The 71,503-nt window shown below is 46.1% G+C and overlaps 1 protein-coding gene across 1 annotated transcript; it reads left to right on the forward strand.

Moving 5' to 3' along the window:
• Positions 1-14,198: 14,198 nt before the first annotated feature.
• ADAMTS15 (ADAM metallopeptidase with thrombospondin type 1 motif 15) lies at positions 14,199-39,546 on the forward strand. Its single transcript, XM_036930227.2, has 8 exons — positions 14,199-15,521; positions 26,026-26,158; positions 26,647-26,814; positions 27,046-27,329; positions 32,545-32,722; positions 33,785-33,966; positions 34,068-34,243; positions 35,994-39,546. The coding sequence occupies exons 1-8, from the start codon at positions 14,565-14,567 to the stop codon at positions 36,766-36,768; spliced, it is 2,853 nt and encodes a 950-aa protein (XP_036786122.2). The 5' UTR covers positions 14,199-14,564; the 3' UTR covers positions 36,769-39,546.
• The last annotated feature ends 31,957 nt before the right edge of the window (positions 39,547-71,503 follow it).

The raw sequence follows: 71,503 nt of genomic DNA on the forward strand, positions 1-71,503 counted from the left end.
TGTTTTGGGGCTTTATCAGGGCAGGGTTGAGTGAACTTAATATATAATTTATCTGGTCCTTTGCAGAAAGCATTGGCTGACTCCTGAATTACAGTAAAGCAATTTTAATTTGGACTCCTCAATTTTGGAATATTGGATTATTTAGATTCAGTATATGTGATTTTTATGGAATAAGAAGCTCAAAATAATTTCTTGTTCTGGATATGAGGAGGGAATTATATATAAATTAAAACCTAAATATCTATGCTTGTCTTTAATTATTTATTATTGAATTAGTCCTTAAATAATTGAAGGACTTTATGTTTAAGTTTTTAATTAACTTATACTATTAGTAACTGCTTATTTCTTAGTTCACAACTAGAGTATGTGTATTAGCAAGTTATAGTGTCTACAGAGCTCTGGCATTCTTTAGAATCTCCTTCAGATTGGCAGACATGCTAGTGGTCCTCTTATTCACTTCCATGCCCATTTTGCAGAGAAGAAATTGAAATGCAGAGGTTTTAGTGACGTGCCCCAAAACACATATGACTGGTGACATTTCCCCTAAAATACTATGTAGTATTCCCTGCATGAAGTAAAAAAAAAAAAACTGCACTGCTTTAAAATTTTATTTGCAATTCATAACCTTTTCGTTAAAATGAAGAGCTTACTTTGGGCCAGGCATTGTTCTAAAGGCTTGCTTTAATTTGATTTCATTTTCATTTTCATTTAATCCTCAGTAATAATAGCTTCCATCTTTTGCTGTGGGCCAGGCACTGTGCTGAACAGCTCCCAAACATTATTCTGCTTTGTCACCATGATAGCTTTCTGGAAAAGATACCCTACAGATAAAGAAGTAGGTTTAGAGAAGTGAGGTGACTTGCGTGAGGTCATTCAGTTAATAAGGGCTGGCAACGATGCTCTTAACCAAGATTGTGTTCACAAACATAATATTTTTCTGGTGATAATTTCCTATGCTCAATTAATGTTCCTTTGTTTAGAACCAAGGATTAAATCGTGGTATTGTCGAGCTGGAACTGATTCTGGTATTCAGCTTTAAAGATTTCAAAGAAGGGGATAAAGAGCTTTCTCAAAAGCCTATTACAGCCCTTAACTATAAACAGAGTTCTTTCTTCCTAGACAAGATAATGCCCTTTTTGCCACAATTCATGTTCGTTTTCTATAACTTGGCTGTTGTGTAGTTTCCATGGCCTGGCATTGCCTATCACAGAGAGAAGTTCTTGGTTCTTACCTATCACACCTGAACACATATGTCAGGCAGACTACATTTGATCTTTGACATCACTGTTGTGCTGACATTCACCTTGTATTCACTTTCGTATCAAAGTTTTTGTGTCACCTGTATGTACGCAAACATTCCTATGTATTTTTTTCTAATTTTTTCTCAGTTCTAAGTATTCTTTAGGAAAATTTGGAGTTTCACCCGGTATTTGGAAAACCATTAATTATATATTCCTGAGGCCACTTAAGTCAAATGTCCCAACTCCTGTAAAGTGCCAGCTACTCTGATGTTTTTTTCCATTTCCATCTGGCCTCTCTGGTGTTTACAGATCGTCTCAACAGACATGCTTCAAATCCTGTTACCACTATCATTGAGAACCAGATCTAGCATGAACTTTAGGACAATATTGACATTGACCAGATTTTAGTTGATGTGAATACACTTGAGAAGCAAACAAATAAACCTTTTTGTTCCCGCCATTTGTATTTTTAGTGCTAACTGCCAAGTATTAGGCTCAGTGTTGGGCACCCAAAACATAAGGTTGCCCAAGATCCCATGTGAAATGCATCTGTGAATGTAATCTGTGATTACTGTAACTGGGGGTAAGGGTTACTTGCACATTTTAAGTCTTACATGCAATTAATAACAATGGCGGCAATGACGCTAACAGAGGCTTAGGTCATGGTTGCGTTACCACAGTATGGCCAGCAGGTGGCATTATTGGAACTTGCTATTTTTCCTCTTTACCAAACACGAGAGCAACTTTTTCAAAAGCTAGGAATCTCTAGATTCCATGCATGACATGTCATGCAAATCTGAAGTAGCAGTCCTTCAAAATTGCACAAAATTTGTACAAAACTGTACAATTAAAAAAATTGTTCATTGTATTTCTTATAACCAGTCAGGTGAAGGTGTTGGGTGGTTTAACCTAACTTGTACTACTCTCTTCGACCATCCTTTCGTCACCTTGATTTCTGGTCTTCATCAGACCAGTGTCTCTGAACTCAAATGACCAGGCAGACTTGGAGAGCTGGCCAAGTTGAGATGTCTCCAGGCCTGTGACCACTTTCCTGGTGAAGATGGTTTGGTTTCTGTACACCAAATTAATGATTAGTGCAAGCAATACATTTCTCCCAGTCTTTGTTATATTTTAACCACCAGATGGGAGTCTCGTCACGTTTACCTTTTCTGGCTGATCCAAGAGGTCTGAAATCTCTGTAAACAATGGGTCTAATTAATCACTTCTGATACACACAGACACACACACACACACACACACACACACATTTATTGTATCGACTTGCAATGCTGCATCCATTTCTCCCTGTTTTTGAGGGATTAAGGAAAGGAGCCAGGCTCTTCAGGATGGAGGGTAGCTTCTTAGAGCAGATGAGGTGCTTATTCAAGGTCACCAAAGGACTTGATATAAAACTAGCCACTTTTGATGAATGTGTTCACAGTGAGTTAGAACGTGAAGTGCTGAGGAGTGGCGTGAAGAAGCACTGTAAGCGTTCATTGTTTTCTATCGTCACTGTCCCTGCCATCACCGTGGTGTGCTCCCACCTGACCCGGCAGAATAGCTGTAAAGTATCTGGAGTTCATCTTGGCATCGTCCTCTTGTCCTCAGGGTCTCCCTTTAGAGTTGCCCAGGGTGCTCACCTGACCCGCTGCTCTCCTGGATGCAAGGGCATCTCTTAGGTCATGAATACTTGGGTTTTCATAGCAAGTACTACCAGGAGCATTTGAATTGTAAGAGACCTGATGAAGGGCAGCCAAAAGAAATAAACAACTAATGGTAGAATTTCAGACACTGTGGTTCTGGCATGAGGAGAAATCCTGGGCTTTAGGGACGCATGCCAAGACTCCTAAGCATGGGTTACCTCTTCTGCTCCTATCTCTGCAGGACTTTGCAGAAGTAGAGCTTTCCCATCACTGAAGGTGTTCAAGCAACAACAGGGGGCACCTGCAGGGGTGCTAAGAAAGAAATCTTGAACTGGGTGGGAGATGATCGTCTGAGACCTTTAGACCCCCATCCTTTCTATTTCCCAAGGGTTCTTGAGTAGTGGAGGAAATGAATATTCTTTTGATTTGAATAAAAAGTCCAGTTTTTTTCTTTCAGATACATAGGCTAGGTGCGAATTGTGCAGCTGTCCACTGATCCCACTTCCTGAGATTACTTTCACTCTCTTCCTTCCCTTCCCCTTCCTTCCCTCCTTCCTCCCTTTCTCTCTTCCTTCTTTCCTTCCTTCCCTTTTTTTCTTTCTTTCTTCCCCTCCCCCCTTTCTTTCTTTCTTTCTCATTCTTCCTTGCAGTCTGCTCTGTCTGGAGTCTCAACAAGCCTGTTGGCATCAGAGAATTTTAAAGAGGGACACGGACATTAGAGGCAGAGGGTGGGGAATCCTTTCTCTAGCTTTTCACTTTACAGATGGGGAAACAGAGACCTACAAGGATGTCACTCTCCCAGAGTCTCACCGCTGGTTGACAGGAGATTCAGGGCTGGAACGTGGGTTTTCAGCGCAGCCTCCGAGGTAACATCTGATTCCTGTCTCCTGCAGAGCAGAAGCTGAGCGCACAGGGCTTGTGTGACATGACCCAAGTCACGGAGCTGCCTGGAGGTGGGGCTGGCAGAAGAATCTGTGTCCACAGAGTGAGACGGGCTATTGTATTTCTGCATCCTCTGTAACCCAGCTGACCATGTTATCTTCATCCAGAACTCTTTCTTTTGTGTGTATGCTTTTTCTGCAGTAAAATAACCTTCCATTATGGAGGAATTCAAAGTATTTAGAATTTAGCCACATTTAGTGGCTTACAGAGAAGTGTTTCACCTCATGTGAAACTATCTAAGAATGTGGAGATATCATCCAAATGCCTGCAAGGAAGATAGAGAAACAGGACAGGCCTGAGGACTTAGGAAGAGAGTGGATTTAGAGCAGCCAAGAGGCAGGGGAGAAGGCGAAGGGGACAGAGATGGAGCTGGCCAGGTGCATCTGCATGGAGAAACATTTAAATTAGTACTGAGCTTGAATGTTGCAGGCTTTTTTCATATTTTGCTGTGCGTGTGTGTGCGGGCATGCATTAGTGCACACACCCACTCACACCCATACTCTCTCACATGCTCGCACACATAAGTATATTGGCGCTGGTGAGGGGGGAGGTGGTACACATCTCTATTTCTCCTCTTTCTTACTTTTCTCATGCTCCCATCTCTGCACCTTCTGACCCAGTCTTCTCTATTCTCCTTGGCTTTTACTCAGTTTTTTACTCTTTCTGAATTTTCTTCTTTCCTCTTTTCACTTTGAGTAAGTAGTTCCATGAACATACGATGTGTCAGATGAGGTCTTGGCAACACAAGCAAAGAAAAGCAAAAGGTAGTTTCTGTGTTCTGATCATCAGCTTCATCAAGACAGTTCCTAGTCTGGTGAAAGAAAGTTGAATAGGCAAATAATTATAATATAATGTTGCTGAGGAGGATAATAAAGCTATACTGCAAAGCCTGGCACTCAGAGTAGGAGCTCAGGTAACGTTTGTTGAGTGAATTAATGAATAAGTTAGGAGCACTCAGAGGAGGTGGTGATAGTTGTGTTTAGATGGGCAAAGATCAGGATGGGAAAGATTCCGTTTGAGTGACACTTTTATTGGACTTTAATGAATGAATAGAAGTTCACTAGACACTGGAGGGGGAAACACCATTTCAGAAGCGGGCTCCTCTCCACTCAGATCTTCGCAGTTGGGGAAGGGAGTTAGTGAGCCTTGCACTTCTGCAGTGTGAGGTACGTCCACGGAGTGGCAGGCAATGAGGCCAGCACAGTCAGCAGGGTGACGGGGTCCTGTGACCCTGGGTCCTGGGAGCTTTCCTCCAGAGGGGGATGGAGACTCATTAAAGACTGTTTAGCAAGGAAGTGACATGACCCCATTTGTCCTGTAGAGAGATAAACGAAGTCTTGTCCTTGAGCAATTATGTAGAATAAAGATTGCATCCCCCTGGGAGACTGGAGCAATGGAGACCTGCTTGGACAGCTTCAAGGGATGGTGCGGGTCTGACCAAGTGACAGTGGTGATGGAGAAGAATACACAGGAGCATGTGAGTGAGCTTGAGGACCTGGTGGTGGGTGCTAGGGGCTCCGGGCAGGGAGAGATGAGGCTGACTAGCTGAGGGATGAGGTCAGCAGAGATGCCATTGGCCTAGTAGAGGATGATGGAAGGAAGCAGGTATACTTGAGACAGACACCTGTTAATGAATCTCAGGCAGTGGTGGGGCTTGGAATGTGGATTTGGGAGCCAAATGCCGATAGGGGACGGCCAAAGTTGTGAATTGTTCTGCTCTATGAATATATATGAAATAGGGATTCCCTTTGTTTCCTTCTAAATTCACTCATCTTTTCAGCTCTCCCAATTCCTCCACTTTTCTCTCTTCAGGTTTTCATGAGCACTGGTGAAATCTCCACTCTGGCTGTCTCCTCTCCTCCATATGCAGGCCCTTCCCAAAAGTAGTGCACAGCCTTGGTTTTCCTCTAAGAGATGCAGGGACTTTTCACCCATCTCAATTTTCACCCACTGGCTCTGTGGTCTACAGGTGTCTTCCAGCTGGTCTGTTAGCTGATGCAAAGTATCAGGGTTGGGATACAGATGTGAAGGAGGATATTCCTGGCTAGCCTGGGAGACAATGGAGGAAGGGAGAACTCTGTGCTTGGCGTGACTTGGAGTCTCACCAGCCACAGCTTGAACAGACTGGACAGGTGGCTGGGCTGCTCCTGCCAGGCTGACTAAGAGGTGACGTTACTGGATCCCATCAGCTCTTGGCTCTCAGTGGTGACAAGGGAGACTGTACAGAGGTGCAGGGGCAGGAAGCAAGGGCAGGCACGGATGGGAAGCTGTCACGGAGGAGATGGCACCTGGCTTCTCAGCAGAGCTTTGGGACCCAGGGTAGGAGAAGAGGCGGTCTACTGGTGCCCTGGCTCTGCTCTGGGACCCCCACTCAGGTGGGAGGTGGGCCTGCGTCGGGAGAGCCGGAGGCAGGTTTCTTCTACCATTGGCCTGGGTCAAGGGCTAGTTTTATGCTCTTCTCTAGTTAAATACCAGAGTTTCCTGCCCTCTTATTTCTGATGTTCTTGAGGATCAGAGAAAACTCATGCTCATAGCTTCATACACATTGGGCCTGTGGGTGCTCCGCTGGAAGTTTCCTTGACCCCTCTGAGCTCACCATGTCCCCTGCTATCTCCGATGCTCAGTCCCATCGCCCACTCACCGCTGCACCTCCGTGAAAAAGCATGAAGGCTGGAGTGAGGCAGTGCGTGCTGACAAGGTTACTAAGAGATAGGGACAGCTAAGGTAGGCATTTCTCAGTGAGAAGCCAGAGAAAAAATTGGGGAGAGTAGCCTACTAAGAAGGGTCCGTGAGAAGCGAGATGGCGTGAGAGCGGGTGGGTATATAGAATCCTTTGCAGCACAGGTGACTCGTTTCTTGTGTATGAGAACCATGCCCCCTTGTGCTGAAGCCTGCACAGCCTGCACAGCCCTAATGCGGACCCTGCCTGGAGGGGTTTGGGTGCCTCCTTTCTCCCTCTGCTCCTCAAAGTTTGTTTTGGAAAAGGCTCTGATCCTTTTAAAACATAAATATGCATCAATGGGAACTATTTTAAAGCTATTATCAGTTATTTTCACCTTAGTAAATGAAGATGCTGGCAGGGACAGCTTTTGGGGAAGGGGAGTGGAGATGCATGAGGACAATTAGGGAGAGCTGCAGAAAGCATGGTGGTGCAGGGGCAAGATAGGGAATGTGGCAGGGGAAGGTGTGACTGGCAGGTTGGGAGGAGACAAGAATGGTGGACAGGGGGCAGACAGGAGGGGTGGGCTACCCTGGGTTCACACAGGCTGCAAGCCTTCCTTCTAATTTTACCTACATAGAAAGAGCAAGAGCCTGCAGCTCACATCAGTTTTTCTTGGCAGAAGGAAACAAATAAATTGGAAACCCCAAAGTGAGAGAATGTTATCAGACTTTTAAATTGTGACCCTAATAATGCTATTCTCTCTGTGGGCTCAGTGTGTTCCTTGTTAATGACCATAGAAATATCCTTCCTCTTTCACAAATAAGGAATTCAAAGCTCCAGGAGACTGGGTCATTTTACTAGCATTCCTAAATAACCCCACATCAAGCAGAGCTGGGTTTGGGCCCTGGTTTGAAGAGCTGCAACTGGGGCCATCAGCTAGACTGGTCCCTGCTCCCGATGGCCCAGTCACACAAGGGCTGGTGTTTTAGACTCAGGTCCTGGTGCAGCCCTACCTGATTTTCAAGCATTTTCACAACCTGCATGAATGGAGCTGTCCCCATTTATGTGAGCAGGACTTGCTGAACCTTTAGGGCTTCTGAGAGTGTACACTTCTCCCTAAGTGCCTGGATGTTTTTCAGGGATGAGGTTTCAGAATGCTTACGACATTCTCCTAGGCCCCCAAATGGTGAAGAATCAGTACATTGGAGCCAACTGTGATTTGTGCAGAGTTCCACTGAGTAGAGCCCCCTTAGTGCCATAGTGTGGAGGGAAGGAAGTGAAAACAAATGCAGCAGGAAAAAATGCTCTTTTAATACAAATTAAATAATACTCTGTGATGGGTGTTCTCTGTTGACTTCTTGTAAAATCTCCAAATATAGTAGTAGATTGGTCACTTTAGGGCCAAGTTAATTGTTGACACAGAATAGGCTCAGCTTACCGGCAACTCATTGTATTCATTTAAATTCTACTTAAACCAGCTCCTGTGAGTGTGAGTTCAAGGAGCAAGAGGGGTGTGTGGAAAGAACCATGGTGGGTGGGGGTATACGGTCATATGGGAAGGGGGTGTGCCCAGTGTGGGGACTGTGTGCACTCATGGAAACGGCGTGGTCCTGCCAAAAAGGCAGCTGAGTGAGGAACAGGGCACACAGCTGAGGCTGGGGTGTAACACCCAAGGGGCGTTCCAGTCTTCCTTTTGCTACTCACTCACCAGATGATCTTTGTCGAGTCATTTACCCATGAAGTCTTAGTTTTTCTTACCCATCCTGGAGACGGTAATAATTCCTGTCCCACCACGTCCCCTCCCCGAGGTATTTGGTGAGGATAAAGCCATAATATACATGAACTCATTGACAAATCATAGGCTATTTTGTATATGTCAGGTATTTTCTGAAGGGGAATGGGCTGATGGAGAAAAACATGGAACTTGGGAGGAACGATGAGATTATTTTGGAGGTTCATACAGCATTCTGAGGTCTAGAGGTGGTGCTCTACTGAGCGGTGGAGGGCCTGAGGCTCAAGGTCAAGCTCCATCTAGGAAACTACTATTCTGAAGGCTGGTGGGGAGGGGGAAAGGGTATCCTGGGAGGAGCAGAGGGGATAGAAACTTGCCCGGCAGAACAAACCAACTGCTTTCTAAATCCCCAAACAGGAGTCAAAGATTTGGTATTCATTTCATTTCCATTGTAGACATTCCTCCTCCCCGAGCCCGAAGCCCAGCTACGTCCTGAACACAGGAGCTCCAAAGTAATTTACATTGCTGTGTATGTGAATCTATAAAATACATTACTAGATTGAGAGCCTGAGTTACAAGGGTGGTGGCTGTTATTTAAGACTGTATGGGGGGTTTCGGGGTAAAAGGAGGCAGCCTGGAACTATTATTTGGAGAGTTGCCCCTAGGCAAGTCAAAACCCTTTGTTCCAAACTCTTAGTGTCCAAGAGAACAATACAGGGCTTAACTATAAGAGACACTTCTATTAAATACTTAGCCCCAGAGAAAAAAACAGAGTGGGTGGCTGAGAGGGAAAAAGTAGAGTTAAATATTTCCTCTGAGCAAAGAAGAATGGACCCAGGCCCAGAGCTATAATTCATGGGGCCTTAGATGAATCTCCGGCTGCTTCAGCTGTCTCCACATCTGGGAGAAGATTGGCCAAGGGCTCCGGCATTTGGGGAAGTGAAAGCTCAGTATTTAACACACCCTGAGCCTTCCAAAAAGCTTCCCAAAGCCCGTGCCTTTCTAGATGTTGTCTGCTTTGCCCATCTCCATGGTACAATTTCCATGAAGAGCAGATTAAACACATCTGAGAATTTTAGGGAACTTTGACAAAGAATGCTAGAGACGTAATGCACAAAAAATTGGTAAGCTCTTAAAAATCTACTTTCTGGGGAAACCTAATGTAAACCCTAACATGGTAAATGAATGATTTAATAATATCTGATCTGAGAACTTGGGAGACTCCTCTCAGTCTCTTACTTCCCCATTAAAGTCTTTCCTGGACCATAGAGTTTATTTGTCATTTCTTCTTCCACCCTCTTTTCTTCCTAATTCCTTTCTTCTGTTAGGAATACCAGAAACCTTCAGAAGTGATGATGGCAGTCATTTGGAAGGCCAAGTAAGGCTTGGTAGCAATAATAATAATAATAATAATGATAGCTAATAAGAATATTAATAATACTATTAGATAACATTTGAGAAACATTTTTTATGTAGCAAGGACTTCTGAGCACTTTTTAAGCGTTAATTTGTTGAATTTCCATAGGAACTATAGAAGATAGGTAGTTTTATTATCCTAACTTTAATAATGAAGACACTGAGGCTTAAGGAGGTTTGGTAACTTAGCCATGATTGCACAACTAAGATTGGGTAGAGTAAGGATGCATATCTGGGTCCTCCAGGTCCGGGATCTTTTTAAATTTTTAAATACAGTATTATATTGGTTTCAGGTGTACAGTATAGTGATTTCACAATTATGCACTTTACAAAATGTTCACCATAGTAAATGTAGTTACCATCTGTCAACTGTCAACATACAAAGATGTTACAATATTGTTGACTATATTCCCTGTGACTAGTTTAAGATAAAAACTTGTATCACCTTATCCCCTTCACCTATTTCACGCATCTCCCCACTCCTCTATCCTATGGCAACCACCAATCTTTTTTCTGGGTGTATGAGTCTATTTATGCTTTGTTTGTTTTGTATTTTAGATTCCACACATAAGTGAAATCATGTGGTATTTGTCTTTGTCTGACTTATTTCCCTTAGCATAGTACTCTTTAGGTCCACCCATGTTATTGCAAATGCCAACATTTCTTTTTTATGGCTGAATAATATTCCATCCTGTGTATGTACTACATCTTCTTTATCCATTCATCTGTTGATGGATATAGGTTGTTTCCATATCTTGGCTATTGTAAATAATGCTTCAATAAACTGTAGGGGTACATATATCTTTTTAAATTAGTGATTTTGTTTTCTTTGGGTAAATTCCTAGAGTGGGATTAGTGGGCCATTAGTATTTCTATTTTTAGGTTTTTGAGAAACCCTTATTCTGTTTTCCATAGTCGAGTCTCATATCCTGATTATCATGCTATGTGCCTTTCATAGACTTCAAACACTCATGTAATGTTTGGTGTGGAAGTGATCTTAGATACACTCTGGACCAGAGATTTCTGATGCAGTCCTTTAAGCAAAGACCTCTGCTCTAGAATAATCCCTCTTTTTTTGATGGATTAGAAAATTAAGAGTCAGAGAATTAGATCAGTGATAGAATGGCATGTTAATGCTGAGTTCTCCTAGTTTCCACTCAAGTGCTCTTGCATTCCACTTCAGCATATTCCTAGGCCCTTGATTCCTGGGTAGGAAGCCCTGACAAAAGTGATCGGACAGAACTGCAGCTTCCCAAGAGGGAAGAGATAAACATTAAAAAAGATAACACACATTAAAGTCTTGGTGCAGTGCTCAGCACAGAGTAGGTGCTCAATGCACACTAGTGCCTTTGTGAAAGTCCACAGGGCCAGTTTCTGTGCTCAGGGGTGAGAACAGTTGGTCTGGGATTGGGGACAGGCATTCTCTCCCCCAGCTGCTGTCTTGACTGACAGGCCCCAGCCCTTAGCAAACTCCACTGGTAACAGTGAAAGCAAAATGTCTTTAGAAACCTTTTAACTGCTGGGGGTAGGAAGACAATTGCTTGCCCTAAATAAATGACTTAGGATGGCCCTTGCTTGTCTGGGTTTCCCTTTAATCATAGGCCCTTTTTAAACACTCAAACACACAAGGCCTTTGTAAACTTGAATGCCTTTCTCTTACACACAATCCTCCCATGTACACACTCTCCCTTTCACTTACAGAGCATAAACACCCTCCTCGTACTCATTCACATAATGAATCTCAGCCCTGTGCATCTCAGGTGAAGGGTGCCCCAGGAGAACTGTGGGCATCTGAGCAGCCTTCCTGTTCCAAGATCCCAGGGGGACACTTGGAAGAGTGGCTTCTTTATGATGGGGAGATAATGGGAAAAAAGTGCTCTACACTGACGGACTGGTCCCAGCCTTCTCTTTCCTTCAACAATAGCATGGTTTACTTGAGCAGCCACTTTGCTAAGAAAATGCCACATCAGCCCATCTTCATGCTGCAGATCATTGCATATTTCTCTCTCCTGTTCCCTCCTTTTGCAAACTCCACTCAGAGCTGTTTGGTTCTGGAAAGGTTTTCTAGATACCAGGAAGGACTAGGAAAGCCTTCCTTCCTCCACATGCCTTTCTTCCTTGCCAGAAAAAAAGAAGTGGATTTTAAGGAGATAAGGAACATTTGAGGACCAGTGCCTGACACCCAGCTCCTCAGACTCCTCTCCAAACTGGTTGGGTGCTCATGGCTTGATGGTGTCATCCCTGATGCACTTTCAATATCCCACTCCAGTGCCCTGCAGATACTTGGTCAAAGATCAAATGAGAGAAATTCATGGAGGAAGTACCACCTAATTTTCCTACTGTCCACCAGGCCCTCAGCCCCCACCTGGCAGGAAGACAACCTCTTTCTCCATTACCCCTCCAGGCATTGGTGTACAGTTCAATGTTTAACAAGGGTTTCCCTCCTTTTCCTAAGCTCTGAGTGGTAGTGAGGGAGAGCAGGGATGTGGAACAAGTATGATGATTAATTTTTCCTGCCTATGATTAAAAAAAAAGCCAAGATGTAAATACTATAGTAAGAACAGGAGGGACTCCATCTTAAGGCTAATATTCCATTTTCAAAACCAGGGAGTTAGGAGGTAAGATTCTTAACATATTTTATGGAAATTAGCATGAAACTTTTCCTATCTTAGGCAGGGCAAGCGGTCCTAAATGATATGTTTCCATTGTTTGAGGGTAACCACTCTTTTGGAGAAGAACAGGATCAATAAGTTCCTTGTGTTAAATTTATCTTACAGAATATCTAGGGGACTGACTATGGGTGATGACGTAATGTCTCTCAGAGGAGACAGACATCATGAGACCACATGCTGAGCCTATGTTCCCCTGGTCTTTTACTGAATTCTTGAAATCCTTAAAAGACACAATTCCTAAGCCTTTGAACTTGCCTCCTCTTGGAGGCTGCCCACACTCCCCTTTCTTTGAGTGTGTACTTTGCCTTAAATAAAGCCTTCTCACTGCTCAACTTATTGTGTTTTATCTCTGTGGTCTTCCAAACCTCTTGGCAAATAAGAAACCCCTTTTCCCAGTGGTAAGGGTCTTTGTTATTTTGCTATTTTATTCAATTTTCTAGACCTAAGCACAAGTTTTCACTCTCTGTACTACTTCAAACAAGTAGGGAAGGGCTACTGAGATCTCTGATTTGGGCTTGCAATTTCCCATTGCCTGGGTGGCCCAGAAGGGACTGTAGCTGTACGATGATGCTCCTTAGTAGCCTGCACCCAAATCTCCCTTCTTTGCCTTTGGGAAGTTCTCAGAACATATCACTGCATACAGTGCTCAGCAATTTCCTCCAAATCTTGGGGTGGTAGGAGCTTAGTTCCCACGTGGTGCAGATTCAAGTGGACATTGGATGCCAGGTGGTCCTGGCTTCAGGAGTTGGCAAGGGATCTGCCCTATGCTGAGCAGGAGTTCAATGAACTTTCCTTTTCTCCCTCTGTTCTTCCGTGCTCTCTGCTGCCTGCATGGCTGCTGTTGTTTGCTACCACTCTGGCTTTAATGAATTCCTTCCTTACCTATACTCCTGGGACCTGTTCATGAATTTTTTCTCAGTCAGAGTCAAGAATGTTCTCTCTTCCAGGTTGAGGTTTCACCTAGTGGGCAGGGAGAGACCTCCCAGGATGCTGCAGCCCAGCAACAGTAGCATTTCCCTATAGGGGTGGTGCAAATACTGCCACCAGGACCGATTTCAAGCTCCTACTGTGATGTCCCTGAATGGGGAGAGGTAGGGTAGCATGTCATTTAGTATGTCTGTCATCCCTCCACCTCTCTGCTCTCTTCTCTGGGAGTTGTGGGCTGTCCTAGAGCATTAGTGGTTCCGTTCCAGAGGCTCAAGAGCAAAGATAAGAGTGAAAAAATTAAGAAGTGGTGGGTTTTGTTATTAAACATAACTTATACGTTTAGATAATTTCATTTTTAGTAATGGCTGTGTTTAACAGCTTCTGGCAAAGTTCCTGAAATACAACAACTTACACCAGATCATCCAGCACACCACTGCCCCAGGGGAGACTATGGGCCAGGATGGGCCAGTGGGTCCCAGAAGGGTTCTCCATGTTCCTAAGAATGTGCTCTTCTGGCAATAGGGCATTTACAGGGGCAAATCTTGATGCAGCGTCTTTTAGGAGACACAGTGATGAAGAAACAGCAGGGATGTAGGGGCGGGAGGGATGACGCGGGCCTGGGAGAGAGGTGTCAGTGGTGGGTTTTCCTTCCCAACTCCTAACCCAAACGCACTGAGATATCGCTAAAAGCCAGGGCGGGCAAATGTCCATAGGGACAGAAGTAACTGATGTTTCTAGGCACTGGGGCATAACGCAAGGGCAAAACGTTAACCGAAGACTCCAAGCGCGTTTCTCTGGCCAGTCCACGCCTCCTGCCTCAGCTCAACGCCACTCCCTCCCCTCCAAGTGGCTCTCTGCTCTGGAGGCGGGACCGAGTGCTTCGGTGGCCCCTGGAGGCTCGGGCTGCAAGCTTTGGGAGGCTGGGAGGGGAGGGAGGGAGGGGCGCTGGCTGGGCAGGCCAAAGAGGAGGGGGCCTTTAATAGGCTCGCCCAGAGCCTGGTTTGCGGCGCTGCGAGTGGCTGGGGTTCAGAGAAGCGGCGGCACCTCCCTCTAGTTCTCCGCAGCAAGTCTTTGCCCTTGCACTTGACAGCGATTGTACTTAAGCTCCCAGAGCGCGCTCTGCTTGGAGGGCACAGGTAAGAGGCGCGGGCTGTGCGGTGCACGCTCACTGCTCCGGGAGGCCTCCCCCTCCTTTTGCTCTCCTCTCTGGGAGCTGTGGGCTGCCGGGGAGCGTTGGTGGTTCCGTGTGCCGGCTGCAAGACGACCGTGCGGCGGCCGGGAAGCCCTGCCGAGCCATTCTGAGAGCGCGGCAGTGCGCTGCCCGGCGCCATGCTTCTGCTGGGCATCTTAACTCTGGCTCTCGCCGGGAGACCCGCGGGGGGCTCAGAGCCAGAGCGGGAGGTGGTGGTACCCCTCCGACTGGACCCGGACATCAACGGCCGCCACTACTACCGGAGGAGTCCGGAGGACTCGGGGGATCAAGGACTCATTTTTCAGATCACAGCATTTCAGGAGGACTTTTACCTACACCTGACGCCGGATGCTCAGTTCTTGGCACCCGCCTTCGCCACTGAGCATCTGGGCGTCCCCCTCCAGGGGCTCACCGGGAGCTCTCCAGACTTGAGGCGTTGCTTCTACTCTGGGGATGTGAACGCTGAGCCGGACTCGTTTGTCGCGGTGAGCCTGTGCGGGGGGCTACGCGGAGCGTTCGGCTACCGAGGCGCCGAGTATGTCATTAGCCCGCTGCCTAACGCCAGCGCGCCCGCGGCGCCGCGCAACAGCCAGGGCGCACACCTCCTCCAGCGTCGGGGCGCCCCGGGCGGGCCTGCCGGAGATCCCACCTCTCGCTGCGGGGTGGCCTCAGGCTGGAACCCCGCCATCCTGAGGGCTTTGGACCCTTACAAACCGCGACGGACCAGCTCAGGGGAGAGACGCAGCCGTCGCAGGTCAGGGCGCGCGAAGCGCTTCGTGTCTATTCCACGGTACGTGGAGACGCTGGTGGTGGCGGACGAGTCAATGGTCAAGTTCCACGGCTCAGACTTGGAGCATTATTTGCTGACGCTGCTGGCCACGGCAGCACGACTCTACCGCCATCCCAGCATCCTCAACCCCATCAGTATCGTCGTGGTCAAGGTGCTGCTTCTCAGAGACCGCGACACGGGGCCCAAGGTCACGGGCAACGCGGCCTTAACGCTCCGCAACTTCTGTGCCTGGCAGAAGAAGCTGAACAAGGTGAGCGACAAGCACCCTGAGTACTGGGACACAGCCATCCTCTTCACCAGGCAGGTGAGTTGATCTGTCACGTCTTTGAACCCAGATTGCCCCATTTTATTACCCACCGCCCTTACCCAAATGCCTTTTGTACCGCGCAGTGCTCCCGTGTTTAAATTTTGGTACCTTTTCCGACTCTTATTTTGGATTTTCCAGGGAGAACCCGCTCCCACGGTCCGACGAGCTCCGGCTCACCTGAGCCCGGAAGCACGTGGGCGGTCTGAGGAGCAGAAGCGCTGATTGGCCACTGCAGGCCAATCAGCGCCTCCTAGACCAGGCACCAAGGTGGGGGGAGTCCGGGAAGTTGCCTCCCCGGAGCTGCAGTTTGTCTCCAAGGCAGATAGGAGGCGCTCTGAGGATGGTGTTCGAGAGGACAGGAAAGGTCCGTCCCAATTCTGTGGGGGTGGCTAAGTCCTTTCAGACACCACCTCTGAGGCTGCCTTTCTCTGCTTGTAGAACTGGAGGGTGATCCAAAAGTCCCAGTGCAGAGCCTGGCCACATTTCTCCTGGGTAACATGTCCTGTTACGTTGTGTCCTGGGCCTGGAAAACCTGCATTGGGATGGAGAGCATCATTTGGGATGTTTTTCAGGTTGCAGTGAAAAGACAGACTAAAGTAATAGGAGCATTCCTTCCTTTGTTGATCCTTTCTCCTATGCCCTTCTGTGCTTCTGTCTGAGGGGCTTCCAGTCCGTTCAGAGCAGGCAGTCTAGTTAGGGCACCTGTTTGGAACTTGGAGTTTCAAGTGGAGTTTCACTTGGAGCTGAGTTGGGAAAATCTCTTTCATTTTTCCCATATCCTTGTTGGCCAACGGTGAAATGTTGCCCTGATGTGTCCTGTGGAGCAGAGCAGAGCAGGCAAGGTTGCGTGTGACCCCCGAAACTTCCTGTATCTGCACTTGACTGCAGGGGGTCCAGCTTCTGTCTCTGGCAGAATGGAAGCTGTGTGAGCTTAGCAAATAACATCTGGGGACCCCAGCTGCAGGGTTGAAAAGAAATTGAGTATTGAGATTGCAAAGGTGGTCAGATCAAAAAAGCAGATCAGGAAAACAGCTCTGCCATTAGTTATGGCTCTATGAAAATTTAGATTCATAGATGTTGGAGCAAAGTGTTTGGATTCTTGAAATTTTCAGATACCAAAGGACTGGGAGAAAAAGGGGTGTCCAGGTGACTTGCTTCCTCTGATTTTGGGGGCTTGAATCTGCTCCATGTTCTTGTTTCATTATTACTATAAGCACAGCAGTCTGAGGATGGCATGGAATCCTTGGTTACCTATGGGGTTCTAACCCTCCACCGTTTCCAAAAGTCCACTCAAAACTGGACTGGTACACATGAGGCTGGAGCTGGAGTCTTCCACACTAACCCATTTGGCACAGCTTGTTCCTGAAATTGAACTTCCTCCTTTCCCAGCTTTCCCTCCCACCACCTGGTTTCTCTAGGGAGGTCTTTGGCCTGAGTCTGTTTCCTTGTGCTCATTGTTGCAATTGAACTGTAGAGCTGCCACTGCCCAGCCCCTACAAGCACTGCCTGAGTCATAAGGAAACTGCATAGGGGGTGGCTTCCATCTCTGCACACAGATCCTTTAAATCAGCTATCAAACTGCTGGGGAAAAAAGCAAAGGCCAAGAACAGAATATCTTAATGGGAAAAGCAGCTGTTGTTCTATCTGCTACCTGGGATGCTCCTGAGAAGTTCTCTTACTGCCTCAAATAGTAACAAGTCTCAATCTCTGCTGCCTAGTGACTAGGCTGGCTTTTAGAACTAGCCCTAGGAAGAGGACTCCTGCTGGGAATATGGCTCAAGCCATCAGAAGGTTCGGCCATTTGAAGAAGAAGCAAACAGCCTGAGAGCTTCTGTTTGTCAGTGGTGCGTGCTAGACTCTCAGGGGACTATGTTGACCATGTATAATGGGTACAAGATGCATGACCACTTGGGTCAGAAGCAATGATGTGCAAGATGTGACTTTTAGAAGCTGCTTTCTCTTAGGTATCTAGAGGGCAAAGACAGAAAGTGGGGAAGCTGTCTTGGCAGGTCCATCATCCAGGTATGTGCTTAATGCTTTAGAGTAAACATCTCTCCCTCACCTCCTTGCCAGCGCAGGCTTCAGGGCTGGCTGCTTTCTCATAGTTTTAGGAACTGCTCATTCCTGAGCTCCCCTGGAGAAGGTACAGTTTGTGATGAGAACATGAGCGCACGGCTGTGCTTTCTAGACCATGGCAGCTGTGGTCTCCGGGAAACTGGAAAAGTCTCCTGCTAAACTCTTTTTAGGGACTTTTATTTAACTTACTTTGTAAGGTTCAGAGGTAATCCTTTAAATCAGATGTATGATCTACTCTGCCTAATCCCTGTTTATTGAATGTTGGCATAATCATTGCTTTTACAAACTAAAATTTGAATATACAGTTGACCCCTGAACAATGGGTTTGAACTGTGTGTAACCATATATATGCAGATATTTTAAAAGAAACATATTGGAAAAAATTTTTGGAGATTTGTTACAATTTGAAAAAACAGGTTCTTTTCTCTAGCTTATGTTAAGACAGTATATAATACATATAACATACAAAATATGTATTAATTGACTTTTTATAGTATCGGTAAGGCTTCTGGTCAACAGCTCTTCCACATTAAATGTGGATTTTTGACAGCATGGGGGTCAGCATCCCTAACTCCTCCATTGTTCAAGGGTCAACTATATATATGCACATATATATGTGTTAAACTACACACACACACACACACACACACACACACAGATATGAAGTTTTTAGAAATATTTTTATTTTGTAGATCACCTTTTGTCTATAATGGATCTTGAATTGATGGACACCTTTAATCACTATTTCTTGGTTGTTGCGGAGAAATCTGAAAAATGGCTAGTGACTCTTTCTCACTGCCGATACTCTAGTTGTGGTTTTCACAGGGAGGAAGCAGTTAGGAAGGGGTCAGGCTTGGTCAGGCTGTTTCCTCCTGTGAGAAGGAGGTCAGTGCAGCTCCAGGTGATGGGCACCCAAAAGGAGATCATCACAGTGGTATGTCGGGCAGGCACTGGAGCTCCCCCTTCCACCCACAGTCAGAATTGCTGTAGTTGTGCATAAAAACAAGTCCAGGCCAGGCTGTGGGGAGACGCTGCTGTCTTCTGGAAGGAAGAGGGAGGGGTGTAGGGTGTTGAAATCAAAACACTGGGAAGACAAGACTCAGGGAGGAGCCTTTACTGTGTGCAAAGGAGAGAAATTGATCATACAGCAAGAATTTTGACAGTTTGAGGAGTTTACTTAAAGATTCAGAATAAGTTCTTGTTCTTGGAGAAAGAGTGCACATCTGATTTTTGCAAAGCGATCAGCTTCCAGCCTCATAACAGCAGGGTGAGATCAGCACAGGACTGGAACCAGAATCTGTGGGAGATTCGAGCCAGTTTTTCTGGGCGGACATTTATTTTTGGAGGAGAAAGTTTCTATGGCTTCATCCTGCCTTGGGCAGCAAGAGCAGGTATTTAATTCTGAGACTCAGTGGGAGTGCAGTACCCTGAGTCTACACTCTCTTTAGCTCTGATGCCTGTGCTCTTCAGGTAGCTTTGTGGTAGTCGGGCTTTCCGTCATTTATTCATACATTCTTTTAATACTCTTTGAGCATCTATTATTTCCAGGTACTATCTTGCTCTGTAGAGATATAGATATTAATAAGATAAGGCCTGTGGCTCCCAGGAGTTCACTGCATATCAGGGAGCCTGAAAGGAAACAATTCATAAGGACGATATGATGTGTTAAGTGCCATGGGGGAGGCTTCCTTTCCCTCCTGTGTTGGAAGCCCAGTGGGGGGTCATTCACCCTAACACTGGAACCCAGAAGTCCTCTGAGGGACCACAGATGAATGACAGGTGGTCAGAAAGGCCCTGTTGCTGGGAGATGGTGGTGGGTGGAGTAAGGGGGTGAGTGTGGGGGCAGGGGGAGCAGGGGCAGGGGGAGCTTGCTTCCTGTGTTGTAGGAGGTCCTCTTCTCCATCGGACCCTCTGTTTGGCTATTTGTGCCATTTTCTCCTTTGAACTGACTTGGTTTTTTAGGATTTCTAGTTTGTGGGTTTCGGCCTGAATATTCCCTCCCGTTCTTTACTTTGTGTTGTGCTCATATTACTGTGTGCTGTTCCCTCATTTCCTTCCCCGCTGCACTATTTTCTTCCACATTCTCTCTCTCCTCCTTTGGAATCATCGAGGTGGGTTCTTCATCATCTTTCTTTTCTGTTTTTGTCCCTTTTCCATGGCTCACAAGCCCAGATTTAGCACTTGTCTTCTTGTGTTGACCTTGAGTAGTCCTGTGTTTTGTGGCGGGACGGATGTGTTTTTTAGCTTATGCGGAGTGGAGTGGCATCCTGGAACACCATGTGGAACAGAGTCCAGTTCTTCCCATAATCAACCACTTACCATAAGGGGAGTGAAATTTAGTGTTCAGATTTAAAAAGTTAATCATAAAATGACTATGTATTTTATGCTTATCTCCAATATAATAAAAAGAATCATAATTTTGTCAGGATGTTTTTTGAAGTCAGACTTTGGAAGATATTAGCAGAGAGGGGCGTCTGTAGATTTGGTATTTAAGAGTTTGTCTCTTGTCACCAAATGGAAACTCAACACTACTCCTTCTGGGAAGGAGGAGGACAAAGCATGGAGGGAGTGGAATATGAATCCTCCCTGACTTGTGGGGTGATTACTCCTCTCCCTCCTCTTCTTACTTACATCAAATAAGTAAGCCAATATAAATGGTGGTGAATGGGGGAGGAATTCTGGGAGGAGGAATGTGCACTGGAATCTTTTTCTTTCTTTCTTTTAAGCACTATATTTTAGTCAAGGAGGCAAAGGAGGTGTTCTCCCTCCTTGGGTCTTGTCCTCCTCCTACCTTTGAACATCCCTGTACTTGTTTGTATCCCTCTCAGCACTTACCCTCACCTTGCCTTGACACCTGGCCTTGGTTGCATGACACAATGGAAAGAACGCAGGTGTAGAGATGGGCAGAGTTGAGTTTGAATCCTGGAACTTGCATTTTTTGCATCAGACATTGAATGAAGCAGTGATTTGAACTTCGCTTTCCTCATCCATAAAAAGAAGATCATGATAATGATGCTGGCACCTAACATATGGGGCTATTTCAAGGATGAGCTTCTGAGTGTTCCAGAATAGGCACCCAACACATGGCGACTGCTGTCATCACTGCCTCAGTAGCCACTCAGTACAGATTCATCGCTGTTGAGTAATTAGCTGCAGTTCCCTTGCCAGCACTTATACTTAGGGTAGCCCGACTTAAGCATTCTGTCCTGTTGCCCTTGCAATACTTAACACTTGTCTTTTCTTGTGTGGCAACTGTGGACTCCAGCATTTGCCATTCCCACCGATCTGTAAACTCATCCAGTGCAGGACCTCTTTACATCTTTGTAGCCCCTCCGATGGGCCCCTGCACACTGTTGTTGTTCAGGGTGTGTTCATGGAAGAAAGGCGCTGACATAAGAGAAAGGACTGCATGTAGCTGTGAGTGCTTAGGTGGTTCACTCCCTCGCTGGGGATCATTCATCCAGCGCTTTCAGCTGTCAGGCTGTAGGGTTGGGAGAGGGAGTTGCAGGTTCTTCTGGCATTTCGTCTTGAGTCTTTGCCATCAGGTTTTGCCCTAGAGAAAGGAAGGGCTCCTGCGAGGAGCCAGGAGACGGGGTGCACAGCGGGTACAGAGGCCATGTGTCAATGCACATGTGTGGCAAGGAACCAGGAGCTTGCTCAGCCAGGGAGGTGGCACAGATGCTGCTCTGCAAGCACTGTCAGCATTGAGTTCTGCCTTCCCTGTCCCCTGGCCTCTCCCCACTCAGTGAGCAGCCTGCACCTATGGGCACAGGGACATAGGGTAGACAGTCTTGCCCTCTTGAGATTCCTCAACCCCTTCATTCTTGGGGTGCATGTGCACTGGAGGCCGTGCGTGTGCAGTGGAGGCATGAGCTCTTGGGGAGAGCTCAGCCCTGCGGCTGCACCATCTGGATGTCAACCTTCACCCTGCTCCTCTCTTCCTATCTAACCTTGGCCTCACTGTTTCACCCTGGCATAGTTACTTAGCTTCTCAGGGTCTTATTTGCAAGATAGACCGTAATGATGGAATCTCCCTCATAAAGCTGCTGTGAGGCTTCAGTGAGCTAATACAGTTCTAAAGCCTTAGAACAGTGCCTGGTGCAGAACAGCAACACAGTAAATGTTAGTTATTATCATTATATTTGCTATGCATCTTATCTTAAACTGATGATTTCTAGAGAAAGTTTGGTCTTCCTGCAAGTGTTGGGTTCATTTTCTTCCTCACTGAGGTAATTCTTGTGGTTTTGGCTACCTCAAGTCTGTTGCTATACCATTTTGCACATCTTGAGGATTTATATTCCAGTGAATCTGCTGATGTAAGTTATCCGGGTGTGTTGTTTTCTTCTTTACCAGGCTTCCTTCATCACATTGCCCATGCACTGAATTGCTAGATTTTTTTTTTTCTCTATCAAAGCAAGGCCTTCCTATCCTTGGGGATTACAAACAGAAGTGGATTTGGGGTTGGGTGAGGAAATACAGTGATGCATGACAGAGCTTCAGAAAGGAAACAAGTTAAAGGGGCAGTATTAATACTGACACAGGTGATTTCCTCAGCGATCATGACATTCTTGGTAATGTGGTACGATTCTGACCAAACGGCACTCTTGGCCTTGGTGTCGAAAGGCATGGATTCAGTACCCCATTCTCTGGTGAATAGCTGTGTGGCCTTGGGTGAGTGACGCTGGTTCCCCATGCTCCAGTGTCCTCATTTGCAGAGTGAGAGGATGGCTCTGAAGCTCTGTGCATGTTGTACTCGGATGCTACGTTGTGGCTATGAAGGATGAGCACTGGCTCATGGGCCGAGGAGTTCTGGGTGAGCAGGAAGTTGGCTACATGAGAACATGAACCTTTTGCCACATTAAAAAAAATGAATGTGCTTGATTTTCGTGAGTCCTTCTCTGTCCATACTGCTGGAGAATATGAGCATCTCAGTCCATGGCGGGGGAAATGACAGCAGGTGGCAAGGAGGGCAGCACGGAAGACAGCTGGTGGGGAGCTGGGCGGGTAGGAAGCATGTGTGGTGTACATGGGTCAGGCCACCTCAAGCATTATCCTTATTTATTTATTTTCAAATTATGGCTCTAATCCTAAATTACATTTTATAAAAAGGGACAGTTAGAAATGAATAATCTGGGGGTGAGGGACGGGGATTAGATTCTTGGCCAAGCTGATTCTTGGGTCATCTGGAAAAGCAGCTGTAGCTCCAAAGAGAAACGGCAAATTACCAGAAACAGTGGGACAGGTAGGGGCTGAGCTGTGAAAGGCCTACCCCCTCCAGGCAGAAGGAACCAGAACAGTTTTTATTTCTGGGGACAAGTGCCTGAGCTGAAGAGGTTAAAGCGAATGGAGTGCATCTGAGTTCATTCCAGAAGGGCGGGGACATTCAGTGCCACACATGAGGCACAACTGGGCCCTCTACAACTGCCTGGAGGTGTCCAAAGTGCTGAGGCCCAGCGAGTCTTCACTGGAGTCCCTGACTGGGGAAGATGGACACGCTGCCCTCTGACCCCACGCAGCTGCATCTTCCCACAGCCGAGACCCTGGTTCCTGTAGGACAGCTGCTGTCATCTCAGCCTCACCCTGAGCCTCAGGAAATTTGCCTGCTCTTTGCTTATTCCTCTAGTTTGATCCAGAGAACCTGGGATTCCCTGATGGGAAGCACAGGTTGTTCCTGGCTAAGAAGGCCTGCAGCTGCATGTCTTTGCTCCAGAGGGAATCCACCCACCCTGAGAAGAAAGAAGCTTTTGGCTTTAAGGTCCCACTGGCCGCAGAGGCAGGCTGCCCAGACCGTGGTCTGAGCTTCCAATCTGGTCTGGCCATTTCTGCTGAGCAGGGCAGGAGTAGACTCTGTACTTCCCCATGAGTGACCTGCATTTTCCTGTGAGTTAGTCTCATCAGCTATGCAACGTGGTTCAGTAGACAAGATCATCCTTAGGGTTCTATCCCTTCTAAAGGTTATCATTCTGCTTGTTCCTTTTATCACCTAGAGGCCAGAGGGGTTGAGAACCCTGGGATCAGGGAAGGGGCAGAGGCTCAAGGCACTAACACATCTGGGTTCTGGCTGAGAAGGGCCCTTTCCCACTGGAGGGAACTGAGGCCCTGAGGAGAGGAGTGGTTTGCCCAAAGTCACAGATCTATTTAGGGATGGGGCCAGGACCAGAATCTAGGTTTCTTGGTTCTTACTCCTCTGCTTTCTCTCTTATTCAAGGCCAGAAGAGAGTATACATGGTGGCCCCAGGGCAGCATCATGTGCTTGTCCTACAGGACTTTGCTGCAGGCTGCGACTGCCAGGCTAGGATTTTCAGAGACTACCATCTTGATGGGGATCCAGTACGCTAGTGTCCAGGGTTATGTGGGCCCCAGTGCTCCCTGCTCTATGCCCCTGCACGGAGTTTGTCCTTTCCTTCTTTGTCTTTCCCCTTTCCCTCCATGCATGGGCTGATCCACGTGACTCAGTTCTGCTCCTCAGCAGTAAGATCCCCATAACTGCTCATCAGGTGCACTTCCCCTCCAAGGTTTGGACAGCAGTTGTGTGCTAGGGACAGAATTCTGGGGGAAGAACTTTCTGGGAAAGTGAGCCTTTGGAGAGGGAACGGTCCTTGGAAGAGAAGGGAATTTGAGGTTCACCCTGTGGGGTTCTCAGAAGTGGCTGACACGCCGTATGCAAGCCCAGGACAGCAGATCGGGGCTGGGCATGCATCTAGCTCATCGCTGAGCCCGGCCCACTCTGGGAGCAGTCTGATGACCCTCGAGGTTCTCAGCCAGCATAACTGTTAACTCATTAGGAGGTGTGACTATCATCTGACTGTGGGAAGCCAAGTTTGACTGCTCAGGTGGTAAACTTCTGAGTGCTTTGGATTAAATTTTGCTGATTTTCTGTACTATGACCACTTTTCCTTGTATGCCCCCTAGCCTGCCACCTTTTCCCCCTGTCAGCATGTGCATGCAGAACACACATACACCTTATGCACATGCCCATAGCTCTAAAGAAAACAAAATTGAGAGGAGCTCTATGTGTGTGTGTTTATGTGAACATCTTGGCCCCCACAGGAGAACACACACAGCTCTTTCTCCTGAGTGTTAATTCAGGAGTTGCTGGCTGATCAGCTGTGACATGGAGGAAAGAGCCCCGAGTATCCAATTATATAGATCCTGTGTATGTGTTTCTGCTCTGCGACCTGAAGCTCTCTGAGCATCAGCTTCCCTGTTTGTGGAAGGTGGTAGTAATGATAGTCATGATTCCAGTGAATGTTGTGAGGATTAAACAGGGTCATGCATGTCAAGGGCACATAGGGTGTCAGCATTTAATAATTCATCACCACAATTAGCTATGACCATAGGTCTCAGTTTTCACCTTTGACAAATAGGTCTAATAATATACCTGCCTCCTCAGACTACTGTGGATTAAATAAGACGATACTTGTAACAGTTTCTTATAAAGTATAAACTGCTGTATGCTTTGTAGGCAAGGATGTAATGAAGAGAATACGAGCATCGCTAATTTAATAGTTTCTTCTCAAGAGGAACAGAATGTGTCCAAGAGTCTTACCCTATTTCTGACCCCTTCAGGCCTCTAGGTCATCACTGGGCCATGATGCTCAGTAGTTCTTGAAGATACCCCTGCCTGCTAGGAGTCCCATTTTGCCCTTGTACTTCCTGGAAGTGCTTCCTGTCAGGGTTGCTGCTTGAAGCCCTAGCTTCTGCTACAAGTTAAATTTCAGTACAGAAAGAGGGGTCTTCCTGCTTAGGTCACAATACATTTAATTTATCTTTTCTTCCCAGCAGCTACTGAGCCTGTGGAGCCCCTGAGTGTCTGTAGCCATTTCTAGATAGGGTCTTTTATTCTTCTCACTCAGCCTCTCATCACCTAAGGGAGCCACGTCTCTGGCATGGGCAGGTCTTTGGCCCATGACCCTTTGGCTGGGAATCTGAGCTTAATTCCTGGTTGTCCAAAGGCAGTCACTCAGTATGACTGAGGCTTCCAGAGCTGACTCTGGATGGGGAGTGTGTTTGCCTCCCACCCCCTCTTATCCTGCCTCAGTTAGCCATGACCAGAACCCCACCCAGCTGTGGGAGGCGCCATTCTCTGGTCTGGAAGGCTGTCTTTATATAAGTAAAGCAATGGACTTTGTAGTTTAATTTTGTACCTCCTCTAATTTCCTCCCACAGGGCCTCACAGGGTTAGGATTTGGATAAACTCTTCTCAGTGAGCCACAGAGCTTCCTTCCAGAGGCCTCCTCCCTTGGCCTGGGTTGATTCCACGAATAGCCCTGGGAAAAAGGGCCTGGCTGGAACATGCTGGGCCTGGTCAGGATTTCAGCACGGATAAGCTGAGTGTCCCATTGGATGCCTCTTCTTCCCGTCAGGTCCCTTCTGTAACACTCTCTAATTTCTGGCTGGCTTCTGCTTCTCCCCCACCTGGCAGGACCTGTGTGGGGCCACCACTTGTGATACGCTGGGCATGGCTGATGTGGGCACCATGTGCGACCCCAAGAGAAGCTGTTCTGTGATTGAGGATGATGGACTTCCGTCAGCCTTCACTACCGCCCACGAGCTGGGTAAGGCTGGAGGGGCTTGGGCCGAAAGCTACCCACTGGGTCTCTCTAGGTTTGCACTGGGTGCTGTGGTAGGAGAGTAGATGTCTGTCTTTGCTCCTTCCTGTCCTGAAGCCTTAGGTGTCCTTTCTTAGGGTCAGCTTCTGCCTTAGTCATAGCTTTGTTTTGTTTTTTTCTGATTGGCTCAGCCCAGTTGGCCAGTGATATTGTCAGAGTACCTCAGCCTGGAGAGTGACTCACCAATTAGGCACTAAGGGGAGACTATGTTAAATAAACTGCTGTCCTTACTGAGCCTGCAGCCTGATGGATGGGACAGAGAATACAAGAACATGATCTCGACATTTGCAAGTCAATCTACTGATAGGTAGAAATGACCAGCCTGAAAACCCTCCACACGGGCTCTCTAGCTTCCCCAGCTGCTCCCCTAACCCACTTAGAACTGCCCAACACACATTTTTCTGCCCTCTGAGTCCTCTTGCCTCCTCCCACAGGCCACGTGTTCAACATGCCCCATGACAATGTGAAAGTGTGTGAGGAGGTGTTTGGGAAACTCCGAGCCAACCACATGATGTCCCCAACACTCATCCAGATTGACCGTGCCAACCCCTGGTCAGCCTGCAGTGCTGCTATCATCACTGACTTCCTAGACGGTGGGCATGGTAAGCCAGGGTGAGAGAGGAGAGCTTTGGGGCTGTCACCAGAGGCAGTGCTCACCACCTCTCTGGACCTGTGCTCTGTTACCTAAGGTGTGCACGATCCCATGAGCTGGGCTCTGAAGTGGCTGCATTCCATTGCCCCTTGCTTCATTCTCTCCCTACTACTCAGGTACTGGGCCAGCCAACCTCCCCTTTCCCAGCTCATCCCTAATGAATGCCCTTGGCTCTCTGCAGGCGACTGCCTCCTGGACCAGCCCAGCAAACCCATCTCCCTGCCTGAGGACCTGCCTGGTGCCAGCTACACCCTGAGCCAGCAGTGCGAGCTGGCCTTTGGTGTGGGCTCGAAGCCCTGTCCCTACATGCAGTACTGCACCAAACTATGGTGCACTGGCAAGGCAAAGGGGCAGATGGTGTGCCAGACTCGCCACTTCCCCTGGGCAGATGGTACCAGCTGTGGCGAGGGCAAGTTCTGTCTCAAGGGCACCTGTGTTGAGAGACACAGCCTCAATAAGTACAGGGTAAGTGTGATTGTAGCTGCGTGCGGGGGATGCTGGGAGGGTGACTGAGCTGGAGCTGCGTGCGGGGGATGCTGGGAGGAAGAGGGTAGACTCCAGGGGCCGCACTGGGAACCAGCCCCATCATAGGTTTGCTGTGTGGCCCTAACTGTATAACACTACTATGCTGTGTCTTGATTTTCCCTTCTTGGCTGGAGAGAAAAAAGACGGTAGGTCAGGGAACTTGCTGAGGCCTTAGGCATGTGAGATCAGCTCTTCCATCGACCGGAGCAAGGGGTTCCAGCCCTGAGCTCTGAGCTCATCCTACCTGGGAGGAGCTCTGAACCCAAAGCCCAAGGCTTGATGCTCTGCATTCCTTACGCGTTGGCTCCTTCTGCTCTTCCCTCATCAGCTCTTTCTGAGTGTGTTGTGGGCCAGACATGGACGAGGTTCAGAACTGAGAGGCAAAACCCCAGGCAAGGTTCAGTGTCTGTTGTGATTATTGTTGTTTTGAAGCTGAAACATAATTGAACAAAAGTTTTTTTCCTTAGTAAATAGGAATAGCAATAAAACAAGAACAAATTCAAACCCCATATAGTCTCTGAATATAATGAAAACTTTACATTCTTCAGGTCTTGGGTTGAGGTCTAAAGGGGTTTTTACTTTTCCAGATAGGAATATAAGTCCATTCCCCCTTGATCCTGGTGGTGACGGTCTCATCCCCACCCCTGCCCTGGCTGCAGGGGAGCTTGGGTTGGGGTTTTATGTACACAGAGGCAACATAATAAAAAGCATTCTCCAAGTACTTTATCAGTTTCCCTGCAAGGGGTGTTTCTGTGTTCTGGAAATATATATTTTATTGAACCTTCAACCATTTATTAGGCAAAGACCTGCTGTATTCAGGAAATTGTGTAAGGTATTGTGGTGGTCCAAAAAATTAATAAAACATGTCCATGTCTCAGTGGGTTCACAGTCTAGTAGAGAAGCTATAAATAAAGCCTAACATAAGCTACAGAGAGGTCTGTTTTATGTGTTAAGATTGAGGTATGAACATGTGTCATGGGAGAATAGAGGATCAGAGGGTTCCAAAAAACCTTTGGTGAAGAGGCCAGGTTTGAAGAGAGCCTTGAGGGATGGGTAGGGTATGAGTGGGCATAGATGGAACAAAGTCAGGGAGGTGGGGCAGGCTGGAGGGGTGGGTAGATGAGGGCTCTACCAGAAATGTCTTTGGGAGGGTGGTTTGGGGCTAGACTGCAGTTGCCTTGACAACCAGGTTATGAGTTGAGACTAGAAGGTCTTGATGACAGGCCACACACGGCCAGCTCCTTCTCTTGGGAAGATGAGTCTGGAGAATAAAGAAATTACCCAAGAGGTTATTGGAAATGTGATCTGAGAAGCACATTTTTTCCCACATGCTTCTGGAATCCACAGTCCATCTGCAGCAAAATCCGTGATATCCGCAACCTCTTTTCTGGACAGTCCCTTCACCATCCTGACCCTTCACGAGGATACTGCCTTATCAGCCACGATTATCAGAGCCTATCTTACTAACCACTGCAGCCCCCTGGTGATCTCAGTTGCAAGAATCCCACTCTGAGCACCCAGGCCCAATTTTCCCAGCTCACTCCGTGTAGTTTTTGGACTCCAACAATTCTTCAGTCTCATCTGGACCTGCAATCCGAATACAACCATCTTTCCATCATCACCCACTCTTCTCATGCCCTCACCAACCTCTTTATTGAGCTGAGATTCCATGACCCATTGTTAAAATCACTCCTCCACATACACTCTTGGGTCCCGTGCCCTGTCTCTCTTTGTCATACTCACCTGGATAAGCCTTCACCCGGTGGAACCCAACTCTGTCACCTAATCGATTGTGCCAGTATAGGTGAATATGGCTGGAGAAAGACATGAACCTGTGCTCATGGTCACAGTTTAAAGTGATGACCTGGAAGCTTAGGTGGACCCATGCTGCTGCTCAGGAGCCATACCATATCTTATTTGCCTTCATTCAGTCTTGCTCCCAACCTCCTAAACTATTATTTCACCCCTTCATCTCCCCTCCATTGCCAGCTCTTTCTCCCTCATTTCAGTTTCCCCAGCGACTTTTCTTCCTATTTCTTGAAGAAAAAAGAAGTGATCAGAAGGGAATGTCCACCTGTTCCCACCACTACATCCACTGTCGGATCTGCTTTTGTGCCCATAAACTCACCTTTCCTCCTTTACAATGGGTGAGCTGTCCATGCTCTTACCTGAGGCCAGCTGTTGTGCTTTGCACTAGAAAATGACCCCCTTTCATCTATTCAAGAAAAGTGCCCTATTTCTTTCCTGCAGAATCAGATTCCCCCCCTGTTGAGATGATCTATAATCTATCAGGATGTGAACTTGTAATTTCTTCTATATTAAACAAAATTTACAAATCCTACTTCCTCTCCGTATACCACAGTCCATCTCTCTGATAACCTTTATAGCAGAGTTCCTTGGAAGAGTTGTATCAGCTTGCTCTCTCCAATTCCTGTCTTGCCATTTTCCTCTGGAACCCATTCCAATCAGGCTTCCAGACCCATGACTCCTCTAAAAGAGCTCTCATTTAGGTTAGCAAATAAATGGCCTCTGACATGCTGAAGTCAGTGATTCTCTTTCCTCTTAGTGCCTGACCTTTAGCAGCATTTGACACACTTGATCACCCTCCCTCCTGGGAACACGGGCTCCACTGTCTCTGGTTTCCCTCCCCACTTCCTGGCTGCCCCTTCTCAGTCTCCTTTACTGGTTCTTGCTCATACACTTGTTTTCCCAACGTTGAAGTGCTCCAGGGCTCAGTCTTCAGCCCTCTTCACACTAACCTCTTTGGTGGTTCTTCTAGACCAATGGCTTTAAATACCATTTATATTTATATGTTGGACATTCTCAAATTTGTATCTCTAGCCTTAGACCCTTCTCCTGAATGAAAGACTTGAATGTATCACTGAATCTTGTTATCTCCATTTGGATAACTGATAAACAACATAACCTAACATACATAACACCGAACCTCCTGATCATCTGTCTTAAACCTGACTTGGCAACTCTGTCTTCCAGTTGCTCATGCCAACACCCTTTTTCTCTGACATACTTCACCCCAATGCCTCAGCAATTCCTGCTGACCCTAGCTTCAGAATAGAGCCCGAATTCTATCATGTCTCCCCACTGCATCTGCTCTCACCCTGCTCCCAGCTGTCACCTGATCACCTCTTCCTGGGTGATCACAGGGATCACACTTGCTCTCTGGTTGGTCTCCCCACTTCTGACCCTACTCCTTACAGACTGTTCCTATCATAGCAGCCAGAGGGGTCCTTTAAAATACAAGTCAGCTCATGCTAGTCTCTGCTAAGAACCTTCTGGGACTTTAGTGCTTGCTTAGACCGAGTGAGCCCTGTCTCTGCCTTCATCTCCTGCTTTCCCTGCTCTTGTGATGCTGAGTACTCCAGGCACACCCCACCTCAGGGTGTTCACACTTGCTCCCTCTGCCTGGATGCCCTTTCCCTAATATCTTCCTGGCTCACCCCTGTACTTCCTTTAGGCCTCAGATGCCACCTTACAGGTGAGGTCTCCCTGGTGCCCCATAATACAGAGCATCAGCAGCACCTTGTCCAGGTACCCCCCTATCCTCCTCTCCCCACTGCCTTTAACCCACTGGACACTCGATATGCACAGGCTTATTTTTATTGTCTGTTTTCCTTGCTAGGATTCAATTGCTTCAAGGACAGGGATTTGCCATAAATGGTGCCAGGCATGTGGTAGGAATTCAGCAAATAGTTGGTACATGAATGAATGAATGGCACATGGCAGAGTGTCCCCTTTAGGATGAGTTTCCTGTAGGAATGGGTAGGAAGAAGTGATGCCAGGTGGAAAAACACAGCATTGTTTCAGAAGCCACAGTGTTGAGTCCTGATGAGAAACTGGAGATGACAAGGCTGAGGCGCAGATGCCCTCAGTCTTTGGTGGCCATTGCTGAGCTTTGCGGGAGCAGCTGACACAGTGCAGTGGACGTAAAGTCTGCATGGTGAGGCACTGAGGAGGGAGGAGGTGGCAGGAGTGACTGTAGGTGCCCTAGGAAGTTAGACATGGGCTAGTTTGCAGAGAAAGGAGGGTTGAGGGAACATGTTTTTTTACAGGATGAAAAAACATGTTGACACAATGAAACAAGAACTATCTGACAGAAGGACAGAGAAGATAAATATGCAGAGTATATACATAGCTATAGTATTTGTATTACATGCAGCCAGTTCCAGATTAGCTCCATGAGTGATCTGTGACAGCATTTCCAACCTGGGCTTGTACAACTGGGCTGCTTCCTCTATTGCCCAACTATGTGCATTCAGGGGATGAAAACTTGACTGTCATTGTAAGAAAAGCAGAACAAAGACTATATGTTTTCTATCCCCTCTCCACCCTCTCAAAAAATAAAACAACACTGCATAATTCACCTCCATGCCAAATAGTTTTAGGATTGCTTAATAGTGTCTTATCTCTATCTCGTTCTTAGCACAAACATTAGAACCTCTTACAGTGAAACTTTTTCAAATTCAGCCCCCAACTGAGGTTAAGATCAGTCTGGTTTGGTAAAAGTCCAAATTATAGAACACTTACAAATAAAATATATATGGTAAGATGTATGGTTGATACACACACACACACACACACACACACACATGATGTATATCAGATACATATGGCAACAGGGTTTACTGGCAAGGCTGGGGGCTGCCCATGCCTTAGATTTAGAATTTCTTATAAATACACTAACGAGATAAGGAGAAACTTTGAACTCCTGTGTGATGGCGAGCTAGGAATATTCGTACTTGTTGCATCATTTACATCTTCCATCTGACCTCACACCTGGGCATTATTGGCCCCATTTTTGCAGATGAAGCCCAGGAATCTGAAGGAGGTGTTGCTGCTTGCTCAAGGCCACCCATGTGGGGAGGGCAGAGGTGATGGTAGAACTTGGCTGCTTGGCTCTGCAGCCCAAAGAGACCTCTCTTCTGAGTGGCCTCAGTTATAACTGCGAGCAGGTGGCCTTGCTAATTCACAGGCTCAGGTGCTGGGTGGGCCCTGTGCATGCTGGCTCTTTGCTTGTCCTTTGCTCTCTTGTGATACAAAGTGGTCTCCATTCTGGTGGGATGGGCCCGTGGGGGCTGTGCCAGTGCAGCGTCCTGCAGGGCCCCCTGCAGCAGTATAAACCGGCTCTTCCTCATAGGTGGATGGCTCCTGGGCCAAATGGGAGCCCTACGGTCCCTGCTCACGCACCTGCGGTGGGGGTGTGCAGCTGGCCCGGAGGCAGTGCAGCAACCCCACCCCTGCCAACGGGGGCAAGTACTGCGAGGGGGTGAGGGTGAAGTACCGATCCTGCAGCCTGGAGCCCTGCCCCAGCTCAGGTGAGGAGGGGAGGCCTGGGGTGGCCTGGGGGGTGGTGGGTGATGGTGAGCCTGGAGGCCACGCCCCGCGCTCTGGGTAGATCATGGCCACAAACTTACTACAATCACGATTCTGTCTCTAAGACAATGGCTGGAAGTGTAGAGTGCAGAGTCCTTTTGGGGATCACTTCTCTGTTCCCCTTTGGCCGCCCTCTTTTCTTTTGGAAGCTTCTGGATACATTGGGAGGCTCAGTGGCCCAGGGGAATGAGAAACCAGAAGTCTCTTTGGCAAGTACTCACAAGCCCATCACCATAAGCAGGACTCCTTTATCCAGGGCCAATGAACTTGGGTGGGAAGAAAATGACATCTGTTTTTATTAACCACTTTTATCTGAAATTCAGTATTTCCTTCAATTAGGAATTTGGTACTTTTTACTGACCTTTCTATCTATAATATAGTATTTTAATTAGTCAGGAAACTACAATATTAGTAGCAGTACCTGTGACTTTATCACCGACGGAGATCGTGGATATTTTCATACGTCATTTGGTTGCTGCAGGCTTCTCAGAATGCCATTTGTGCTATTTCAAAATTACAGTGGTTATTAGGCTCATTGTGGAATCTTATTATTAAGGGGTTAAAAAGCAAGCACACATATCAGGCAATGTTTCAAAATATACTGATTGTTATATAACAATGTAATTGGTATCCTTTGTGATCTAGGTAATCTATTTTATGCATTTAATAACATTTTGAAAATAGGTTTGAAAGACTACTGAAGCACAAACTGTTTTCAATAGCACGAAACTGTTTCTGATACCTGCTTCAGAGGGAACTGAAGGCCAGATTACTGGGGAAGGAGGCACATTGCCAGGTGCATTATCATGTGTGCCCTGCATCCTTTGGTCCCAGTCTGCTTTAGTCCGTGGAGGTGCGGTGTCTTCAGTGATGAGGATCTGGGGTGGGGAAGAGCTGTTTAGAGCCACGGGAGGCTGAGCAGCTGGGGAGGGCTCTTGCTTCCTTGCTCTCTCCTCCATCCAACCCTCCTGTTAGCCTCCTGCATATGCTTCCTCCCTCCCCAGCCTCTGGCAAGAGCTTCCGGGAAGAGCAATGCGAGGCTTTCAATGGCTACAACCACAGTACCAACCGGCTCACCCTGGCTGTGGCATGGGTGCCCAAGTACTCAGGGGTGTCTCCTCGAGATAAGTGCAAGCTCATCTGCCGAGCCAACGGCACTGGCTACTTCTATGTGTTGGCGCCCAAGGTGAGTGAGCCTGGGGCAGAGTGCCAGGTGGGGACGAGGTCTTGTGGGAGCATCTGGCTGAGGTGCCCCCCTCTCCTTTCCCCTCCTCCGGTGCGCTGCAGGTGGTGGATGGTACACCATGCACTCCTGACTCCACGTCGGTCTGTGTCCACGGCAAGTGCATCAAGGCTGGCTGTGACGGGAACCTGGGCTCCAAGAAGAAGTTCGACAAGTGTGGGGTGTGTGGGGGAGACAGTAAGAGCTGTAAGAAGGTGACAGGACTCTTCACCAAGCCCATGTGAGTCCTGGGTCCTGGAGGGGCAGCCAGGGAGCAGGGCTGAGTGGCATTGCCCCTGGCATTGAGGGTTGGGCTAGACTGGGGTCAGTCTCAGAGCTTGGCCAGTACCCTTGCTCAAAGGCCATGTAGACTCTTCTGTGAGTGTGATGTCCATTCATTCACTCATCAAACAAAAATAAATACTTAAGGAAGACCCCATGTAAAGGGAGGTGATGAAGGGATGGCTGAGCTGCTAGGGCTGGGCTGGAGTTCTGGAGTAAGACTGGTTTGTGTTCAAGCTCGGTTCCCCATTTTCTGGATGAGCTTGGGCAAGTGACACAATCTCTAGAATTCTAGGTCTCTTCACTTGTAAAGCAGATATGACCCTAATGTTTCAAGTCCTGCTTGTGAGGATTAAGGGAATTAATCCAAGTAAAATGCTTAGCATAATACTTGGTTTGTAATAAATGCTCATTAAATGTTAAAGATGATAAAACACACCTGGGAGCAAATGTGACAGCTGCCTCTCTCTCTGGTTTGGGGACAGCATTGAGGTAAGAATTACGTTAAACTGCAAAGAGAAGACAGAGTGAGGGACTAGAAGTGAGGAAATCCCCCTTCTTGGAGGATGTGTGCTGGGACCAGCTGAGGGAATGTCTCAGCCCCAGAGCCTGAGATTTCTGGTTTTCTGAGGTCCAGCACATTCCCCCTTATTTTCAGCGGGAATGTACTCCTTGGAAAGTCCTAAACCATGCTCTGGAAGATGCTGGTGCAAGAAGGGCCGCTGAGGTCTTGGTGGAGGGGGTATGGTCACCTCTGAGAACTAGGGAATCCAGGTACTGAGATGGAAGGGCTCTGATGGTTGTCTAGGGGCCTCAACTGTTCCCTTGGACACAGTGCTTTCTGCAGAGCCTCTGGGGGAAACTTCTCTGGGAACGGAGGCACTGTAGGTGGGTGTCATGCCAGGCATCCTTTGCAGGGCTCTGCAGGGAAGGTTGAGTGGGGAAGTAGAGGTAAATGCCCCAAACTTGCTTCACTGGTTCAATAGCAGGTGCTCCTTTCATAGATTGCTGGAGCTGTAAGGAGCCTAGAAATCATCTAGTTTAATGCCCACATTGTGCAGTTGAGGATGCTGGAACCCAGAGAAAGACTTGCTTACAGCCACCAGGGACTTGGCATCTGGCCGGAGACTTGGTCTGCATCCCCGACTGCAAGGCCAGTGTGTCTCACTGCGTCGAGTCCTGGCCTCAGACCCTCGGGCTGTAGTCTTGCCTCCTCTCACTATAGCCTGTAGACAGAGTGCTGCCTGTGTGGCATGCACTATGCTGCAAGCTTTATATGCTTCAGCTTATTTAACCTAAATTAAATTCAGTGAGGTACGTGGGATTACGATCTCCATTTTGTAGGTGAGGAAACAGAGAAGCTAAGTACCTTGTCTGAGGCTGGCTGCTGCATGAGTGGTAGAGCGGCTGTGACTCCAGAGCTTGTGCTTTATTGGTGTTAGAATTCACCAAAACATAAATGTAATGAAGAGAAAAGATTGTGAGGCCACACAGCCAGCGTGTTTAGTTGCATATGATCTGGCCAGTTTCATGTTATCCAGGTGCTTCTCAGTTTGTGCATCTCCATGACCCCTGAACGGTGGTTGAAGGAGTTGGTCAGTCTTTGTACTTTCCATGAGGTTTGTGAAAGGGGAATCAGTATGAATTTTGCAGGGAATTAAGTTATGTCCAGGCGTCTGTCTAATGCAAGGTCCCCTTTCCCGTCCCAGGCACGGCTACAATTTTGTGGTGGCCATCCCTGCGGGCGCCTCGAGCATCGACATCCGCCAGCGTGGCTACAAGGGGCTGATTGGAGATGACAACTACCTGGCCCTGAAGAACAGTCAAGGCAAGTACCTGCTCAACGGGCACTTCGTGGTGTCGGCTGTGGAGCGCGACCTGGTGGTGAAGGGCAGCCTGCTGCGGTACAGCGGCACCAGCACTGCCGTGGAGAGCCTGCAGGCCTCCCGGCCCATCCTGGAGCCCCTGACCGTGGAGGTCCTCTCTGTGGGGAAGATGACACCTCCCCGCGTGCGCTACTCCTTCTATCTGCCCAAAGAGCCTCGGGAGGACAAGGCCTCCCACCCCAGAGACCCCCGGGGTCCCTCGGTGCTCCACAACAGCGTCCTCAGCCTCTCCAATCAGGTGGAGCAGCCGGACGACAGGCCACCTGCACGCTGGGTGGCAGGCGGCTGGGGGCCTTGCTCTGCGAGCTGTGGCAGCGGCCTGCAGAAGCGGGCAGTGGACTGCCGTGGCTCACCAGGGCAGCGCGCAGCACCTGCCTGTGACGCAGCCCATCGGCCGGTGGAAACGAGAGCCTGTGGGGAGCCCTGCCCAACCTGGGAGCTTGGCGCCTGGTCACCCTGCTCCAAGAGCTGTGGCCGGGGATTTAAGAGGCGCCCCCTCAAGTGTGTGGGCCACAGAGGGCGACTGCTGGCCCGGGATCAGTGCAACCTGCGCCGGAAGCCCCAGGAACTGGACTTGTGCGTCTTGAGGCCATGCTGAATAGGAGTGCCCCTTTTTCTTCCTCACTCTTCACCCCCCTGGTGCTGCCAGCATTGTGGCCAGCAGGAGCCACGGGCAGAGGGCAGTGGCTGGGGACCCGTGCCAGACGTCACCCACATCCAGGGACAAGGACCACGGCAGCGGGGAGAGGTTCCTCCTCCTCCTTGGCCTGGGCGGGGGAAGCTAAGTAACGCGCAGTCTACCTCACGCCCGGCTTCTCCGGGCCCTGTCTCTGGGAGAGGCTGAGAGGTGCAGGTGCTGGGCAGGAGGCGCTGGGGCCCAGTTTCCCAGAGGCCTGGAGGACAGACACCTCGCAGGCAGAACTTCAGGGACCTTGGCCCCCGTAAGGGAGGCTACAGACTGCTGGAAGGGCCATGGCTTAGCAGCTTGGCACCCTCAGGCGGCCCCAGGGGCTCTAAGACGGCTCCAAACAAGGCAGGTTTTTATGGTGCTTTCAGCCCACTTTCCTTTTCTGACTGACGTTGACTAAATGTAAACCTGGCTGGGGCAGGCAGAAGCTGAGGGGCAGTGGGATGAGGTGTAACTGGAGCCTGGGCCCCTCCGTGTGTGTTGGGGGTCCTGAGGGTGACTGATCGCCCTTTGGAAGAGCCACCTTCTCTCCTCGACTCATCCGGGATGTGAGGCCAGTGTCCACATGGGTATCCTCTGAGGCTGAGCCAGTGGAGACAGGGAGTCAGTAGGGTGCTTCTTGCCTTCTTCAAGAGGGATGCAGCCGTTAAACAAAGATGCTGAAATTGTCAGGGATGATGGGTTTAGTGGCTGAAGGAGGGAGTTTGAGGAATGATCCGGAAGGTTCTGCTGTCACTGGGTCTGGAAGAGCTTTGTGGGGAGGTCACCCTGCAATGGGGAAGAAGAGCCCCAGTTCTGATGGATTCTTCCTCCAGAGAGGCTGATATAAAATAAATACAGCTGATGGCCTTCAGCTTGGTGTCACCTCAGAGAATGTACAAAGAGGCCACAGTCCTGTACCCACTAAGAGAAGCATGGCGGATGCCAGGGGGAGCGAGGTGCTGGGCATCCATGTGCCCACAGGTGGGTCTTCACCCAGACAGCTCTACATGGTCTGGCTTTGGCAAGTCCTGTTGATCCTAGCTCATAGTTTCTGCAGTTGGATAATGGGGTTCACTGTTTGCTACCTCAGGCTATGCTCTCTGGGAACCCACACTTGTCCTGTCCCTGGGGCAGTGGTGACCTTGGTGCTTCCAGTAGACCCAGCTATTGTCCTCTGCAGACTGAGTTGCCCAGACCCAAAGATAAGTGGGTGGTGCATGGCTTCCTGCTCCCCATAGCCCAGCCACCCACTGGGGCTTCACATAAGAAGACAGGGCATCCTTTCAGGGGCCTCGGGGAAAGGTTTCGGGAAGCTTTAGGAATCAATGACCTGACCCAGGGGGCTTGGTGGCGACCAGAGGGAGCTCCTGTTTATCTTGGAGGCATACTGGGGAAGTAGAGACAGGGCGATTCCCATAGCTCCAGGTGGAAAGGTGTGGGGTTAGAGACTCACTGGCCAATCAGGAACCCTGAGGGTACAGCTGGCCCAGCGTGAAGTGGGAGATCCTGCATCTGAGCGTGGGTAATGAGTCCCGGACTCGAGTGAGGTGACATCAGAGCAAGTGTCTTCCTTCAGAAAGGGGTCCAGTCCTTCTATTCAGTTTCCCTTGATGGTCAGAGTCCACAAGCCAGCCTGCCAGTCAGGCATGCCTTTGGGATGGGGTTCTGATCCAGTGTAACCCCAGCTGAGCCCTCGAATGGAGCTTCCTGGGATGGTGTTCTGGCCCAATCCAGGCCAGGGCTGAGCCCTTGAATCGAGCTCCAGCAGCAGGGTAGAGGGCGTGCATGTCTCTGAGACAGGCTGCTGTCACCCCTGAAGAATGCAGAGAGGCAGAGTCATCCTCTCTGCACAAGAAAACACTGCGGGGCTGCAGGGTCAAGAGGCACCCAGGGCGCCAGGACAGAGGTGGATCCCTGCTAGCTGACGACAGCGCTGTACCCCGTGCTTGGTGCGTCTGTCCTCAGTGAGGAGAGGGTGGCACGGGGGCTGTGCAGGATGGAACAGGGTGGGTGGGAAGGGAGCTGCCATCAGTGGGGGTGCCTGGCCCCCTAGCAGAGTGGCTTCATAAAGCATTTCAAGGAGGGACAAACAATCTTGTTCCTGACACAAGCTCGGTCTCAATACTCTTTCTGTCAAGATGTATTTTTTTTTTCCTTTTTAAAAGAGGCATGACCAGGACAACTTGTGAGGTTTGTCTTGTCTTTGATCATTTTACTAATTCAACCACACTCTCCAAGGCTGAGCAGGGACAACCCTCAAGTTGCAGGCTTCTGGTGATGGGATAAAAAGCTACGGTGGTATCTCCTGTCAGTGGGAGAAGAGGAACATCCTGGGGGCTCCAGCAATTTCTTCCACGGGGTGTGGGCTAGTAAGGCTCTGGCATCAGAGTCCCCTGCCTCCTCTGCCCATCATGTGCACTGACTTGGAGGAGTCCAACCTTGAGGGCCTTGCTGTGCTGGAGTGGAGGCTGTGAATGCTGAGCACAGGTGGAGGGGCTGGAGTATTAGCCTGGGAGTTGGTTCCCAAGGGCACTAGACACTGTCACTGTAGAGCCCCCTTTGGTGTTGGTTCTTTTGCATGCTATGTGCTGCAGAAGGGTGGGAGGATCTGGGCACTGGCTGGGCTGTGTATACTATGTATACATGGGGGCTGGCTGCTGCAGGGACAACAGCCTGCTCCTAATAAAGTTGTAAGTATTTAAAACCCGTGTCGTGCCTCTGTGACTTCATCTCATCATCCCCAAATCTACTGACACTGCCCATGTACCTGCCATGGCACTGGGGCTGCCATACAACAGACAGCAGGATTGGCACAGTCTCTGTGCCATCGGCTTCTGGGCTAGCTGAGGAGGCAGAGCGAAGGAGCAAGGAGCAGAGAGACGCGGTAGTGACAGATGCAGCAAGTGCCGAAGAGGCAAGCTGACGCTGGGAAGGAGAATGTGCGTCTGGGCGTGTGCTGTGTGGAGAATAGTGGCCAGGGAGAGTCTGGCCGAGGACAGGCACAGCCCTGCTCAAGGGAGAATGGAAGCTGTGCAGCAGGCTGGGGCTTGCTGGCCCACAGGTGGCGGAGAAGGCTGTGGGCACTGGCCCGTGGTCAGGTGGGGTGAGGCACAAAGGGAGACCAGGTGGCCCACCACGCAGGGGCTCCACCTGCCTTAGGAAGGAATCCCAAGTTTCCCGAGGGAAAGTTTCATTCTATTTGGAGAATGTTTCCCTCTCCCTAGCTCTGGTTTGGTCTGACAATGTGAGTGAATACACAGTCAGGGGAGGGGTGTGAGTGCATTTTAAAGAACCTCCAGTTATAGGTCCAGAAATGTACTGTGGTCTCAGATTGGAGATCCTCCCTTGAAATCCCATTTTCTAACTGCAAAGTGAGAAAGGTGGATTTAAGGTGCCTTGCCGCTTTAACAGTCTGGGTTTCTAGACATCGTTATCGTGTAAACTTCTGTAGATGACTATTTGATTTTAGTTTGGGTTCTGAGATGAATGGGCTTCTCCTCACCCTTTTCCTGTAGGGCAAGGCTGGTGGTCGATTACTTCTTTAGAGCCGATCATAGGCCAAAAGGGGTATATGGGGTGAGGGGGTCCAGAGTGGGGGGTTAAAAAAAGCTTCAGCACTTGATAGAAGGTTCTGGTAGAAGGAGCTGCTAGCCAGAAGAGTCTGCTTGACACTACAAGCCAGTTGGAGGCCTGGGAGGATCAGGGGGGTTTTGGGTTGATGTCTAAGTGAGAAGTCAGCAACTGGAAGATCTTCGTAAAATTACTCAAAATGTCACATTCTTGGGGTTGTTATTTTTGTTATCCCTTCTGTTTTCCATTGCAGCAATTGCCAGTAAAACCTTTCTAAGGAAGAGTTCCCATGGGTTGGTTTAGGGATAAAAGAAAACTGTCTTTATGTCAATGCCTCTGACACCAAATGTGTGCTTTTCTTTTTTCCCCACACCAACCAGTTTTCCAACTTTTGAGACACCAACTAGGTTCCCTATAATTTAATTCATTTCTGACATTAACTAGCTGGACTTAGCATCAGACTCTCCAGGTCCCTGTCCCACAAGACTGCCCTCACTTCGGACACCAGTCACACACTACCCAACTTCTGGAATTAGCTACAAAGTTGACCCCCCAAAACCCCCTCCGGCTTGGTAATTCACAAGACTCGAAAACATTTACTTATGTTTGTCGGCATCTTATAAAGGATATGATAAAGGAGACAGATGAACAGCCAGATGAGGTGCCTTGGGAGAGGCCTGGTAGGGTCTTGAGCACAGAAGTTTCCATCCCCATGGAGTTTGGTTGGATCATCCTTCTGGTACATGGATGTGTTCACCAGACAGGAAACTCTCCAAACCCTCATAGGTTAGGGATTTTTATAGAGTGTTTCTCCATGGCATGATGGATTATTAACTCAGTCTCCAGCCCTTCTCCCCTGCTTGGAGGATGGGGGTCAGAGCTGAAAGCTCCAAGCTTCTAATCATGGTTTAGTCTTCCTGGTAACCAGTTCCACTCTGAAGCCACCCAGAGTTAGTCAAAGGCCCAATATTACAACAGAAGATGTTCCTAGCACTCCATCCCTCAGGAGATTCCAAGGGTTTTAGGAACCAGGGGCAGAGACTCATCTATATTTCTTATTTTGTCACAGTGGGTCCCCAAATTGGAGAGTAGACTGGGCCCCACCCTGCAGCTGGCCTGGAGGCTCAGGAAAGCTCCAGGGAAGGTAAGGGGGTACCACTCCCCCCAAAGCCACCTGCAGCAGGCAAACCTGCCTGCATTTTCAAGCTTTGTGCAGAAGGGAGGAGCAGTTTCCTAACCTCACTGGCCTTTGAGGAGAGGCAGGAACAATTTGCTTTGTAATCTGTCCTCAGGAGAGGAATGCGTTCTTGCCCCAGCAGAGAAATAACCTCAATAATTGCAAAAAGGTCTTGACTCCCTGGGCCATGCTGCTCTGCCCAGGGAGCCCTGGCTGGTCCCCAGAAGGCTGAGCTGGCACAGTCCACAGCCGAGTGTGTGACCCCGAGAGTCTTTCCGTGACTGCTTGGCCTGCACCCAGAACTGTAGAGTGAGTCAGCCCTGAAGCCTGCTGTCCTAACAACAAATCCCAGAAGAGCAGAACATCCCCTTTCAGGCTTTCCAGACGTCACAGCCATTACCCCAACCCACGGCGGCCATGAGAAAATTACAGTGACAGGCTCCCTGCTCAGATCTGAGGCCCTGCGGAGGGAGAGGGTGGCCTTTGCAGACCTCCTGCTAAGCCAGAGACTCAGCCCCCACCTTCTCTCCACCCCGGGTGCTCCTCGCCCTCTTTGTTTGCATCCACCCCCAGAAGCCCTGGCATTGTTTTGTTCTCCTGGGCTTGTAGTCAGTAATGTAAATCACATTCCAAGCAGCTGGACAGAATGTTGTTGAGGGAGATAAGAGCTCCTGGCTTCCAGAGGCATTCCAAAGAAGAAACAGAACTATTTGTTTCCGAAGGAGAGCAATTTTGGCAGAAGGGGCAAGATAGAGGAAGAGAGAAGGGACTCTTGTGAAAAACTGGACTTGGGAAAATGGTGGAAATACTATTATGGCAAATGGTCAGTGGGTCAGAGGTTGATGAGATTGGTTATGAATAGCCCCCTCTCCCCTGCCCCGACCCGGCCCATAATTCTGGAGAGTAGACGGTAGAGGTTTAGGCCACGGCTGTCTCACACTTTTGACCAACTCTGCAGGCCCGTGGGACTGGACTGCTCATCTCCGCAGAGCTCACCCAGCCCTCTTACCGTGGGTGACCTAGCAGACACTCCTGGGGCAGTGGTGGTGGGGTTGAGGATTTTGAGAAAAGAGCCATTGGGAGGCCTAAGAACTGTATTCAGGAGGGTGACACGACCTCTTTAAGACCCCATTTGGCCTGGGTTTGCAGTGCTCAGGGACTCTGGTCAGGCAGCCATAGCACACAGCACCCTGCTCAGGTTCTGGGGTGCAGGCCACCCACCAAGTATTTACAAGATGGCAGCTTCCTTAGGCTGAGCATCAGCCCACCCAGGATGGAGCCCATCTTCTCTGGAGCTGTGGGGGCCCCTCTGGGTGGGCACTGTTGTAACTATAAGCACAAGCCCATTTGGTTTTCACAACCACCCTCTGAGGGTTGATCAATCCAGCCTTGCAGATGCTGAGCCCAGGGTTTCAAAATGTGAAGAAACATGTGCAAAGTCACTCTGGTGAGGGGTGAAGCCAGAGTTCAGGCTCTAGTTTGCTTACGTCCAGAATGAGGCACTTCACCTCTCGGATTAATGCTGGGAGGCCATGTCAGCTTCCTGGTAAAGCAGGGAGATAATGACCTCTTCTTTTCTTTTGCCCTGAAAGGTTTCTTGGAATGATTTAAGAGCATGTTCTTGTGGCAACATTTTGTGGTTTGTAAAGGACCTCTTAACCCAGACTTCCTCTTAAAATCTCTCCTAATGGAAAACCTATTCACTTGATTGCTTTTTTGGTTAAGTTTCCTAGTGGAGTCATCTCTGAGGATTTTAGGGCTGGCATTTGGCTCTAGGAAACCCCTGCCACCAAAAGAACCAAGAGTTCAGAGAGGCTCTGGAAACCTCTAATGGTCTGAGCTACTTTGAGTGTCCAAAGGGCAGAGAAGAATGATGAGAAGTGAAGTAAAACATTGGCAGTGGGGGCCAGCTCTTTATTTTCCCTGGAAATCTCCAGAGGTTTTTTTTTTCCCTTTCCTTTCCTTAAAATGATTATTAAATATTTAAGACATACAGTAGGAACAAAGAATAATACAATAAAGCCTCTGTGCTAATCACCCAATGTAAGAACTAAAACATCCTCAATAGAGTCGAGGCCCCCCTGTGGCTGCCTCTGGCTTCATGCCCTTCCCTCCTAGGCCAGAGGTCACCATTATCTTGAGTTTGGTATTTATCATCCCCAACCATTCCACATTCCTTCACCTCATATATCTGCATCCCTAAACAATGCAGAGCTGCTCTGCATGCTTTTCAACTGTATATTCAGAGTAACACCTGCAATACCAGCATATTTCCTGCGTTCTTCTGCAACCGACCTTTTTTGCTTCATGTTATGTCTGTGGGTGTCATTCATGTGGATACATGTAGTTCTAGTTTGTTTATCAGTCTGGTATATTATTTCATTACATGGATATGAGTGATGGACATTTAGGTTGTTTCCAGTGTTGCTAATGCAAACAATTCTGTGAAAATTCTTGTACATGTTTCCAATGCATGTATGATGAGAGCTTTTAAGGGTGGAATTTCTGGGCCATAACTTTTTTTGTAGGCTATTTTCAAATTGTTCTCCAAAGTGGATTTAACTGTGCCCAGAATTTTGCCAAGTTGCCTTTCTTTTCCCAGGGGCAACTAGGGTTGTTTCTTGACCCACCTACTGTTGGGTAGGATTTACATTTCTCAGGTTTCTTTCTCCTTCTGTCTTCCTTCCCCAACCCTGCAGGATTCCAGAAGGAAATAGATGGCACACTCAAAGTAGGATAATTTGAGGAGAGAGTTAAATAAAGAACAATTTACAAAGGTGCGGGCAGGGGGTAGTGTAGACCTAGTGTGAAACCTGAGGCTGGTATCTGTGGCATTGTTTCCACACTGTCCCTGAAGGGTGAGGGGAAAAATGGCTACCAAGAACAGAACTAGAGAGGTCGTGTAGATAGGGTTGCCAGACAGGAGCTGAGAGTTTTGACTGGGGTACACAGCTTCAGTTGCTTTATCTATAAATGGGGAAATAATAGTTCTTACAGTTGTTTTGTTAATGCAATGTCCTAACATGCTTAGAACAGTGCCTGGCATGTAGTAAGTGCTCAATAAATGCGAGCTCATTATTACCCTCAATCAGAAGTAGGATGCATAGTCTCAATGTTCTCAAAGAATTTTTATAGTTGTTATTTTCCAGTAGGTGTTGAAATATAATATAAATATATAAATAAAAAAATATAAACTGAAACAGGTTCAGTTATTCTTCTCATAGTTGTTTCCTTGACATTAAAAAAAAAAAGAAATGTGTATCCCCAGTTTTTGTACTTTTCTGGGACTCTGCCTACTGCCTTTCATCTAGCTTCTTGGGGTCAATATGGTTTTTTGCCACTGGATGTTGCAGAACTGTTTTTGGGAGACAAATATTCAAGGTTCTGGAGACTAAATTTCTTACTCTTTTCCCAAAATTTTTATTACAAAAAATATCAGACATACAAAACCTGATAGAGTAATGGACAGCCCTACATCCTCTGCATAGAGTCTATAATCATTATTCTACTGTATTTGCTTCATCTTTTTCTTAGAGACTGTCTTGTTAAACCATTTGGCAGTTGCATCCTGACACTTCATGGCTAAATATGTCAGCATGCATTTCCTAAGAAGAAAGGCAGTCTTCTACTTAAGCGTGACACCATTATCATACCTAAGAACACAACAATCCCATGGTAGCATCTGATATCCAGTTCATATCCAAATTTCCCCAATTGTTCTGAGAATGTCATTTCTAGAATCCAAGCAAGGTTCTCACATTGAATTTCTTTCTCTTACTGTTACCTCATGGTGCCTTTGGACTTGTCCCACTTTCCCCTGTATTTCCTGTGTGGTTCTTACTTTGCAGCACATTTGGAGGCTCACAATGTCAGGTGTTCCACTTGCACTGAAGCTGTTGGATTACTTGGTTTCCTCAGCCCTTTTTCAGATGGCCCTCAGGAAATCTGTGCTTTCTTCTGCCCCTCTTTCGGTCGCAGAACGGAGTTCAGCCAGCCTTGGGTTCCCTTACTCTTCTGCTGGACAGGAAGGTCCCTCTCTCCTTGATCTAAAATACCCTGGAGACTCTGTTAGGGTAAAATGACAAGTGTGCTCCTATTTCCATGAAAGGCCTTTCATATGTCCTCAGTTTTAAGTAGGTTGCTCTAATTCAGTGGTTCATTCATTTATTCCACAAATATCTGCATGTCGCCAGGCATCAGGTAGAAAGAATATCAAGAATTTTCTTCTCTCTGCTTTCTTGGTTGCTTCTATGCTGCGCTCCTCTTCTCTCTGGTTTCCTTCTCAGTTCCCCTCATGAGCTCCCCTTCCCCCTTTAGCCCTTAAATGCTGGTGGTCCTTGCAGTCCTCTGCCGGTTCATCTCACACACCTCCCCTGGGGGTCATATGTTGTCCCATTACTTTACTTAAAACCAACACGTCAGTGGCTCCTGAATCTGCAAACCGAACTCTCTCCCAGACCTGTGTTCACCCAGCAACCCCCTGGCAGGGACCCCACATCTCACCATTCATCTGGTCACATCACTTGATTCGATCTCTCGAATGTCTTTAGAATTGGTCCCCTCCATTACTTCTATTGCTTTTGCCTTAGTGCAGTCCAGCACCACATCTTAGCTGGAGTACTTCCAGAGTCCATCCCACCTGTCTGGTTCCAGACCCATCCCCTTTCAGTCCTTCTGCCAGGAATGACTTTCATCCTTGACAGTAGATGCCCCATTTCGTGTTCTTCTGGCACCCTATGTGTCCTTCTGACATTGCACTAATTGTCTGTCTCTTTGATTATACTTTAGGGACCTTGAGGGTAGGCCTTAATTGACTTTGCACTTAGTAAGTTTTGGCACTGGCAATAATAGTAGTGATCGCATAGCATGAACTATACACAAGTATTATGTTGTATTATTGTGTTTATTTTTCATAGCAGCTTATTAAGATTATTATAATTATTGAGTTATTTCACCCTTTGCATATATGAGGAGGCTGAGGACCATAGATATTAAGGCCCTGGTACGTGTTCTCTGAACCGTAAGTTGCAGAGTCAACTCTAAACTCCATGTTTATTGAATGAGATGTGAAATGGAACCATTTGCCCTGGTCCTCAAGGGGCTCCTGTTTTATTAGGGAACAGGCATAAATGACTGTAAGGCAGCTTGAGAAGGGCTATAGTAGAGGTATATTTCTAGATCTGTGGGAATAGAGGGAGCAATTGCAGTAATCACTTCCAGTGGATCTGGGAACACCTTACAGCAGAAATGATGCTGGAGCTGGGTCTTGAAGAATGAATAGAATTTGTTAGTAGATAAGGAGGGAAGGCATCCTTATGGTGAGGCCAGCATGCACAATGGCATGGGAGCTTTAGAAGTGGAAATAGCTTGGTGTGGCTGAACCATATGATGTGTGGTGCAGAGTGGTGGGACATGTGGCTTGAAGTTTGGGCTGTGGTCTCATCACGAAGGGCATTCTATGTCATGTTAAAGAGTTTGTGCTTTGTTGGAGAGCATTAGAGGGCCATGGAAGAATTTTGAATCAGATCAGATTTGAATCAGCTTGCAACTCTGGTGAGTTTATAGTAAGCATGGATTAGGGTAAAAAAAGGATGTTGGCAGAAAGAACAAGTAAGAGGCTCCTGCTAGAATCCAGATTTAAGGCCATGAAAGCCTGGACTGAGGCAGTGTAGGTAGATTTAAAAAGATGATATAAATTCTAGAAATACATAGGGTTAAGTGTGCACTCGTCTTGATAACTAACTGAGAACAGGGTATGACAGAGAAAGCAGTGTCATGGGAAACTGCAGATTAATGTTTCCCTTCTCAATGACTTCTTTGCTTTACAAAGGAAGTATAAAATTAGGCCATTCATTGACACATGGAGAAGACACTAGCAGAGGAAAATGGATATTCTCGATCTCCTCTCTGGATTACGTTTCTGAAACGTAGGACTGCCAGGTTTCAGAAGGATGGGGGTGACTGATACCTCTCTTTTCTCCTGTTGCTCATCATTTCTTACTGCATCTCCTCACTGACAGCCTGAGTTCCTGGCATCACACCCCCCAAACCTCTAATCATCCAATTCTGTGGTTAGCTTGGGACCAAGAAAGCATACAGGGAGACATGGGAGATTGAAAGGAAAAGCAGAGAGTGATTAGAGGAGAAGAGAGAGAGCCCATGTAATTAGTGTGAAAGCAACTGTATGGTATTCAAATGTATTTCAGCATAGGTCATATAAACAGATTTATTTTTTAATATACCCCCTGTATCTTTCAATTAACCATACATCGTGTATAATATATTTCAATACATGTATCTTAAGATGGGAATAGCAGAAACATATGTTAACGGAGTTATATTAACTCTAGGGACAATACCACTGGGTTACGAGATATTATAGTTCCATATGTTACCCATAAAGAAGCCTGTGGATTTAATGGGTAACATACTCTGTTTGGGATTGGCAAATGGATTGGAGTCAGGTGGAGAAAAATGAGAATATTCTGAATGAGAAGGTTTACGTACTGTATCTGGGTAAGAAAACTTCCTCTAGCAACCTGGGTCAATGTCCTTGCTGCCTGGGTTCATCTGAATTGGAGATTTCAATGGTTAAGGCCACTGCTATTTTCTCCCCACTTTCCTGGTAAAGTTTGGCACATATAGGTTGCCTTTGAGATAATTATATAAATACCGAATTGCTTATTGGGAAAGTCTTAGTTCCCATGAGTCCAGGACATAGTGTCTATGTCTTTGTAAATCACTTTGCTCCTGTTTCTATAAAGCCTCCTGTTTATACATGCCTCCTGGGTCAGGAAACTCAGCCTTCTGTCTAGGATCTGCTGCCACTGGACCCAGTGACCTTCTGCAAATGATTGGTCTTCAATTTGGTGTCCATTGCCTCATGTGTTACATTGCATTGGACTCGATCATTAATTACATGGTTCCTTTCAAGCTCTGAGACTCATCAATTCCATAAATTGGAAATCACAGCCCCAAGCAGATTTTCAAAAGATTTTGTCTGTCACTTATTCTGAAGCAAAAGGAAATACATCCTTTTGATTTATACTTTGGAGACTTCCATGCTTCTCCATTCCTCTGGGAAGTTTCCCACCCAAAGCACATCTTCTAACTCTTCTATCTGTAGGCAGCCCTTGGAAGGAGAATAAATGTTTGAGAAATCTCAGGACCTAGTTTGCTACTGTCTCTGGGGTCTCCTTAGTCTTTCTTGACTTTTAAAGTAGTTGTGGATGTCAGAGACCAGGAAAATGACATTTCTTTTTCTTCCCTGTACTTGTCATGCCTGTAGGTAGACACCCAAATCCAATATGAACTCTGCACTGCCGCCCAGTGGGTGGCTCTCATCACTGCATTCTCTTTGTACTGGGCTTTGGGGAAAGAGATCTGGATACCTTTTGGAAGGTGGCATCATAATAATAATGCTACCGCTAATAATAACCGATGGCTTTCTACATCTGACGCAGCACTAAGTCTCTATATATTGTATATGTTATATGTGTTCGTAAGTATTTATATGTTATATTGCTGTCTGGTCTCAGCAGCTTTTTGCGAATTAGAAAAGTAACATCAGTAAGTGACAATAGCTTGGTAGGATGTAGGGTTGGAAACAGTGAAAATGGTTCCTGGGCCTCTGATCTCACAGGAATTCTCAACAGCAAAGTTCCAGTCTCCACTGCTATTTCAAGCATCAGAAGAGAAGGGTTTTATTTTTGGTGAGTGTTTTCATTCCAGTCCAATAACTGTCTATGGCAGTGTGTGCTTGGAGCCTGTGCAGCATAAGAAAGAAGCCCAAGAACTGCCCTTGCCCTCGAAGGGCCTACAGTGCACATCAGGGGTGTGTGTATACTTAGAAAATAAAGAGGGCGGTATGGTTCAGAAAGTTTTGTAGGGGAGGATGAGTTTAGATGGATGAGGTGAGCACAGGTCAGATACGGCAGCTGGAGAAGACAGAGGGGAAATGGCCAGGGTATGGATGGTTGGGAAGGTGATTTCCTTGAGGGAGGCACTGTTCTTTCCTATTCTTTTTCTCTTCCATCCCCTTTTCAATATTCATCATTTTCTCTCTACAATCCAGGAATATGGAATGTGAGATGTAGGGTCTGCCCTCGGAGATCTCACGGCCTAATGGAGAGACTAATTAATCCGAGCCCTCTCTTTGGGGTGATGGACATGCTGGCTTAAAGCAGAGGCACTGAGCCAGAAAGGTGAGTTGGGCAGAAGTGGATAGAACCAGACTGAGGAGGGCTTGACTTCCTGCACAGAAAGTTAGGGCTTTATGCTGAGCCATAGCAATGGGGAGTCTGGCTTCTAAACAGGGGAAGAGCATTCTGAAATCACGTGGTATTGACTTTTTTTTAAGTAAGAGAAATGGGAGGAGAGAAGATAGACTTCTGTACTCTGTGCCAGAAATGAGCCTCTGCATTAATGTGTTGAACTCTTTGAAATCAGCTCTGGAGAATTCCCCAACACAGCTCGCTGCTGCCTTTCTCCAACCACAAGTCTTCCTGGGGGGATTTAGCACTGACAGCCATACCCTTAGGGTCATGTGGCTTCCTAGGTTGTTCAGTATGTAAGCTTGAGACTCACGTAGGGAACTAAAGGATGAAGAGTCCCAAACTGAAGCTAGAGACAGAACAGGCTCCTTGACTTCCGTGAAGTTGAGAGGCTCCGTCATTTTTTGGAGATAAGTGTGCGACTAACTCCTGTTTTCTTTCTTTTCTTTTTAACTCCCTCTCTGTGAAAAAATCAAACGCAATCGAAAAAAATCAAACAGGCAACAGAAGGGTGAGCAGGAGGCCAGTTTAGTATAGAAAAAGGACTGTGATGAAGTTTTTAAACTATATACATGCAAAACTCAAAGCTCCCAGGCAGTAGATACTGTTGTGTAAAATGTGCTTCTTACTTGACAGGGAGACTCAGCTTTGATGAATCCAACCTATAGAAACACTCATGCATAAATGTGCAAGGATAGACCTAGTAATGTACATTACAGCATTGTTTGCAGTTAAGAAGAAGAAAGAAGAAACAAAGAGGAAAGAAAGAAAGAAGGTGCCCTTAGATTCCTGTCAAAAAAGGAACTGTTTAAATCAATTAGGGTACATTTATAAAATGGAATTCTATGTGGCAGCTAAAAAGAAATGTGGTAAAGCTATGTACCAGTTTTCTAGGGCTGCCAGGACAAGCACCACAGACTGGGTGCCTGAGGTGATAGACGCACAGTTCTGGAGCCTGTAAGCCCAAGTCAGGGTGCTAGCAGGTCTGCTTTCTTTGAGGCCTTTCTCCTTGGCTTGCAGCTGCCTTCTGCCTGTGTCTTCACGAGGTCTTCCCTTTTTACATGCGTCCCATTTTCTACTCATAAAAACACCAGTCATATTGGATCTGAATCCAGTGACTTCATTTCAACTTGATTACCTCTTTAACGGTCCCATCTCCAAATACAGTCATATTCTGAAGTACTGGGGGTTAGGACTTTGACAGATGGAGGCGCAAAATCCAGCCCATAATAGGCTACGTATGCTCATAGGGAAAGGTGTTTAGAATTGTTAAAAAAGGAAATACATAAAAAATCAGTGTAAATATACCACTTGAAAACAAATAGTATACTATGTGTAACATAAGTGTATGTGTATACCAAAAAAAAAAAATTTGGTAGGGTATGTGTCAAACATTTAACAGTGAAAAGTTTTGAGAAAGTGGTGGGCATTGTGGTATATTGGGCATATGGATGTGTAGAAATGGATTATAGAGGATTTTTTTCCATTTGTTCATGTATGAATTTCATTTTTAATGTTTTGTTTTTAGTATTAGCTTAGTGATAAAGAGCACACACCCTTGAGTTGCATTATTTGATGCCTGATTGGCGTATAGGCTCAGATCCTGGCTTTGCCCTTCTGGAAATGCTTCTCTGAACCTCTGGACCTTCATTTATAATGGGGAAAATAATACTATTTTTATGACACTCACATCAGTTAAATATGACAGTCACATTTATAAAGGAGAAATAATAGTAAGATTTTTATGAAATCATATTAGATAACAACATAAAAACATTAGATGCTGTGCTTGGTACCTGCAAAGACCAATGAATATTAGCTATTTTTATGACTATGGTATTAAAAAAAGTTTTCACTTGCAACTTGGAGTAAAGAGGTGTTAAACCCAGAGTGTTGTTAATTGAATCTGGTTCAACTAAACAAATAATCCAGAGTCTCACATGTCTGCCAGGCACTATGCTACATCTGCAGAGGAAGAGAGGTGTTCAGGTCAATGTCTGGCTGTAAGTGACCCAACAACAGGCAGACATGGCTTTGTCTACAAAATAGCTCTAACTCCCAGGAGTCCTGTGACTGTCTAAGCAGGACATACCTGAAAAGCACTTAGTAATGATTCACTATGTGACAACGATTGGGGTCATTTTCCTCTCTTTTGTAGCAAAATCTACTTGGAAAATGAAATTTGGAAGGTGGCTCAGAAAGGATAGATTCAGGGAAAATTACTTCGGGAAGTGTCACCACGCCATGTACATCCTAGCTCATTCCAGATGTCTCCAGAAGCAGATAGGAACACCTGTGGTGCCTGGTCAGGGTGTCGTCGCAACAATGGGGGTGGGCAGGGGAAGCTGAGAAATTTCTTTTTGCTCTTCCTTTTTGGCCACCAAGAATTTTTTAAAATACAGATGCACCACAGAGATAAATTGTAGCTTCTTCGATCATTGTCACAATCTAAGAGATTTGCTGCTTTTTGGCACTTCCCTCATGTAGAATGGATTATTTCTAGAAGGTTCCTGCAGATTCCCGCCGCTTGCCCCGTGTCCAGGTGTTTTGGTGGCTGCCTGTTAGCCAGTCCTTGGCCAGGCGTAGTGTGGTCATTGCCGTCAGTAGTGATGGTGACGTTCTAGGGTCTTAGTCTTCATGCCCAGGGTGTGCATCCTGCCCAAACCCCTTGCTCACTGTGTGCACACCAGAACTTGCTGCCTTCTGTCTCCTCCATTTAATCAGCAGAGGCTGACTTACCAAGGCCAACTTGACAAAAAAAAATATGAAAAGAATATTTGGGCTAGAAAGGGGGAACAGTTAACTTCTACTTTTCTCCATTATTTCCTTTGAGCAAAGTCATGTGGAATTGGCTTGTTTAGTGAGTGAGAAGAATATATAGCTTCAGGCTTTGTGCCAGAGGTGCTGGGGTCAGGGGCAGCACAGAGGGAGTACAGCCACAGAGCCACAGGAAGAGGCCCAAGGAGCCACGCCAGCAAGCGGAGGCGGAGGGGGCATGTGGGCATGCCTGCGGGTGGAACACCAGTCATTGGGGGAATGGCCGCTAGGGAGGTCAGAGAGGCCTGATGCGTATTGGTTCAGCTCAGGCCCAGAGCCAAGGAACCAGGTTCAAACCCAGCCTCCTCCTGCTGAACTGCGTGTGACCTGGGCAATGCCGCTCCTCCCTGCACCTTGCGTCCTTATCTGTAAGTGGAGGCGCTGATGGTGCCTGCCTGGTAGGTTTGCTGAGGGGACTGAGTGTGATAAGGTGTGAAAGCACTTAGAACTCTGTGCCTGGCAGCTCTTTCGTCACCCTGTGGACGTGCAACCAGGAAGCAGGGGGTGGTCAGGGGCACCCCCAAGCCAGCAGCTGAGACCGGCCTCCCGAGGGCCCTCCCCTGCCCTCAAGCCCTACATGCGGCTGCCTGCCCCTCACATCTTATGTTATTCTGGTGGATTTTTAGTGGGAAACGGCCTGCCCCCAAACAGAGTCACTTTTCCATCCCCCCAGGACTGGGAGCACGGCTACCCAGGCCCCTTTTACACAGCTCTGGCTCTGCCTTGAGGGAGCCTATTGGCTCTGCACACTTGCTGTCGCTGGAACACAGCCAAAGCCCCTCAGCCACATAGGCCTCTCCCGGAGGAACAGGAGTGGGGCTGCCCATCTCTCTGGCTTTCTGCCATGTGCAAGGCCCAGCCCTTCTTGGGCTTTCATGTTGGAAATATGAAGTGTGACTTCCCTTGCACAAAGAAGCCTGAGCCAACCCAAGGCTGGGCTTCTTATCTCTCTACTCAACGGTGTTTGTTTTAGGAAAGTCAAAGCATGTTCCTTGCTGTTTTCTTCAAAGGGAGGAAGAGCAAAGCTGGCTGCTGCTTGGGAGCTGGGCTGCCAGTTCAGAGGGTCCAGTCACAGGCACCCTCTTGGCTGCTAACCCTCGGCACATGCCTCCGTAGGCTAACCTCTACAGCATCAGATTGTGTCCGGGCGCCCAGGCAGGCCTGTGCGTTGGGCAGTCTTTCTGAAATTGGCTCAGGGAGGAGAGGCTGCCCTGAGTTCACTCACCTCTGCGGCCAGCCTCACTCCTAGGTCACCACCTTTCGCCTCCTGCACTGCTGACGCCCCTCATCCATTCTGGGGATTGCGGCTCCTTGCTGGGCCACCCCTCTTTTTGTAGATCCAGCTGCAGAGCTAACTCACACGTCTGCAGGAGGAAGGCTTTGGCCAGACAGGATAGTTATTCCTTCCTTACTCCAGTTCCCAATCCTTCTCTTTTCTGCTTCCCAGCCCAGACCCACTGTCCCCAGGGCCCACACCACATTGTCCCTCCGTAACCAGGATGCGCCAGAGCCCCTGTGCTGCCCTGCCTCCCCTGAGGGTCTTGTGGAAGGATTTGAAGGAGCTGAGACCACTGGGATGGGAACAACAGCCCATTGTTTGAGATGTTTCTAGGATTACTAGAAGCCCTAGGTGCCCCCAGCCAGGACTCGGACAAGGTCTGCGTGTGAACTCTGAAAGCCACCAGGGGTCCGCTGGAGCTCCCAGCAGCAGCAGTGAATAGTTGTTAACCCCTGGGTAGTGCTTTGTGGGGTGCAAATCACGTTTCATAACCAGTATCTTGCAGCATAAATTGCAGTGCTCTTAGATTAAAAAAAATTTTTTATATAGATATTTCCAAACATACAGAAGCAGGGAGAGTAGAGCAAGAAAAGCCCAGGCACCCCCTCACCTGGCTTCAAAGTCCTGATTTTCTGCTGCTGCTGTTTTCTCAGACTTCTATTTTCACCTTATTCTCTGCAACACTCTCCTAACTTGCAAATACTCAGTGACTTTTTAGGTGAATTTGGCTCATGCTCTTCTGCCACAGCAAACAGGAAACCAATGCTGTGAGTGAAGTTATATTATCGTGGCTTATTTTAAACTCAGGAGATGTGATCTGTCTTGATAGAGAGAGTAATTCAATGGCAAATTATTGTCAGAAAGAACAGCCCAACCTCATGCCAAATGGAAAAGAGTTGTTTTAAGCAGATATTTTCCTACACTCAATTAGACAACATTATATAATGATGTGATGGGCCAATTTATGCAGCTGCTTTGGGTTGGGGGGTTGGCTGGAGGCTGGCTTTTTACTGGGGCCCTTTCTGATCCTCTCCCAGAAGCTGGGCCTTTCTGCAGACTTACTGGTTTGGTGATGGGGCAGTTGAGGAAGTTGCCCACAATGTTATTCATCAGCTTGTTAAAGGAATGACCATAATTCCTACAAAAGGCAACAAAGTGTTTGTCTTTCCTTATGTCTGGAATGATCTCTTTTCTGACAGAGTTACAGCCCTAGTGTATGTTGCTTTTTGCCTTGGCCACCAGGAAGCTTAGCACTAATTGAGAGCCCAATTATGGTGCCTATTTCACCTGTGGTTTCAGTAAAGTTAACTTATATAGTTATAAAGTTAACCCCCCACTTCCTCTATCTAGCTTTCAATTCTCACTTTCATATTTATATCCTTAGGGCACAGGGGTTTTATTGTACCCAACCTTCATTTTTATTTCTTTTGAAGTTGGGAGTGGTAGAAATAAAAAACAAAAGCAAACAGAATGCAATATGAAAACTATGATCCTTGTCCAGAAAGCCTGGTTTGTAAGAAACCCAAAGAGATAAAAGTTGGCTCAGACCACACAATCAATAAGTGGTTGGGGAGGGAGAATCAGACCTTATGTACATGCAATGCAGTTACATTTTGTAATTTATGGTTTATACTTTTCAGAGGGCTTCCTCATATCTTGAGCAAATTGTCTCAATTTGTCCTTGATTATTCTTTCAACAAATACTTTCTCACTTTATCTGTGTCATACTAGGCACTATGGGTAGACAAATAAAGATAAGACAAACTTTTGTCCTTAGGGAACTTAAAGTTTAGTGGGGAGTGTCAAACATGTTCATCTAATTATAACACAAGATACACAGTGTGGGGCATTTTAGATAGCTCCAGGGAATTGAGAGGAAGGAGAAGGTATCTGAAGGTGAATGAGGGCAGACTTCATGTAGGAGGTTCACATTTTTAAAAAATTTTATTTTGGTATCATTAATCTACAATTACATGAGTGACATTATGGTTACTAGACCCCCCCATCATCAAGTACCCACTACATACCCCATTACAGTCACTGTCCACCAGGGTAGTAAGATGCTATAGAATCACTACTTGTCTTCTCTGTGTTGTACAGCGCTCCCTGTGCCCCCCCGCTACATTATCTGTGCTAATTATAATGCCCCCTTTTCTCCCTTGTCCTTCCCTTCCCACCCATCCTCCCCAGTCCCTTTCCCTTTGGTAACTGTTAGTTCATTCTTGGGTTCTGTGAGTCTGCTGCTGTTTTGTTCCTTCAGTTTTTTTTCTTTGTTCTTATACTCCACAGATGAGTGAAATCATTTGATACTTGCCTTTTTCCGCCTAGCTTATTTCACTGAGTATAATACCCTCTAGCTCCATCCATGTTGTTGAAAATGGTAGGATTTGTTTTCTTCTTATGGCTGAATAATATTCCATTGTGTATATGTACCATATTTTTATCCATTCATCTACTGATGGACACTTAGGTTGCTACCATTTCTTGGCTATTGTAAATAGTGCTGCAAAAAACATAGGGGTGCATATGACTTTTTCAAACTGAGTTGCTGCATTCTTAGGGTAAATTCCTAGGAGTGGAATTTCTGGGTCCCATGGTATTTCTATTTTGAGTTTTTTGAGGAACCTCCATACTGCTTTCCACAATGGTTGAACTAATTTACATTCCCAAGGAGGTTCGCATTCACTTGATCGTGAAGGAGAGGGAAGGTATAGACATATGAAACTTATACCTTGCTATTATCCCCACATTACATAAGATGAAATATTTACAGAGATAGGAAGAAAATTTATCCATCTCACCTGGTGAGAAGTATTACTGTTACAATTATCTGTCTGTCTCCCTGTGTTGACGCTGGTCCCATGACTTTTGGGCAACTGAAGGCTGGATTAAATTTGTTCTTAGATGACAACCATTTAATTACAGTATTTAAACTGCCAGAGCCCAAGCCTTAGTATTTAGGGCAGTACTTTTTTTTATTTGCAAAGGACAAAGCATTATCTTGAGCTAATTTAGGATGAAAAGTGAGAATTTATGGAGGTCACTGAGGAATCTCAGAGAATTTACGAAAGGGTTGGAGAATCAACTGGGGCTCAGTGACACTGGAAACAGCTAGGCACGTTACAGGAAGCTACTCCTTGTGTTCCTTCAGGGTGTCAACCCCACTGCCCCCAACCCTGTCCGTCCTTCAAGGCTGAGCTCAAATTAGGAATTTGGAACATGGTTGCCTTTAGCTCACAGATGTCTACTCTTGTTCTGGACTGGCATAAAACTTGTTCTTGTCTGTTTCCTTTGGAAGCAAATATAGGAATCCCCCAGTTCAGCCCTCGTAGTCCTGAGGAAGAATTGGCTTCCTGTGGTTCTTAGAACAAGGGAAATAAAAGTGGTTCTGACAGCTGGTGATAGGCAGTACCTGCACATGGTGTTTGCATTCCACTGGAACCAAATGTCCCATTTCTGGATCTCTCCAGCTCTCCTTTTGTGACTTTTTAATTAAAATTTTTATTTTGAGATAACTATAGATTTATATGCAGTTATAAGAAGTCATACAGAGAGAGCCCATTAATTTTACCCAGTTTCCTCAATGGTGACTTCTTGCAAAACTCTACTCTGTTGTCACAACCAGGACATCCACGGTGAGGAAGAACATTTCAATCATCTCTGAGTATCTTCATGCTGCCCTTTTATATCCATTTTCCTCTCTTCCCCCAGCTCCTTAGCTTCTGACAAACAACCTCCATGTTCCCCATTTCTCTGTGCATATGGGATCACATCATATGTAACCTTTTCAATTTCCTTGTTGTATATATTGTTGCATGTATCAGTAGTTTGTTACTTTTCATTTCTGAGTAGTGTTCCATATATGACCGTGCCCAATTTGTTTAACCATTCACCCACCGAAGGGCATCTTGGCTGACTCAAGTTTTTGGCTAAAACAAAAAACACTACTATAAACATTTGTGTATAGGTTTTTGCATGAAATGTCATTATTTCTCTCGGATAAATGCGAAAAACACTACTATAAACATTTGTGTACAGGTTTTTGTGTGAAATGTTATTATTTCTCTGGGATAAATGTGAAGGAGTGCAACTGTTAGGTTGTATGATAGTTGCATTAAAATTTTTAAATATACTTAATACATAGTCTTCTTTTAGAGCAGTATTATATTCAAAGCGAAACTGAACAGAATGTGCAGAGATTTTCCATATACCCAGCCTCCCCCACTGTTAAAATGCCACACCAGAGTGGTATATTTGTTAAAATCAATGAAACTTGACACCATTGACACATCATCATCACCCAAAGTCCATGGTTTATATTAGGGTGCAGTACATCCTATGGATTTTGGCAAATGTCTAATGACAAGGTTCCACCATTATAGTATTACACAGAATAGCTTCACTGTCCTAAAAATATTCTGTGTTCCAGGTATTCATCCCTCTCTTCCTACTAGCTCCTGGCAAACTTTTTATTGTCTTTATTTTTTTAACATTATTCAGAATGTCATCTGTTTGGAACCACACAATATCTAAACTTTTCAGATTGGTTATTTTTTTCACTTAGTAATATACATTTCAGTTCCTCCATACATTTTCAGGGCTTGATAGCCCATTTCTTTTCAGTGCTGAATAATATTCCAATGTCTGGATGTACCACAGTTTATGTACTTGTTTACCTACTGGAGGACATCTTAGTTGCTTCCAGGTTTTGGCAAGTATGAATAAAGGTCCTGTAAACATCCATGTGCAGGTTTTTGTGTGGACTTAAGTTTTCAACTTAACTTGGTAAGTACTAAGGAGTATAATCACTGGATTGTATGGTAGAATATATTTAATTTGGTAAGAAAGTGGCTGTAACATTTTGCATGCTTATCAACAATGAATAAGAGTTTCTGTTGCTTCACATCCTCACTAGCATTTGGTGTTGTCAGTGTTTAGGATTTTGGTCATTCTAATAGGTGTGCAGTGGTGTCACCATTGTTTTAATTTACAATTTCCTAATAAAATATGGTGTTGAACATCTTTTCATATATTCATTTTCATCTGTGTATCTTCTTTAGTGTGGTATTTGTTTAGGTCTTTTGCCCATTTTTAAATCAAGTTGTTTACTTTCTTATTGTTAGGGTTTAAGAGTTCTTCACATATTTTGGATATTAGTCCTTTATCAGATATGTCTTTTGATGTGATGGTCTGTATTAATTGATTTTCAAATTCAGGCTTGCATATTTGGGATAAATTTGGGATAAAAACTTGATTGTGTTGCATAATCATTTTTATACATTGTTGGGTTCTATTTGCTAATATTTTGTTAAGGATTTTTGCATCTAAGTTAATGAGAGATATTAGTAGTTTTCTTGTAATGTCTTTGTCTGTTTTTACTGTTAGGGTATTGCTGAACTCACAGAATAACTTAGGAAGTATTCCCATTTGGTTGTACCTTTCAGAAGAGACTAAAAAATTTATAAAATTTCTTCCTTTGATAGAATTAACAAGTGAACACAACTGGGCCAGGTGCTTTCTGTTTTGGAAGATTGTTAATTATTGATTTGATTTCTTTAATAGGTGTAAGTCTATTCAGATTGTCTATTTCTTCTTGTATGAATTTTGGCAGATTTTATTTTTTAAGGAATCGGTCCATTTCATCTAGGTGATCAAATTTGTGGGCTTAGAATTGTCCATTATATTCTTTTATTGTCCTTTTAATGTCCATGGAATCTATAGAGATGTCCCTCTTTCATTTGTGTCTTCTCTCTTTTTATTTTAGTTAGCCTGGCTAGAGGCTTATGAATTTTATTGCTGTCTTCATAAAACCAGCATTTGGTTTGGTTGATATTCTCTATTGATGTTCCCTTTCTAATGTCATTGATTTCTACTTTTCTTCTGCTTGTTTTCTATTTATTTGATTTCTTTTTTCTAATTTCCTAGAATTCTGATTTTATGTCCTTCCTCTTTTCTAATATATGCATTCAAAGCTATGAATTTCCCTCTGAACACTGTTTTCCCTGCATCCCACGAATTTTGATGTTTTGTTTTCATTTTACTTTAGTTCAAAATCTTGAGATTTCATCTTTGATCCATGTGTCATTTAGAAATATGTTCTTTAATCTCCATGATTTTGGGATTTTTCTAGCTATCTTTTGGTTATTCATTTCCAGTTTGATTTTACTATGTTCTGAGAGCAGATAGTGTTCAATTTCTAGTCTCTTAAATTTGTTCAAGTTTGTTTTATGGCCCAGAATGTGATCTATCTTGGTGGATGCTCCACATGAGCTTGAGAAGAATTAGTATTCTTCTGTTGTTGGATGAAACAGGCTATAGATGTCAGTCATATCCAGTTCATTGGTGGTGCTGTTGAGTTCAAACATGTCGTTACTGATTTCTGTCTTCTGGATCTGTCCATTTCTGAGAGAGGTTGTATTGAAGTCTTCAAATATAATAGTGGATTCACTTATTCTCCTTGCACTTCTATCAGTTTTTGCCTAACATATTTTGATGCTTTTCTGTTAGGTTCATGCGCAGTAAGGATTGTTATGTCTTTCTGGAGAATTCACCTCTATATCATCATGTAATGTCCCTCTTTATCATGATCACTTTCCTTGTTCTGAAGTCTGGTCTGTCTGAAATTAATATAGCTACTCCCACTTTCCTTTGATTAGTGTTAGCTTGATATATCTTTGTTTATTCATTTACTTTTAATTGATGCATCTGTTTATATTTAAAGTGGGTTTCTTGTAAACAATGTATATTTGGGTCTTGTTTCAAGATGCAACTGTGTTTTCTCTTTTAATTTATGTATGTAGACATTTAAGGTGACTATTGATATAGTTGGATTAATATCTACCATATTTGTTTTTCTATTTTTGCCAGTGTCTTTGTTTCTACTTTTGTCTTCCACCCCTTTTTTGTCTTTTGTGTTTTTTATTGAGTTTTCTGATTTCACTTTTTCTTCTTTCTTAGCATATCAGTTATACTTCTCTTCTTTGCTTCTTGTGGTTGTTTGAGAGTTTAAAATGTACACTTACAACTAAGCCAAGTCCACTTTCAAATAATACTACACTGCAAGTACCTTAGAGTAACAAAATAATTCCTCCCTCTTGTCCCTTGTATCATTGCTACCATTCATTTCACTTATACACAGCATACATAAATATACACACACATATATAATACATATATACATATACACATATAAGCATACATAACTGAACACATTGTTGCTATTATTGTTTTGAACAAGCTGCTATCTATTCGATCAATTAAGAATAAGAAAAATAAAAGATTTTACTTCAGTAATTTCTTCTCTGATGCTCTTCCTTTCTTTATGTAGATGCACATTTTTGTTATATATCATTTTCTTTCTCTCTGAAGAACTTTTAACATTTATTAAGGCAGTCCTAGCAACAAATTTCCTCAGTTTCTGTTTTCCTTAGAAAGTCTTTATTTCTCCTTCACTTTTAAAGGATAGTTTCACAGGATACAGAATTCTAGTTTGGTGTTCTTTTCTTTCTATACTTTAAATATTTCACTCCATTCTTTTCTTGCTTGCATGGTTTCTGAGGAGAAGTCAGATATAGTTCTTACCTTTGCTCCTCTAAAGGTGAGATATTTCTGAACTCTGGTTTCTTTCGATATTTTTTTAATCTTTGTTTTTCTACAGTTTGAATATGATATGCCTATTTCTTGAGAGTTCTTGCTTGTTTGTTTGTTTGTTTTTTGCATTTATCCTGATTTGTTGTCCTTCTCTCAGCTTTCTGCATCTGTGGTTTGATGTCACTAATTTGGGGGGAAATTTTCAGCCTCAAATATTTCTTGTGTTCCTTTTTCTTTTCTCTTTCCAGTATTTTCATTACACATATGTTATACTTTTGTAGTAATTCCCACAGTTCTTTGATATTCTCTTCTCTCTCTCTCTTTTTTTTTTTGTTCTTCATTTTTGGAAGTTTCTGTTAAGATATTCTCAAGCTCAGAGATTTTTTTCCTCATACATGTCCAGTCCACTACTGATTGCTCCAAAGGCATTCTTCCTTTCTGTTACAATGTTTTTTCTTTTTTGCATTATTTTTTATTCTTCCTTAAAATTTCTGTACCTGCTTATATTGCCCATCTGTTCTTGCATAATGCCTACTTTATTCACTAGAGCTCTTACCTTATTAACCATGCAATGCTCCCCCCTTATCCACTGCTTTGCTTTCCACACTTTCAGTTACCCGCAGTCAACTGTAGTCCAGAAGCACATGATCCTCCTTCTGATGTATTGTCAGAAGGTCAGTAGTAGCCTAACACTGCCTCACGATGTCTACGTCATTCCCCTCACTGCATCTCATCACATAGGCATTTTATCATCACACATTATCTCAAGAAGAGGAAGAGTGGGTACAATAAGATATTTTGAGTGAGAGAGAGAATGACCGCATTCATATAACTTTTACTACAGTATATTGTTATAATTGTTCTATCTTTGTTAATCTCTTACTGTGCCTAACTTATAAATTAAACGTTGTCATAGGTACATATGTATAGGGAAAAAAAGTACATATAAGGTTTTGTGCTGTTTGTGGTTTTGGGCATACATTGGCATTCTTGGAATAGGTCCCTTATGGATAAGAGACTTTCTACTTTTTCATTTGTCTTAAGAATGCTTATATGTTGCTCAGTGAAGCATTTTTATGATGGCTGTTTTAAAATATTTGTCAGATAATTCTATAGTCTCTATTATGTTGGTGTTGGTGTTTACTGATCATCATTTTCATTCAAATTATTGTTCTGGTTCTTGGTATATCGAACGATTTTCACTAGAAACTTAGACATTTGGAGGTATTATGTTATTAGACTGATTCTTATTTAAACCTTCTATTTCAGCTTAACTCCCCCCTCCCCCAACACACACTGATCTAGCAGGGGAAGGCACCTTGCTATTGCCAAGTTAAGAGTGGAAGTCTGGGCCCCTTGTTGGACCTCCAGTGACACCTGAGGGGAGCTCCTCATTACTGCTGGGCAGGGGGGCGTTTCTCAGTTTGCCTGCACTGGAACTTCTTGGCTGGCAGGGACAGGCGTGCCTTTTTCTTGCTTGCCCATGTGGCCGCCACTGGTGTTAGAGGACGAGGGTGTGGTGCTTTTATTACTGCTGGGCGACAGTGAGCCCTGACTTTCTACTAGGTCTCCTGTGACATAAGCTCTGCAGGGTGGGGGGCACCGTCTTATTTCCATATGGACTTGGCGTCCAGGTCCTCATTGGTCTCTGCCTATGCCCTGAGGGAAGGTGACTTGTCACTGTCTGCTGGGGGTGAAGTTCCTGGATGCCTTGTTGACCTCTGTGACAGCACCATTCAGGGCCACTGGGGGTGGGTTGTGACAGCCTGATGAGGGTGGTGAAGAGCAGCTCCCCACCAGCCTTTGCAGGGAGAGATGGGGGAACGCGGCTTTTTTTCTGTGGCTTCTGTACGGAGCAGAGTGATCATTGTCCACAAGTTTTCTTCTTGCTTGGTTCTCCTTTCCTGCTTCTTTCCAAAGAAAGAATGCTTTTCTGGGGGCAGTTTGTTTGTCCTCTGGCCTGTTTGCCATCTTCAGCTCTAGGTCTGGATTGTATGAGGGAAACAGCAAGCCCAGGGCTCTCATCACTGTGGTGTCCTCAGGTCCCAAGGTCTCTAGCCAGGAAGGCTTCTCTCCACTTCTCAGAGTCATCTTATGTTTGTGTTATATATGAAGCCCAGGGCTTCTAGCTGTACACGGTGAGAGTAACACTGTGTCTGCTCCATCTTCCCAGAAATGGAAATGCAGCCCTCCCTTCGAGCCCTCACAAAAGTTATCACAATGATTTAAATAGGGGACTGAGATCCTGGGGAAGGGCAACTTTAATATTCTTTAATTTAATTATTTATATTTTATTTGGAAGATGTATTTAATGCTTAACATTAGGATTTAATAGACAGGGACTATGCAAGCTGCTTTACAAATATCATCTAATTTATCCCTCACAATTGCCCTTTGTGTGGGAATTGTTATTATCCTGAATTTATAGACCAGGAAACTGGGGCTTGGATAGCAATTTAGCAAGGGTCACACAGATGGTGAATACAGTGCTGGGTTCTGATCCTGCACCTGATTTCAAAGATTCTACTGAGATGCTAACCACCAAGTTCCTGTCTGGGATGCCTGGTAGGCTCTAGCTTATTAATTGGTTTGTTGACTGACAGATTAATGTGGTTTGACCAGAATTTTACTTGTGATGGTTGTTGGTGACTTTCAGGACTTCTACCTACCCAGGAGAGTAGTTGGGGACAATTCTTAGTCAAGGGTTAGGCTCAGGATTTCAGTGCTATACCCCCTTTTTTTTCCATTCTCCAAACCAAAACAAGTCCTTTCCTTTGCAAGGGATCTGCAGCCTCATAGGAACTTGGGTTTGTTTAAAAGTTTGACCAGGTTATTCAAACTGGTACATGATTTGCTTATACTCTTGAGTCTCTAAAATAGTAAAGAAAATCTTCCTCAGTCTAATGAATCCTCTCACTGTGCCCACAAATGGCCTGTAAAAGGAGTTTTTTCCTTGTCATAGGCTTGCTTGGTTTTTAGCTTAGGAGGCCTGGTCTAAAAACAAACATCTAACATTTGTCTTGGACCGTAACCAACTCCATCAATCTGACATTCTCTTTAAAGTGTAGTTGTGACTACAAAGTATGTGGTGAAGAAACAAAGGAACACCCTTCATACGTCACATCTCTTTTCCTGGCTGGAGCTAAAAGCCTACTTTTAATGCTGTTGCCTGTGTGGGGCCTACTTCTACTGGGCTAGGCTTGGGCTTGGGGGAAAGTAAGGGCTGAGTATCAAAGAGATGGAGTTCAGAATTTATAGGTACTTGGGAAATTTAACATATGTAGACAAGCAATTGCTTGATTCCCATCCCCATGTTTTAGAAACTGTGATGAACCCACAGGTAGAAAGAATGTGTCTGATTTGTGATGATTAAGGCAAGGGCTTGGGAATCAGAGACATGTTAGTTCAACCTGAGCCCCTCCGCTTGTCCTGTGGGTCCTTAACCTCTTTTGAGTTTCACCTTCCTGTGAAGTAAGAATAACGACATATGACTCTCAAGGTTGCAGTAGTAGGATTACACTGGACAATGTGGGGAAAATTCCCAGTAGGTAGTAAGCATTCTACAAACATTTACAACTCATGACATGATCAAAAGACAACTTCATAATTTTGTGTATCTCATCATCCCTTTAAAATTATTCAGTGAGCACAATCTTCCCTTGCCCTAGGAGGAAACATTAGCAGGTACATCTTACCAATACATTAAGTCCAGAACAGCCTCAATTCAGAAACTGCAATGTCCAATTGGGAATAATAATCAAAATTCTTAAAAGTATCAAGAGATAAGTGACTTGCACAAGGGAACTTCCACAAGATTTTCAGCAAATTTTTCAGCAGAAACCTTACATCCCAGAAAGGAATGAGATAATATATTCAAAATTCTGGAAGAAAAAACCTGTCAATCAAGAACTGGCAAAGGTATCTTTCAGAATTAAAGGAGAGATAAAAAGTATTCCAGACAAATAAAAGCTGAAGGAGTTAATCACCAGTATATCAGCCTTACAAGAAACGTTAAAGGAAATTCTTTAAGTTGAAACAAGAGGACACCAATTAGTACCATGAAAACATATGAAACTATAAAACTCACTGGTAAATGTAAATATACAGCTAAACTCAGAATACTCTAATTTTGTAATGTGGTGAACAGATCACTGATAACTCCAATATAAAGGTTAGAACACAAGTGTATTAAAAAAATAACTACAACTGTAATAATTTGTTAGTGGATTCACAATGTAAAAAGATAAAAATTATGGCATCAAAAATATGAAATGGGATGTAAATTGTAGAGCTTTTGTATGCATTTGTAGTTAAGTTATTATGAGCTTAAAAGATGCTTTAGGTAAGCCTCAATGGCAACTATAAAACAAAAACCTGTAGTAAATATGCAAAAGAGAAAGAGAAAGGAATCAGAGCAGATCACCACAGAAAATCAGAAGACCACAAAAGAAGAGAGAAAGAGAGGAAAATAGGAACAAAGGAACTACAAAACTGCCAGAAATCAATGAATAAAATGGAAATGATAAAAATAAATGGATTAAATTCTCCATTAAGAAGATATAGAGTGGCTGAATGGATAAACACAAGACCAGGTATATTCTATCTACAAGAAATTCCCTTAAGCTTTAAGGACACACACAGAGTGAAAGTGAAGGGATGGAAAAAGATATTCCTTGCAAATAGAAACCAAAAGAGAGCAGGGGTAGCTATGGTTATATCACATAAAACAGACTAAGGCAAAACTGTCAAAAGAGTCACAGATGGTCATTATGTAATGATTAAGGGGTCAATTCATTAAGGGTAACAATTATAAATGTTATATATAAATAACAGTTGTAAATATTTATGCACCCAATAATGGAGCACCTAAATATGTAAAGCAAATAGTTACAAATCTGAAGGGAGAAATATATAGCAATACAATAAATAATAGGAGGGCACTTCAATATCCCACTTTCAACAATAGATCATCCAGATAGAAAATCTATAAAGAAACATTGGATTTAAACTATATGTTAGACCAGATGGGCCTAACAGACACAGAACATTCCATCCAACAGCAGCAGAATTCACATTCATCTTAAGAGCATATGGGACATTCTCCAGGATGGAACATGCAGCCACACCCACCTGGGCTATGTGCATCTTTACTTTCTCAGGAGTGACCCAGTTCTTTTTATTTTCTTCTGCTGGCAAGAAACAAAGAGCACATTTTCTAAGGAATCTCCTAGAAGTCCCTTCTTACTAGCCTTTGGGTTAGAGGGTAACCCCAAGTGAATAGGGGTGAGGTTTGAGCTCAGCTACAGCTCTCTCCATGGAACTTTCTTCCTGCACCCCTTCCTGTCCACTCCCTGCATCTCTGATCTGTCCAAGGCTCCCAGAGGGCTGCAGTTTTTTCTGGAATGTTTACTGTGTGTGTGTGGTTCACAGAGAGATGGGTCTCACAACTTATGTTGGTACCAATCTCTACTATATGAATTATTCTCCTGATAATTAAATTTAATCATCCTTTTGTACATTTAATAAGTCCAGAATTTAAATCCTTTTAATTTTAGTTGTATTCTTTTCCCTGAAAAATCCTGGCTGATTTCTTCCCTCTTTGTCCTCCTGACAAATGGCTGAGGCATGGTTACCCCCACTGACTCCCTTTCTGAAGTTTACTTTGTACCTTGCAATTCCGGAGAACTGGTCCCAGATGAATGGCATTGGCCTTCAGTGCTGAACTGCAGATTCAGTGCGGAGGGAGGGGGTCTCACAGATGTGACTCATATTCAGGTGGCCATTCTCCATGGGCACGAGTGTGGATGGGGAGAGGGCAAGGACGTGAAGAAAGGAGAGCCTGAGTGCTTGTGAGTTGGAGCAGCTCACAGCCTGCAGCATAATCAGTGGCCCGCGGCCAGGGCTCAGCACTTGTACTTCTTGGCCTGGGAGAGCCTCAGCACAGAGGACAGTGAGGCGTCTGGCATCAGGCTCAGCTCAGGACCAACGGGTTGGGGGTTGTAATCGGGAGGACAGAAGGAATGATGTTGAAGAAGGCTCCCCTGCAAACTGCTGGCTTGCTGGTCCTCCCCAAGCATCCTGGAGGATTATTTTGTATAACATTACAGGCTTATTTTGTATCTGGGTTCACTTCCTTGTCTACCTCTCTTACTATCTCAGGCCTTCCTGGGTAAGAACCTTGGTAAGCACTGGGAGGGGAGAGAAGAAGAGGGGAGCAGAAGGAATGAGCATGGTGCCTTCCCCAGACTGCCCACTGGGGCAGATGGCCAGTTGGGTTCCCACCCCTCCCAGGAGGCTCAGGATCCCTCCAACAGTGAGAGTCAGCTGCAGGCTGAGCTCGGAGCTGGCGCAGGAAGGAGCCCTGCCCTTCCTTCCCCTGTTTGGCTGATGCCCTGCATGCCGGCTTAAATGGAGCACACAGCTAGTTCTCATGCTGGGGCTCAGGCCACGTGGCCTCATCTCCCCTGCAGCTCCAGCTGATGATTTATGGCTACCCATTAACTTTTTCAAATGGCTCAGCTCTCAGGAACATCTGCTCTGTTGTAGAGCAAGCTGTGGTATTTGCAGTGACATATGGTCATACTTTTCTGGGGACAGATTGGGCTCATGGGGGACAGGCTCCTGGACTTTTGTTGCCTGGGGGAAAGGGAAAGCTAGACTCCCTATTAGCTCATCAGAGAGCAAACAGACCTTCTCCATAGTTTCAGCCATTGCCCCAAACTGCAACAGGGTCCCAGGGCTTTGCCTGCCCCTCTCACCTCCAGTACCTGCCTCCCTATTTGGCTCTGATGGAGGGAGAGGAGATCATAAGTCTAGACCAGTGGTTCTTAAACCTGGAAGGCTTGTGAAAATACAGATTGCTGTGTTCAACCCCAGAATTTCGGATTCAGTAGGCCTGGCGTGGGAGCCAATAGCTTACATTTCTAATAACTTCCCAGATGGTGCTGATGCTATTGGTCTGGGAGCTCCACTGGTCTTCAACCCTGGGAAGGTGAAGGGGTATCAAGATGGAGGTGGAGGGTTGGTTGGGTTTAGGCTAGGATGATGGAAGATTTGGGTGAGAAAACTGAGTTCTAAGCAGAGCTTGCAGGGACTGAGATTGCCAAATACCAAGTGGCTGTGCTGATCTCCCAGGGTTTAGAGTAGGCATGAGGCAGATTGCATGTACTGATTTTAATCAGCCCCAGATCAATCTCAGAACCCGAATACCAGAACTTGGGTGGAGGGCCTGCCAGGCTGTGGACCCAGGGGTGGCCGCACCTGCTTTTGCCCTCTGGGTGTCTGCTGGGGAGTGTGGTCTACCTAGTGAGTGCGTGGGAAGGGTCCACATTGTGGTCTGGTGGCTGTCATCTGACAGAAGGACTGTGTTCTGGGTGGGGAGCCTGAGGGATACCAGCTTGGACTCCCTGTCTCCACTCCTTGAAGACTCTACTTTTGGACACCTTGTCCCCATTGCCTACCCACTCACTCCTACTGCCGCACAAAAGCACCTGCTCAGAGTCTGATCTGTAAGCTCCTGAACAAGCTTCAGGGCTTGAGGAGGTGGCTGAGACTGCTGAATGTGCGTCCATTCAGATCACCAGATCTTAGGATGCCTGGTCTTCGTTCCTGCTTAACAGTGATGTGATGTGTCAGCACCCAGGTGGAGGGAGGGATGACATCTGGGCAGACCTGGCCACTTGGGGTTCAGCAGGGCTAAAGGAGCAGGGGTGAGTGGGTGAGAGTGGTGGACAATGAGTCACTCACCGAAATCACAACAGCACGCACCAGGCTCGCCCTGTACAAGCCGGACATCTTGAAAAGGGACGTCTGCTCCAAAATCCATCCTTTGAAAGCTCCCCAGCCAGGAAGACTGTGTAAGGACACCTCTCTCCTTGTTGACACTCCCCCGCCCTCCACCTTCCTTGCTCTTCCTAATGCCTCCTCTCCCCACCCAGCCTTCCCTGGCTGCCACCCCTTGGGTGTTTATGGCCAGCATGGAGAACTGTTGGGTGGAGTTGGGAGAAGGGGGGCAATAATGTCCAGTTCTTGGTGAAGCTGGGTATTGCAGAGCAAGAGAAACTGAAGAGGAGAACACTGAGACTCCCGAATGGTATCCACTCCCCCAAGGTAGCTCTTAGTTGGCAGAACTGGGATGTGGTTCCAGGAACCCACAGTGCCCAAGTCTGGACTCCCCCTCCTTTCCCAGCCTCCCCCAGCTGAGCTCTTCTCTGAGGCTTTCCTTAGAGTCACCAATACGTGCAGGGACAACAGCAAGCCCAGATGCCTTGGCATGTAATTTGCCCACACCTGTCCAGATGTTGAAAGAATCTGCTCTCTCTGTATATATGTCAGCCAGGGTTCAATCAGGGAAGCAGATATTCACTGTGAGTTATGGGGGAAGAGATTTCTTACAGGAATGAATCCCGATACCACAGGGGAAGTGCTAGGCAGAATGGGGGGTCTGCTTCCCTGATTAAATGCCAGCTTTTTCTTGTGCTCAGACTGTGCTGCCCAGGGCCTGTGGCATATTCTGAATGGGTTGCTGTTGGGGAGGGCAATGCCCACAGGAGGCGGGGACCAAGGGGCCCCCATTATATAAGGGAGAGCCCCTCTGGCTCCAGGGATGCCTGAACTGGATAAGGCTCCTCTTAGGAGGTGTCCCTGTGCCCTGACTCTCTGTGAAGCCCAGGCCCTCAGAGTGCATATGTGGTAAAGTCCCCCTGAGCAGGCAGAGCCTGGCCAGTGGCTTCTCTAAGGAGGAATGAGCTAACTGGGAGTGGTTGCAGTCTCTGAACAGTTCCTTTTTTTCCTTCCTTGGCAGCCCAGGCACACAGCCTTACGCAAAGTGCAGCATTCTACAGCAGCAAGCCGCCCAGGCTCTGAAACAAGGCAGAATCCCAGGTTTGTGTCTGAGCTCCATCCTTCAGTAGCTCTGTGATTTTAGATGAATTCTAAAGAGCCAGAGGGCTCTTCTTCATATAATGGGGAGAGTAAGAACTCCCCTGCAGGGTGGCACTCAGATTACATTAAATGAAGGCCCTGCAGAGTGCACAGGAAAGGAACTCATTACCATCCCCTTCTCCCTGCAGCTCAAGGCTGATTATTTAATTCAGCTGCTGTTCAGCAGAGCTGTAGTGAGCCAGTGTCCCTCCATTCGGTACTTTCTTGGGGAACCAAAGTTTGATTAGGTCAACAGTTAATTGAAATTCATGAGGTTTAACATCTGTTTCCTTCAGTCACTGGTTTACTACATGAGTGAGTGAACAGAATGAATGAAGAATCTCTAGCTTTGTCAAAGGTGATACATGCTGTGGGAAACAAGATGAATCTTAGTATCAAATTTGCCCTCAAGAGCTTCCCAGACCATAGGAAAAAACACTCCTCTAGTTGTAGAAACTGAAAGTGGGGCCCCAGAAGGTGGCAATTCCAGAAAAAGCTCCAGCATTGTTGGGAGAAGGAGGTGGGGATGGGGCCTTGGGAAAGTGACTTAAGCTCTCTGAGTCCACCTTCCTCCCCTTTAAGACTGGGACACCATGACCTGCGTCACAGGGTGATCAGAAATAATGAGCTATTATTTATGTAAATCAATCAACAAGGTGCCTGGTACTAAGTAATCTCTCAATAACTCTTAGTGATGCTAGCGTGCATCTCAGCCACACCCCAAAGGTCAGTGTTCTACTCAGCATCTTGTAAGCACTTCCTGAGCATTCCCACTCTTGTCTTCTCTAGGCTACATTCTTTCCCATGAAATGCTTTCCAACCACCCTTTTCCCAGTCCGGGCGCTTTAAGACCCTAATGGAATGCCATGTCTCCATGGATACTGCCCAAGTTCTCTGTGTGTCCTGAGTTCCTTCCTTCCCTTGGCATTGATTACACACTGCTTTGGGGTGATACGTGCTTTCTGGGGGGGCAGCCATAAACCTTATCTCTCCAATGAGGTGGCCAGATCCTTGTAGATAGGAAATCTTTCTTTT

This window comes from Manis pentadactyla, chromosome 13, assembly GCF_030020395.1.
Source record: "Manis pentadactyla isolate mManPen7 chromosome 13, mManPen7.hap1, whole genome shotgun sequence".
Taxonomy (NCBI): Eukaryota; Metazoa; Chordata; class Mammalia; order Pholidota; family Manidae; genus Manis; species Manis pentadactyla.

Bases quoted from the DNA above. Each gene is read 5' to 3' on its own strand.
- ADAMTS15 (XM_036930227.2), top strand. From the start codon at position 14,565: ATGCTTCTGCTGGGCATCTTAACTCTGGCTCTCGCCGGGAGACCCGCG. The intron at 27,330-32,544 runs GTAAGTGTGATT...TCTTCCTCATAG, and splicing joins ACAGCCTCAATAAGTACAGG to GTGGATGGCTCCTGGGCCAA. The intron at 34,244-35,993 runs GTGAGTCCTGGG...TTCCCGTCCCAG, and splicing joins GGACTCTTCACCAAGCCCAT to GCACGGCTACAATTTTGTGG.